The sequence below is a fragment of the Aythya fuligula genome, chromosome 1 (assembly GCF_009819795.1).
Source record: "Aythya fuligula isolate bAytFul2 chromosome 1, bAytFul2.pri, whole genome shotgun sequence".
NCBI classification, from domain to species: Eukaryota; Metazoa; Chordata; class Aves; order Anseriformes; family Anatidae; genus Aythya; species Aythya fuligula.
Genome location: NC_045559.1, coordinates 60,044,722 through 60,116,810, shown reverse-complemented (window position 1 = coordinate 60,116,810; position 72,089 = coordinate 60,044,722). Strand labels below are relative to the sequence as shown.

The 72,089-nt window shown below is 38.8% G+C and overlaps 1 protein-coding gene across 1 annotated transcript; it reads left to right on the top strand.

Moving 5' to 3' along the window:
* The first annotated feature begins 13,029 nt into the window (after positions 1–13,029).
* TRIM24 (tripartite motif containing 24) lies at positions 13,030–68,857 on the top strand. The gene is made up of 19 exons (XM_032207492.1): positions 13,030–13,471; positions 35,303–35,421; positions 40,582–40,729; positions 42,853–42,985; positions 44,274–44,390; positions 46,073–46,187; positions 46,768–46,914; positions 49,650–49,767; positions 54,182–54,447; positions 55,036–55,200; positions 56,566–56,745; positions 58,592–58,727; positions 59,626–59,698; positions 61,104–61,272; positions 61,849–62,162; positions 64,805–64,937; positions 66,350–66,424; positions 67,124–67,273; positions 68,350–68,857. Exons 1-19 carry the CDS (start codon positions 13,030–13,032, stop codon positions 68,557–68,559), a joined length of 3,210 nt encoding a protein of 1,069 aa, XP_032063383.1. The 3' UTR covers positions 68,560–68,857.
* The last annotated feature ends 3,232 nt before the right edge of the window (positions 68,858–72,089 follow it).

The following is a 72,089-nucleotide window of genomic DNA, read 5'->3' as shown; positions in this document are numbered from 1 at the left end:
ATTCAGGTCCATTTTCACATCAATCCTTCTTACTTTGGCACACTCCTGTGATTAGTCAAGTAGAAACTAAGAAATAAAATAATATATTGTATTGGGCTTACACGGCAAGGGTTTGATAGCAGGGAGCTACAGGGGTGGCCTCTGTGAGCTGAGCCCAGCAGCTGGCAGATCAGAGCCAGCTCCCACTGGCTCCAAAAAGGACCCACTGCTGGCAGAGCCAAGCTATGAGCAACGCTGGTTGCACCTCTGTGAGAGCAGATTTAAGAAAGGGAAAATCTGCTGTGCAACAGCAGCTGGGAGAGAGGAGTGAGAAAATGTAGAGAGAAGCAGCTGTGCAGCTCCCAAGGCCAGTGCAGCAGGAAGGCAGGAGGTGCTCCAGGCAGGCAGCAGCAGTTCCGCTGTGGCCTGTGGAGAGGCCCCTGGTGGAGCAGGCTGTCCCCCTGCAGCCCATGGGTCCCACATGGAGCAGATCTCCACGCTGCAGCCCGCCCATGGGTGGAGGAGCCCCCGGTTGGAGCAGGTGGATGTGGCCTGGAGGAGGCTGTGGCCCATGGAGAGCCCCCGCAGGCGTAGGACCTGCTCCGGCCCTGCTCATGTGCTGGAGCTGCAGCCCGTGGAGAGGAGCCCTCTTTTCCATTGTGTTCTCTCGCCCCTCTTCCTTTGAGGAGGGGGAGTGCGAGAGGGGTTGTGATGACGTTCAGCTTCCCAGCAGGATGAAACCACCATGTGTATTTTGGGAAGGTGGACTAACATTTTCAGTCACTCTATGAAACCATGGTTAGGGACATTAGGACAGACTGTCACGAAGTACAACTTGGTCTAGTTCTATCTACTTCAGTGGAGTTATGCCGAAGTGTTTTTGCTGATAATCTGAATTTTAGGTATTCTTTCTTACGATCTTTTAATAAAGTATAATCTCTGTAAAAATGTATAACTTGGAATAATTTTCTTTTGGTCCTTATCTGAAATTAAAATCATGTCATTAGCTGTAAGTTTTGTCCCAAGATGGAGTAAAATGCACCCAGTCATTACTTGAGAGCAAAACTAAATTTGCAATATTCTTTCTTACTTTAATCTTTTACTGGATGACAATAATGGCACATTAGAAAGTACTTCTGAGTTCCAACTTCATTTTAACTTTTAGGATATCTGCTGGCTGAACATTATTTATATGACTTCCAATTACAACAGTATGTGAGACATCTCAGTCTTTGAGGTCCCTCACAACATACCCATGGGACAGGAAAATGCTATTTTTGTGTAAATGCAAATGGAGCTGTAGACTCACTAAGTTGCCCTGGCAAGCATGTGATATTTATTTAAAAAAAAAAAAAAAAAAGAATCTAGTTGTCTTTGATCCCAGAGTATGTCTCTAATAGATGAACCAACACCCCCAAAATCAAAACCAAAAAACATTAAAATTAAAGATACTGTAGATTAAGATACTCCTTTGCAATACAGCTTGTTTGAAAGGAAGTAAAGGAAATAAATTAGGCATTTAGATAGTTACATACTACCCATGGTTTTGTAGAGTTGCATATATCTGCAAAGAAAACAAATCTGGAGTGCTGCATTGCACAACTTCATAACACTGCAGTTAGATTTCTCCTTGTATTTACAGACTGGTTTATTTTAAAATCTATTCAAGCATTGGAAAGTCATAAATATGCAGCTCCACAGATCTGGAGGTCAGATTTCTGTGACTGTAATAGATAGCTTCCGCTTATGAAGCTCTCCAATTTATGGTCAAACTCTGCTTGCTTTACTTGCATGTTTGATTTACAATGGAAATACGCATGTGAGTGAATAAGCAGGTTTTGTCACAATATTATATGGTTCTACAGTGCTGACAATGCTCCAACTGAAAAAAAAATAAATAAATAAAAATTAAAAAATACATACACTAAGGCACTAATCTAAAAGAGGCAGAATATGTAGAATATGATGGTTTGGTAGGTACATTTCTAAGAGGTGTAACACCACTTGCACAGTTTCATAGGAAAGATAATTGAATCAAGATATAAGGCTGTTTTTCTCTCCTTGCTAATATTTCTGAGGGTTCATACCAATGGAGTTGAAGCCTCGTTTTGACTCCTCTAGTAATATTATGAATTTTAAATAAAACAAGTCAACAGATACAAAAGCTGGCATCAGTCTTAACCTCTTCAATTTTGCCGGCACATCAGCATGCGGCATTTTGGATTATGCAAACCTCCAGTCTTATTGTTCGCTACAACTGTGAGAAGGGGCAGAAACTAAAATGTTTAGCATGTAAACATTGCCCTCAGATCTTCACAGAATGGCCTGACTCAAAGTCATGTAACACCTTGTCTTCTTTGTCTTCTAAACCTAGTCTTCCACTGATCCATGTGAATCACAGGCTTCTTCTGATCCTGTGGCTGATACTACTTTAATCAGGTGGTGCTGAAGGAGTTGGGGCACTGCCACTCTATTGGGGTATTTAATAAGAGAGAGACTGGATAGAACCAGCAGCCACAGATGTGCATTTCAGCTCATTATAATTAGAGGTGTATTTCCCTCACCATATGAATTCTGCTTTGTTTTGTAAAATACCATTTCTGATTGTAAGTGTAAGTAAGATTCACCCCTTTATGTTAAAGCCAGAGCAGACTATGTCTGGGAAGCCAAAACACAGGCATCAAGGTTTCATCAGCGATCCATAACTAATAAGTCATTGTCTTACAAAGATTTTCTTTCCAGCTGCCAAGAAAAGGAAGATAACCAGATAATCCCCCCACCCCTCCCAAGATATCTTAGTTGCCATTTAACAGTGCTATGTTCTTGCAGTCCATGGTTGAGCAGCTAAAGTGGCACTGCTTAACTGCTGGCACTGTTGCCAAAAGAGATGTATGTCAAACCATATGCCCAGGAAGGAATTTACCTATAGCTGGAAGTCATATGTGGAAAGGCAAAGGCAAAATTAACTTTGCCTATCTCTCACCCTTCTCCCCCACATATTAACTATGCATGAAGACTTTGAGAAGGAAATGCTCTTTGATTTTTCTGTGTTTGCCTTGGTCCACATGTCTTGTGCTAATTGAGAGTAAAATGTGTGAGTTTTAGATATTTTTTATTTAAAGTTCCTATATATGCAATCTATGTCCTTTAATTTCATTATAACATCATAAGAATTAATACCACAGGTCTTTCAATACAACAGAATGAAAAAACATGTAGAGAGGCTTGGGATTTGTGTTGGAGCTTACACAAGTCAGAGCGTAGGTGTCTCCCATGGCAAAGTCAGCTTTCAGAGCCATGAGGCCAGGTGAGTGCCTTGACCATGTGCAATACTCTTGACTTCAGTCTGGATACAAATGGCTGGAGGGCTTGGAAGGAATTATTACAGGTTAGACAGTCTTGTGCCTCTTTAGTGTGGCTTTTAGCCAGGTTTGTGACATGCTTATCCTATATTTCATTGTCTTGCCATCTATTCAGGGCTGTTCAAAGAAGCTGCATAATAAAACCGATGAGCTGGTTTGACTCCAGCTGGTCCTGATGCATCTTGTCCATTGCAGGTCCAGCTGAGTAGATTGGATGAGACCTAGGACACAGTGAAAGGGAAACTCTAAAATAGCTTGGAGGCTTTTTAAGAGGTAAATATCATTTAGTAGCTAATTGCTACTGCAAATAAAATATTCAGTAAAAAAAAAAAAAACAAAACAAGATAATGTTTGTTACAAGATAATGTTTGTAATATCTTTCTGTTAGGAAATCTGTAGCATGCTGCTTTGGCTTAAATTAACTGATTCTGAATTTTCTAATGAGCTTTGCTTCATTGAGTATCAACTCTGTAAAAGTAGCAACATGTATAATCAAAACAACCCTTCTTGCTTTCCCTGTATATGCATTCAGAGCCCAATCTCCAAATAACCTTAGAGAAAGTTCTCATTGCCTTTTTCTTCTCGTTAGTTCAGCATAGCCAACAGTAAGGCCCTTGTTTACATAAAGCAAATGTGCAATGATGCAGCAAAATCAATTTAGTCACACTGATGCAAATCCCTCATACAGATGTGATGCCTGTGTGCAAAGTAGGGCGTTTCTAAACACACATAGTATTTAAAGCAAAGTGAAAGGCAGAGATTTTATTCTTCTCAACTGATTCCTTAACGTGATTCATATAGGTGCTCCTGAAAGCCTAAGCTAAAATAAAATAATAATAATAATAAAAAAAAATCAAAAAGAGACTTTCTGGTAAAAAATATTGGTATAATTTGACCAAGGTTCAATTAGCAGTATCATTGATGATGAAGACATATCATGACCTTTAGGTTGCAAGTTGCAGTAGCTTTACAGATAGATTAATACTTGAAAACAAAACAAAACACCTTTTACATTTAAACTGAGCATATTTGACCTTAAAATCATTGAGAAAATAAATATGTGATTGCATAACTCCATTTTATAGTTTTCAGAACAGAAGTGAAAATGGATGTATTTTTGGTCCTGGGCTGTTCTTAGTAATTTAATGTGATCTGTTCTCAACAAGAAGGAAAACAAACCTCTGACACTCGATAAGCATAAGAACAGAACAAAATGTACCTTACTGTGGGTATTCAGCCAAAGATCTATGGACAAAAAAATGCACAGCCTATGAAGGTGTTACTGAAAACCAGGTGGGGTCAGCAAGAGAGATGACAGTTGGAATACTAGCAATGAGAGAATGACCATTTTCCTTTACAGTCTGCAAGGGTGTGGGGAATCAGTTGTGTTTTTTTTTTTTTTTTTTTTTTTTTTTTTTTTTTTATAAATAGAAGTGCTTCAGAAAATCGTGAAGTTGCTGAAATTCAGCAAAATTTCAAAAGTTCTGGTAATTTGGTAAATGTTTTGGTAAATGTCTTTTAGACTTTTTTGGAACAACAAAAAAAAAATCAAATACTTTATGTTGCAGTATAACATTTATTTAACATAATAATAAATGAAAGACCAAAATTCAAACAGAGTATTTTTATTGAAAGCACAGTTTTTAACTGATTCCAAACTATGTCCTAAAATCCTTTCTTTACAAAGTATTTGAAAATTGGGGAAACTTTTTCCTAATTTGAATGGAAGAACATTCTAAAATCTGGGAATCCTTTGCTAAACAAAATATTTGTTCCCCTCACAGTTAAGATAGCAGTACCAGAGGTGCTGCTTTCAGTGCTCACATTAGAGAAGTGATAAAAATATGGCATATGTGGCTTCTTTTCCATGTGCATTCACCTACTACTGTCATTATTGATGCTGAAAGGGATTGCTAAAACATTTTTCCCTCACTCCCATCCCAAGAAAGAAAAAGAAATTTCCAAAGTCCCCTTTTAGGAGTGAAACAAAGACAGACTCTCATCCTGGTGGATTAGTCTCCCAGCGGAGTCAGGTGACTGGAGAGATACTTTGAGTTCCAAAGAATTTGGACCTACAGAAACATACATTCACAGGAGTTCACAATACTTAATTCTTTCTAGCAACAGCACTAAGGTTAACAAGAACCCTAGCTCGAATCCTCATCGGAGAAAGAGACGGGGGCAAGGGAAGTGCTTAGACAGGTAGGAAGCTAAGCACTCAATTATCATTGCATTTAGAATCCACAGGCATTACAGCTATACCCCCTACTTTATAATTCCTGAGATTACTGAGATTTAACAAACAGAAGCTGTGGCCCCCGCTGGATAATTCCCGAGTCCCTTGAAATGAGTCTAATACCCAACAGGGTTACTCGTGCTGCTGCAGACAGCTATTTCTGGCCTTTTATATGTCAGAAAAGAAACTGGATGTGACGGATTTGGAGCTGCCCTGTGATAATTTAGGAATAAGGTCTGTTGGCCTGGTTATTTGGATGAATATCTGAGTTTAACTCATTAAGGGTGGACTTGCAACTCCATTCCTAAATTCTCTTTTGGGCAGTCTGTACTGATGATGCTGGGGTGCTCCACTTCCATTGAGACTGCACAGCCAGGGAGCATGAGGGCTTTAACGGGAACAGAGAGAGTTTTGAACCACAGCACGAGCCACCTCTGCACAGGCAGTCCTAGCATCGTGCTCATGCCTAGGAGAGATGTAGGCCTCCAAAGGTCCACTGCGGATTAGAGATGGGATCTGTTTGATACAGTAATTGGCTAGAGCATTGTTAGGAGACATTAACTGGGTTTGTCTTCATGGTTAGCCATGCTAATGCCAGGTGATCATGAAATTGTGTATGGAAGTGAAGGTTAACCATAAAAAAATACATTTCTGAAGAAAAAGGAGTTTTGCATAACATTGTCATTTTCAGCATTTTTGTCTACTAATGGGTGTTTGGAGTTGTCATGTTGGCTCTCGCTTCAGGCAAGTCCTTTTTCTGTGAAAGGGGACCGTAATACCTCATCAGATGACCCTAAGGTCATCTTGCAAAAGTACTGTGACATCTCTGAGCACGAAACTAAAGGGGAATTGTGTAGTGGTGTTGCTTTTCCACATTTTATGCTGGAGGCATGTTGGGTGGAGCACTGGGAAGACCATGGGGTGGCTGGCCTACTCCAGGGTGTTGAACCCAGCTTCATGGAACAGCTTGCCCAGAGAAGATGTGGACGTCCCCACCAGTGGAAGTGTTTAAGGCCAGGCTGGATGGGGCTTTGGGCAGCCTGGTGTGGTGGGAGGTGTTCGTGCCCACGTCATGGGGGTTGGAATTAGGTGATCTTCAAGGCTCCTTCCAACTGTGAGAAATACCTCAATATTTTTTTTAGACAGGGTCTTCTGTGAAGCTATTTCGTTCACAATTGCAATGGCAGGTGTCCTGCATGCAGGAGCTCCCAGCAAAAGTCCATCATAATCTTATATTCCCTATTACCCATGCTTGATTCCTCACATTTCCTGCCTGGCTGAGTACTACAGGTTCACAAACTACTCGATGATTATTACTATACCATACATGTACAATTTTATTTGCCCAACCATTAATTTCTCATCTTCTGTTTTTTCCTGCTTCCCTCATGACTAGAAGGCCCGTGATTTTTTTGTTTTTACTGATTTTGCACTGCTTGTCCTGTTTTTCTTGGCTATTCTCCTTATTTTGGGACAGTGGGACCTTCCCCTTATCTGCTTAACATACTCCCTACTGTTATGTCACTGTTATGCCTGCACAATCACTTCTGAATATGCAAGCTCAGTGGAATTTTCCACTGCAAAAACACATTCTACTGCAAAAACACAACTTTGTTTCTCAGACAACCCAAGCCATTCTGTGATCTGTGGGGAGCTTCCAGCGCAGATGAAGCCTTGTCAAGTGATTCTCTTCTTGATTGTAAAAGAAGAGTGTCAGTGTTTATTTGCCAGTTGCAGAAGAAATATTTGACACAAGGTAAATGGTACATATAATAGGACACAAAAGAGGTTTCCAAGAAACCATCCTGTAATTCAGAAGTAAAGATTTTGTGTGCATGCATATGTTGGGTGTGTGTAGTATAGAAAACATGAAGCTGAAAATTCCAAGAAAAAAAATCTCAGCCAGGTTTCTGAATGTTCTCTCAATCTTTCCTGTCTGAGTGGATGAGTCGTGGATGAGTGGATGGGTCGTTCACTGCAGCTTTATGGATTCTTGATTGTGGAGTTCAAGAAGGCAGCCTGTAGGCCTAAGCCATATTGTAGATTAGTTTCTAATTCAGCCATCATAGCTAGTGAGGCACTATGTTCATTCACTGCTTGTTCTAGCTGTGATGGTATGTAAAGTTCTCCTGGTTCACTGTTGCTGGGAAGGCTAATGCATTACATCTCCCTAACTGAATTTCTAATGCATTCATCTCGCCCCCAGTGAACATCCTTTATATTTTATGGTTTTCGTTGAACAGCAAAAACAACCATATATTAAGACATCCATTTGTCAAGAGAAGCTGGAATAGAAAATGCTTATTCTGGGGCAGACCTTCCCATTGGCTGCTTTGTATTGCTGCTGGTGGATTCTGGCCAAAAAGCTGCTACATCTACCTCTTGGATGACCACAGTAGCAGAAGCATTTTTTAATGATACAGATTGAGTGCTGAGTCTTCTCTGCCACTTCCTTCCCTGTTGCCACATAAAGGATAAAACTGAGCTGTCCAGATCACATTGCCAGCCACACAGCTTTATTTTGGTCCATGAGAAAACTTTGGAAAGAGACTATTTATTGTCACATGGCAGTCTCGGGAGGAGGAAATGTGCATGCCAATGCTTAGGGGTAATCCAGGAGGGGTTGTGTTTTGTAAGACCTAGTGACTACTAGAAAATCTAGAAATACAAGGAGAAGACAAACAGTGAACCACAGACAAAAGGAAGAAATCAGAGTCAACAATTATATTCTGAGTGTATGAAGTTCCTAATTATGAGCCCTCTGTTGAGAAGTTCTGCTGGATAGTCAGCAGCCATTGCATTGTGGTTGAAGCTTCTGGAAGAGTGTGTTGCAGGTACCTAGACTGAAAATGGCAAAGGCCTAGGCTGTGGTGACAGTCTACATCTACAGAGAAGGCAAAATGCTGAGGAAATACTATTGCTTCTCGAATTTGCTTTAACTGGGTTGTCCAGAAGAAGGACAGGATATAATAAAACTCACATATTGTGAACATGAGTAACAAGTAGCATAGCAAACTCTTAAAGTCTTCTGTGAGTGTGGAAGATGAAGGAAGAGACGAAGTAATCTGTTACTGGTTGTTTCCTGCAGCTAGTCAACGTGACTTCCAGATTTTCTAAGCTGACTCTGCAGCAACTTATCACGATCCTCATTTTGCCTCTACTGGTTTATCTCATCCTAGTGAAACAGTGAGGAGGCCAACAAGTCAATATTTCTGACAGAAACTAGATCAAACTGGCCGCTGCTTTTAAACTGAAGACATTTTTCAGACTTTTTCCAAGCAGCCCCAAGCAGCTCCTAGAGCTAGAGTCCCTCTGTCACAGATTATTGAAATTTGAAATCCTGTATTGAATAAAAATTTTACTAGTTGTCTTTGGGGGGCAACTGGGACATAGACGTGAGGGCTGCCATCTGTGTCATCCCATTGATGAACTTAAGTTTTGCTGATGAACGGCCCAAGTTGCCATCCAGGATTTACTTGTTTTTTTTTTTTGGTTTCAAGATTTACAGTCCCTCCCTAAGTGGTCTAAAAGAATTATTTGTGGGGCCTTTGGAAGCAGAAGGTTGTTTGGTTTGCTCTGGATTCCCTACTACTTCTTGTTTTTGAATGGTCTGGCCTACGGTAAGTATAGCTCCACTTGCTCAGCACCATACAGCTACCTGAGGTACACCTAATAAGTTTTTTTCTCACAGGGAAAACCTCTCTCCTGGGAACCCATTATTTTTTTAGGGGGCTCTCAAGAAGAGGGTTGATATTGAGAATTCTGGGGAGTCTGTTTTACTTGTCTGACCTGTCTGCTGTCTACTCCAGTTTGGGATCACCCAGCTGACACTGCATTGTCCCATCCCATTTCTCAACTGCAATTAACAATGCCATGCATCAGTTCTGCCCAGGTAAGGATGGGTTGAAAGCAAGGCTGGCCATCCTGTGCATTATGCTCTACATTTTTCTTTATTTTGCCCCTTTCTGCAATGAATTACAGTTTTAGGGCAGTGGAGACTCCCCTTATCAGTGGATTCATGGCTTGAAGGTGAGGGTCTGCAGGGGCTGATACAGGGTAATTACCATGTGTACCCCTGTAGTTCATAGCCTGGATGCAGTCTGTCTTTGCAATGGCAGTAGAGAGTTTGCCCAATAATCATATTGATCATTAGGACTCCCCTTTCCCAAGGTCTATGTCCCCTGTCCAACACACTGTCCAGTGTGTGATGAAGTATGATTCAGTGTTAGGGTCCAGTCCCTTGTTTAAAAACACTCCTGGTCCCCAAAAACCATCCACCTCAATTTGGTCTAACATATGACAATCTCCTCTGCTTAAGGAGATGTACCACAAATATTCAGTCTTGGTTTCACCAGGCTTCTGCCCATATTTTTCCTGCAAACTAGCCCATTGAAGGGGATCTCATGAAATGGTCTTTGTCATATTTCTTAGGTCGCTTCCTTAGGCTCCAGCAGATGACTCAGTTTTAATAAGAGGGGATACTGTAAATTCATTTGGTGGCAAGAGTTAGATGAATCAGAGGTTGCTGTAGAATCTGGATCATCCAACTCATCCTCAACACTCAGATCGTGATTGGGGTCTTCAAAAATATCTCCATCCCAATCTTCTGGAAACACTATTAGCTTATGGATTTTTGCAGGATCTGGGGCCTGAGGGTTGGGGCACCCAAGTTACTATTTCTAGCTTGTCCTCTATGCTTTGTTTTTTCCTTTTTCTCCCGCAATAATTTCTGTAATTGTTCTATTTGCAGTGATAACAGTTTTTCACACCTTTTTCTTTGTTCAACCTCATCTCCTAACATATTCATTTCATTTACTTTACACTCCTTATGTGGACTTGCTGCTTCCAAACATGTTCCAAACATTTTGCATATGATTCCATTTTCTTTACCATTTTTTCAGTTTCTTTCTTGTGAGGTTTAACCATTCCTCTACTTTACTCCAGTTATTTCAGATTTTGGCGATGGGTTAACTCCGTGTCTCCATAAGCAGTCAGTGATTGAACATGCCATCCAGCTAACTATGCCAATATTTGTCACAGGTGAATGATTAAAACAAGTTCTCATCATGAGGTTAACCAAAAAGATTTATTAATCATGTTTAAATAGAATTAGTGACTAAACAGAAATGGTCGTCAGGCACTCTATTATGGTTAACTGGCAGTCGAACCTTCTACTACTTATTCTGCGCCAAATAATTAAGCTAGTTTGATGTGTACAAAATGTTGCTCAAGCTTGACGTATATATAAATGTTGCATGCATAAAGAAATGTTGCTTAAACATACAATAAGGGATCTTTCAACCTTGAGGTTGAGTAACCTTGAGAGGCATCCCTGTTCACAGGGAGATCACCACCATGCAGCCCACTGTCATGCAGAAGAGCTCAGTGGACTCTAGTGACTACAGATATTTACACTCTAAAACTGTTGACTTGTAGTCAAACTTCTTCCTTTTACAGTCATACATTATGTGCTATTTTTCTCTTTCTTGTTAGTAATTTCTCAACTGTATCATTTCTGGGTAGGAATTCATGTTTTGGGCAGTCAGTTTAGTTCCTGACATGGCATGACTCTGCACTGTTTTGCAAATTTTGCATACCACGTCAGCTTCAGATAGGCCTGCTTATCAGCACTGCCTGAACCAAAGAACCATCAGTGTGAGACAGAGGGGATGTACCCACCACACGCTGATGGCCAGAAGCTGTGTGTCTGTGGTCCAAAACCAGTGTGGCTATGTTAGAATAAGGGGGTGCAGCATCTTTATTAATTATTTCCACATTTTGTGTGAGTAATGCAGTTACATTTCGAGGCTTTCTTCTTCACTCTGTTGTCTTTCTATAGTGAATGCCTGGTTGTATTGGGATGGCTATTTCTTAATACTTGTAGCTCTTGCTGTGAGTACTCCTAATACGATTTCCTCACTAACAGCAAGGAGAGCAGGATTTTACATTCAAATTCAAATAATCCAAGTTCAAACATTTATTTTAAATCAGGTGCAGTTTGGATGCCATGTGACTACAGATTTTACAGTGCAGTTTGAGTGCACTTTGTAAACATCCCAAGCAAACAAACTCTGCAGGAAACAAAATCATATCATTTTAGTAATGTCTGGGACACTGGCTTTTCATGGAAATTATGATTTCCAGGAAAGCGTCTGTCCAAATCCTTTGCAGGATGGTTGTTGTACCTTTAGATAATCTCTATTTTCCTGTCTAGATGCCTGTTGGTGAAACAGCTTACACTAGTGACAGAAACTGCCTGGTTTGATGATCTTCTGGCTTTCTGTCGTTCCTCAAAAATAGATTACTTGTTGACTTTCTGATCATGTTTGCTATCAAAAGTAATCAGATGTACTTCAGTTATCACTTGCTTCCTGGCAGGCCCATTCCAGTGGCATTTTGATACTTTTCACCTCATAGAACTTGTACCATCATCATTAGCTTTAATTCCTGAGCCTGTTTCATCACTAATGTTTACACGTTCTCAGCATGTTAGCTCCTGTTGCAAGGAATTAGAAGAACATCATTGCTCTGTGTCCCATAGCCAAGGTGGGGGCTGGAGAAAGAGGACGGGGTGTAAGCAGAGGGAGAGGCAGAAGGTGTGCTCCAGGAAAGTGTGGCTGGTGACATTTTTCTTTCTGTGTTGGCAGCTCAGAAGGCATGGCTGGTCCCCTGCGTTGATATTTGTAAGCAGGGAATGATATTTATCGCTTAAAAGTTCCTCACCCTAACTCCAAAGCTGGTTCCTTCCTCCCCCCAACAACCTGTAGTATTGTTTTGTTATTATGGTGAATTATGGATGTGAGACATGCCAAATCATGGCACTGCTCCTGTAAGCAGTTGTCCTATGAGCTAAAGAAATTAGTCTTTTGTTATGTGTGGCTTCTTTATGCTCGTGTTTACTAGTGGTTGATGGTGGGGTCCAGGTGGGATCACCACTGGCCTGGGACTGAAATGTAGGCAGTGCTTTATGTAGGGAAGCGTACTCCAAGCATTTGACGCAGTAAAGCGTTGAGTCCAAACCACCACCGCACTTTTTTACTTTTGCCGATCGCCAACCAACTTCACCCAGCTCACACACCTGCGCGGGGCGGCGCGGACACCCCACGCCACACCGCACACAGACACCTCCACAGGCGGCGAGGGGCCGAACCCCCTTCACACCCCTCCTGTGGGGCGGCCATTAGCGCGAGGGCTGAGGGCGGGGCGGCGGCGGCGGCAGAGGGCGGGCCCCCGCCAACGGCCTCCATGGGCGGTGCCTCGGGGCGGGCGGGCGCTCCCCGCACGTCGCCGTTCGGGGGCGTGGCCGGCGGGGCGGGGCGGGGCGTGCCGGCCGTTGGCCGTGCGGCGCGGCGGGGCAGGCACAACCCCGCGGGCAGCGGCGGGGGCAGCGGGGCCGCCCCGCCTCTCTCCCTCCCTCCCTCCCTCCCTCCCCTCGCAGCTCCGGGCAGGACAATGGAGGAGGCGGCGGCGGCTGTGGCAGCGGCAGCGGCGGCAGCAGCAGCGGCGGCAGCAGCAGCGGCAGCAGCAGCAGCGGCAGCGGCAGGGGGGGCCCTGCCCTGCCCGGTTGATCGCGGTGGTGGCGGTGGGGCGGCGGCGGCGCTGAGCGGGGAGAACGAGGCCGAGAGCCGGCAGGGCCCGGCGGAGCGCGGCGGGGAGGCGGCGCCGCTCAACCTGTTGGACACTTGCGGCGTGTGCGGGCAGCCCATCCAGAGCCGCCGGCCCAAGCTGCTGCCCTGCCTGCACTCCGTCTGCCTGCGCTGCCTGCCGCCGCCCGACCGCTACCTCATGCTGCCCCCCGCCGGCCCCCCCGTGCCCACCGCCGCCCCCCACAAGGAGCCGCAGCCGCCGGCGCCCCCCTCCCCGCCCGGCTCCTCGCCCCTGCACTGCACGCCCGGTAAGCCGCGTGTCGCGACAGGCAGGGAAGGGGGAGGGTTGGGGTGCTGTCGCGATGTGGGGCTGGACGGCAGGTGGCGGGGCGCAGGGCTTCCCTGCGCTTTTCTAATTCGCCTTTTTAATTCGCTTTTCAAATTTCCCACCTCCCTGCTGCCCTCCTTCCTTCCCTCCTTCCTCCCCACGGTCCCGGCAGGGTCCCTCTCCCCCTTTGCCGCTGGTCCACGTGGATGGAGGGGGGGTCGCGGGATGGGTTGGGTGTAAAAGCCCCCCCCCCCCTCCCCCGATCGGCTCTGCCCAGCACAAAGTTTCGGACAGCCCGCCTGCTGCCGCCGGGGGGGTGTGGAAACGCAGCCTGGTGATGGGCGAGGGACGGCTCCAGGCTGGGAGCAGCTTGCTGAGGCTCCTGCTCCCTGCCCTGGTTGGTGGGCTGCTGGGTTGGGTTACAGGCGGCTGCATCCTAGGAGAAGGTGGCAGCAGGCATCCTCTAGTGGAAACGGGTGGAGGTCCTGGAGAGTCTCAACCGAAAATGAAATGAAAACTGAGCTTGTTTACGGGATGTGACGGATAGCGCTGCTCGTGCTTTTTTGGGATCCGCGGGAGGGGGGGCGGCAACTCAGGCAACAAATTCTGCGTGAAGCAGGCAGCAGTAACTCCAGATTAGCCACTGCTGAGCCACTGTTCCTTAAGCACACTTAGTTCTTAATGTTTTTACTGAGAAACCTTGCTGGCAGATCTGACCAAAAAGATTACAACTCAAATGCGTGAAGTGTTTGCAGCAGTTCATAGGAAAAACACTCTTGAGAGAGGCGAATATTCAGGACAATTGTAGGCAACAGCTTGCTTCAGAATTCCTGAGAAAGTCAGACCCACGTAGTTTATTTGCAAGATGCGCCGAGCCTCTTCATCTGCATGGATATCTGCGTTAGTGTGTTCATTCAGACTTTAATTTTAATGTATAGTCTATGTGGGAGTCAAACTGTCTAGTCAGAAGTCCCAGAACTGGGAAAAGCTGAGAGACTCAAAGCCACTATTTTTAAGCTTGGTGGATCTGGGAGATGTTATTGCTCATACATCTTGGAGTAGAACTGTGAAATCCTGCACGGGAGGAACATAAAAAGCACAAACTTCGGTGTATGGCAGGATGTTTCAAGATGTGACTTGGAAACGAGAAAGGGGGCAGAGATGCAGCTAGCTCAGGAGTTGTGACATAGGTGAGGGAGTATGTAATTGTCTTATGGGTTTTGAGGTCATGAACAGCACAGCTCAGTTCCCAGATGGTATGTTTAAATGTAGCACAAATAGGGGTTCATAGTTAAGCATGAAGTGAGATGTACCAAAAGAATGAAAAGATCAGTGCTGTTCAGACGCCTGCTTACAAGAGGACAAAGGATAGCTAAAACAATGAATCGTGCACCAGTTGTAAGCTGGCAGTTCTGTTCACTCTTTTTGACTCTGAGTTGGTTCTGTATGAATGAATAATACTGTAGATATTCCTCCTCCCTGTTCGACAAGTGTACATACATGCTATTTTTTTGGTGACATGATTTTTATCCTATTTTCTTTCTAGTTATTTGCATGCTTCCACACTGCCGTTCATTGCCCAACAGGAAGAAGAGACCTGTATAACTCTCCCACTCTTCCTGATGCATTCCTTAGGTCTTCTCTTGTCACTGTTCTGGCTCCATTGAAGTGACAATGACTGTAGACTTGTGAACTTGATGTGCATTGGCTGCTTTGTTTTCCAACTGATATAAAACATCATAAACTTAAGTTAGGATTTTTAAAAAATGGCGTCACTGTATAAAGCTGATTGTAGTGGAAAAAATATTATGGTTGGAGGAGTTCTTAAGGTCTGAGAAGACAGAAGGACGGACAAAACAGTGCAAATCTGTCGTCTCCTCTGGTAATATGCTGCACAGTGTTTATGAGAAATCACCTGAAGTAGTAAACTGAAAACTACCAGCTTAGAAAGCTGGACAATAAACGCCTCACATGATGTAAATTATAAGATACTGTGACCATCCTGAAGAAATAAACAGCAAGGAAGCTATTTGCTAGAAGGAATGTCCTAGGGAAGGCCCACAATAGAATTACAAACTATAAGCAGCTCCTGAAAGATAAACAGAAAGGATGCTTATGCATGTGTGCTGAGCAGGACCACGAGGCACAAAAAAGCCTGGAGAAAGATTGACAGAAGGGAGTCAGTCTTGAACAAAGGAAGGGATCTGATTTGACAAATGCTTCCGTGAGCCAGCCTTGCAAAGGAGTGCTGTGCTCATGTCCACATTAGTTGAGAAACAGGTAACAAAAAATGAATTTTGTGTAAAGTCTGGCTATGTGGGGTCCTATTCTTTTTTTTTTTTTTTTTTTTTTTTTTTTTGTCTTTGTTAAACTATTTCTAAGCAGAAAAAGGTCCTTCACTTGACATACTTGTGTGTATGTTGGAAGTTGACTTGGGAGAACGTTGGTTCTCTCGCTGTAAAAACATAACTAGTAAAGGAGTGCTGTGAAAAATCTCTCAAACTTGAGAATCTAGAGCAAATTATGAACTTTGGTGTTACTTACTTGAATGCAAAGTTCAGCATGGGTAGTAGCAATGACAAGCTTCAAGACATGAGGAGTTTCTTGTGGTATGCGTTAATCAGTGTTCCTCTTGTACAGGTAGGCTGATGGCGAGGCTGTCTACAGTGTGGATATGCTCCATACTGTCACATGCATTCAGTTTTAAAATGAAATGATTTCTATAGAGAAGAATACTTGGGAATCTCTGATCTTTGTACTATTCCTGAAGTATAAGGTGTTGCAGAGTTAGCTGTGTGACTTCAATGGTGTTAGCACCAGAAAGCTCACTGCTCGTTTTCTGGATGTCTAATGGTAATTTATTTGATGTAGTTGATTTGTTGTTTGTTTGTTTGTTATTTCATGGAGAAATGACTGGTTGCTGGGCAGAAACTTTATGAACTGTGGGGAAGGCTGCAAGACTGTCTCTGTATATGCAATACTTGCTTGTGAGCAAATGTCTACAGATACTTCCAGTAAATACCTTGAGTAATTTAATGTATGTTTTCCTTTCGTTTCTCAAACGGTCCTTCTTTACTATTTGATTGTGCAAGTATCAGCTGATATGTATGAGATTGTACTTAAGTGGAAATTTTTAATGTGAAATAGTTAGAGCTTCTGTTCCTTTTTAAGCCTGTTTATTTTGTTTCGAGGTTGTAAACATGCTTTTGTTTGCTCTTTGTCATCAGTCTGCACACTGTATAAGTATATTGGGACTTAGTGTGTGGAAAAATTCATGAATAGAAATGTGTAGCAAAACTTTATGCAGATATGCTAATTAAATCTTACTAGTGTCAATAGTGAAAATAATAGAGGGAAACATTTCTTCTTCGTTTCATCTGCAGACAAACTGATCAGCAAAGAGATCTGTATGAAGATACTAAGAGCATGGGATGTTTGGACACTCCCAGGATATAAATTCTTAGGGAGTGTCCAGACTTACAACTCAAATATGTTTGATACTTGCTCTTAATTAAGGAATAAATACTTCAGAGTTACTGAACAAGCATATCAGTGTTTGTTTGATATTTCAGCCAATTAATGCTCAGAAATATCTGTATGCCAATACAACTTGGAGATCTGCAAGGCAAGGAATGAAGACTGAATCCTTGATATGCCCATCGTGTATGCAGGTGGCATTTGTTTTATTATGTCCCACAGTCAGTCTTTATATAGATAGCTTTAAACTCTTTCACATTCTTAGCTGATCTTGATATCTGCTGTCATCTGGACTTTCTGACGCCATCACTTCATTTTATCTTGAAAATACAGCTTTTGGAATAACTTACACACAGAGAAATAAGAATGTTTGATATGTTCTTTCCCTCTTTAGGTCTGATAATTAGGATCCTTAGGAAGGATATAATAGCTTCATTTGAGCCTTCTTGTGGTGAGGATCTGCTTTTCTTTCAGGTCCTGAAAAGACCTTTTTCTTTTCAGTTTAAGAAGACTCAAGATTTTTTTTTTTATCTGTCTGCTACATTAGATTATTTCAACATGCATATTGCCACTTGATTAAACTGAATTCCCTCCATCTTTAGTGCTGCAGAGTCCATATTTTATTTATGTATACACACACTCCCACATACATACACATCTATGGCTGCATCTATGCATCCTTTCACAACTGTTATTTCTGTTAGGGTGCCATCAGGAAATGAGAGAATCATAGAATATCCTGAGTTGGAAGGGATCCACAAGGGTCATCGAAGTCCAACTCCTGGCACCACACAGGTCTACCCAAAATTTTAGACTATGTGACTAAGTGCACAGTCCAAACCCTTCTTAAGCTCCGACAGGCTTGGTGCAGTGACCGCGTCCCTGGGGAGCCTGTTCCAGTGCATGACAATCCTCTTAGTGAAGAACCTCTTCCTGATATCCAGTCTGAACCTCCCCTGTCGCAGCTTGATGCCACTCCCGTGAGTCCTGTCACTGGTCACTAAAGAGAAGAGATCTGCGCCTGCCCCTCTGCTCCCCCTCATGAGAAAGCTGTAGGCCACAATGGGGTCTCCCCTCAGCCTCTTTTTCTCCAGGCTGAACAGGCCCAGTGACCTCAGCCGCTCCTCATACATCTTCCCCTCTAGGCCCTTCACCATCTTTGTAGCCCTTCTCTGGACACTCTCCAATAGTTTAACGTCCTTTTGTACTGTGGTGCCCAGAACTGCACTCAGTACTCGAAGTGAGGCTGCAGCAGTGCAGAGTAGAGCGGGACAATCACTTCCCTCAACCGACTGGCAATGCTGTGTTTGATGCACCCCAGGATACGGTTGGCCCTCCTGGCTGCCAGGGCACACTGCTGGCTCATGTTCAGCTTGCTGTTAATCACAACCCCCAGATCCCTCTCTGCAGGGCTGCTCTCCAGCGTCTCGTCGCCCAGTCTGTACATATAGCCACAGTTGCCCCGGCACTTGCTCATGTTAAACTTTGTGTGGTTAAAATGAATTGTTTAACCCATAAGAAACTTAACAAGTTTGGGGAGTGCTTGCATTTGAACAGAACATACGTATCTTTCTTGTACATACCTATAAGGTATACCTTTCATACTCTTTTTTTGATTTGTGCTTACATTGAATTGAAAACTCCCAGAGTCCCAGATATGAAAAGCATTTAATACTGCTACAGGTGAAATATAATATTATTGTTTTGATGGCCTGATTGATGTTTTGATTCGGCTATCAAGTTATAAAATCAAAGTTAAAATACTAATCTACGTGATGCCGAAAGAAGTTTTAATCATGTTTGCTCCCATATATGCTCAATATAAGCACATGATACTTGCTTATTACCCTATGCATTTTTACAGAATAGTACTTGCAGAGTGGGTTAGATGCATTTATTTTCTTGATATTTTTCACCAATAGCAAGTGAGAGATTAAAAAGCTGAAGCCATCAGAAACATCAGATGAGAGTTAAAACGGCTGAAGCGGTGTAGCCAGGTTCATTTGAGTTAGAAGCCTTTTAAAAGTTACTGTAACAAGTTATCAAAATAGTTGAACTTGTGTTAGAAAGTTTTTGAGCAAAGGTTTAAATCCTCAGAGGGAAGCCTTCCAATTCTGTTCAGCACAAGACTATATTAATGTTTGTGGTAAGCTATTAGTATTTCTAAAAAGGAAAGAAAGTTTTGACCATAAGGAACAGCAGAGGAAATATAAACTAATGTACTAGAAATTCTCATGTGTGTATCTAGTTGAAAGTGCACTGGGTTGTTTGAATGCATGTGACAGAGATCCCTCTTTGGAAAATGATGTCTGAAGAGCAGGAGAGAAATAACTTAATGGAGCACAGCTTCATTAAGAGGCAAGAGGAGGAGGGGGTGTGCATTGTTTGTGGTCTAGTTCATTCATTAGAGAAACATACTGAGGAGCTAGCAGGCCATCCAAAAACAGGGGGCTTTTAGGTTGACCTGCTGACTTACGTGAGTATGACAGAGTGGTTGGGTTCGCTCGACTTTAAGCAGCTTATTAAATTTGAGGAAGGAATTTCCATGAAACTTTTGCTTCTGAATGTAGCATTGTTAAAGAAGCTGCACTTCTGTACAGGAAAAGCTTTACGCCAGTGTTGTGAAAGTTTGTATGAAGATGCTGTAAATGGAATTTCCATATAATTTAGTGGAATTTCCCAGTAACAGGAAACTTGTGAAAGCGGGTATTTTGCCTGTTATTTCTAATCTAAAAGTGAGGCAGGGGAAAACCAAAAATAATTTAACTTCAACATGACTGAATTTTGCTGTGAATAACTGACTTTATGACAAATATGTTATTTCTTTAATTGAAAATTAAGGCTTTTAAAAGTTTTACAATACCATGAAATACTGTATTACAATAGTCTCTGCTGATTTGCTAACACTAGCAAATTCTTTAGGTAAATATGACCCTGTAGCCTGTGTGTGGGACCTATGCAGGTGATCCAGCTGAACAGTGAATAATATCAAGATTTCCTTCTGGAAAAGGATGATGCAAATGGAAGTCAAAATGTATTATTCTAGTAACTGCTTAGGCTCTAGTTACCAGCACTATAAGTGAAGTGGGTTTGACAACACAGCTGGCAGTCCTTCTGAAAACACAGAACGATGTGATGTGGGGATTAATCAAAAGGTTGTATCATTTGTGGTTGTATGAAAAGGCAGTTAGGTCCTCTGTGTAGGCTCTGACCATGAGTTTTAACTCCTGCAACATGGTGAACCAAGTGAGCATCAGTGGTTTAGAAGGCACTGTTATCACTGGATTTGAATGAATTTGGGAGTATGGAATTGTTACATCCACTCTAGGCTTAGTGAAAGCAAATGACAAAAGTGAATTCTGCCTTTTTTTGGTGATGATTTGTAATGAAAATACTTGTTGTTCCCTTGAGTAGTTTCCTGTTGGTGTTTCCCATAGAATGACATTTATACATGGAACGTTTCCTTAAAAAAAATAAAATCTTTTAATGTATTTATTACCTCTTATTTAACTTTCATCTGCTGTAACAGCTTACTGATTTTTAGTCTTTAGCTAATTTAAAGGCCATAGAAAGTAGCTGTGGAGTCATTTACTGTTTAAACTGTGTACTTAAAGCTCAATATACTTTGGAGACTTCACTTGAACTGACTGACTATCTACAGGTTTTTTCTAAAGGACAGAGAATGTATGAAAACAAATGTTTAATATCAAAGTGGGAAAAGGTTGTGTGAAATAATTAAGAAAACTACACCATTTTTAACCAGAAACACTCTTGCAAAGTCACGTATAAAACGAAGACTGATTAATAAGTGAGTTCCCCGTGGCTACTCTTTTTAAAGTGTTGAGTTCCCCTTTCTGTTTAGTCCCTCAAGTAACTCTAGCACAATTTAAAAAATAATAATAAAGAAACAAAAACCCCCAAGGCTGTAGCTGAAATACCATTTGAATTAAAACGTTTACCTAATTTGAGAAGTGACCATGTATTTTTTCCCACTGAGCTGACACATCCATCTGTACTGTACATAGTCAAAAAAGGGACTATTTCTACAAAAATACTGACTTGGAAAAACCCTGTGTATTTTCTAGGATGTCTGCTTGCATTCAGAAAGCATGCAATGGACTTAAAAGTTCACTTTATGCATCTCATTCATTTCTAGGCATCTGTTATTGAGCCCCGCTACGTGGTTAAGGAGATGCAGAGCTGCAGTGTGAACGAGCCCAAGAGAAGTTCAGGTTCCACCACCACTGAACTTGGGACACCAGGGTGCTTGCAGCTGGCTGGGAGGCACTGCTGTCAGCTGTGCAGGGAAAGAGTAGGTGGGAAGAAAAAAGGGTGGAGAGCTTCAGCGCTCTGCTAGGGCTGGAGAATAAGACATTGTGAAGTGGGAGCAGGGTTCTAACTTTAAAGGCAAGGTACGGCGCCTTGCTGAAGCAGCCCAGTGCCAGCAGCCCCATTGCTGAAAATGAGTTGTGAGCGAGATTGGTCTGAACAGTACAAGTGTAAATTGAAGCTTTTTTTTTTTTTTTTTTTTTTTTTTTTCTTTTCAAGTGTGAACTCTGCTTTAAAATGAGTAAACTGCTTGCTGAAGTCATGTAGGAGTGTAAAGTACCTACCCTTCTAGTCAGTTGCTTTAAAGAGAAGTGGAAGTAGCTTTGAATGATCTTTGCATTCTGGAGAACTTCTGTGACTTGTGATGATTGTTTTCAAACAAAAGCTGAAATTCAGCTTTCAGATTCAAAATGATAAAATAGGGTAATGGACAACTGATCAGTCAGCTGCTGAGATAAAGACAGTCTGTTTAGCTGACAAGTATTGTGGGAAGAGCACAGAGCCGTGTTGTGATACATGGTGTCTAATAGCAAGGCCTCAGTAATGTATTGGCTAAATGCCCTGGGAGGGTTGGAACCCAGGAGGGAGGAAACTTCAGGGTTAGGTAAAGCTCTTTTGAGTGTTCATAGGCACAGTAATACCTTTGCTTAACCAGTTGGCTTTTAGCCCTCAGTAGTTTCGTTTCGTTCTTTAGGGGGTCTTTCATCATGCATTAGCAGCTATTGTTCTCACTCTTACTTGTGAACTGTTGGCTGTACCAACTACAAAGTGCTTGGCCTTCGTTACTTTTCTCTTTCCAGCAATGGGACTGTGAGGGTATAACCCACTAGATAGCACAATTTTTGAAATCCCCAAAATGCATTGGAATACTTCGCTTGGATAGTTGAAATAAATGTTAAAGGAACTTATCTCCTTTGAGAAGCTCTATTTAATTTTTCCTCAGTCTCTTCTCTAGGCAAGAACTCAGAGGTGGATGCTCATGAGCTCAGAGCTCATGCTTTAGATCTTGCCTGAGTAAGCGTTACCTCAAAATATAGATATTCATTCCTGGGATAAACACAGATGCAGGTTGCCTCTCACATTCTGCCTGAATGTGAGTCCAGAGATGCTAGGAGCTAGTTCTTCAAATGTTACAGTCCAAGTTGTTACACAGAGTGGTTACTCTGTTTCATCGGAAACAAAGAGCCTGGTGTTGTGGAATTGTCTTCAGAAGAGTATAGGAGGGTGTGTCATCTTCCCACATCTTCTAGCAACGAAGATTAGACAAAAAAAAAAAACAAAAAAAAAACACACAACAAAAACAATAAACACACTAGGAATAGGGAATTTTACATGTCTCAACTCTTATCCGTAGCGTAAGAATGACCTGCAAGAATTGCTTTCACCATTCAATAAATGACTCTGTTGTATATACTGCTGGAACTGTCACAATGTAAAATTGTGTGTATCCTGATGGACTGAGCTGATTCAGCCTAACATTGGGAAACAGCCTCTGTTGCCTTCTTCTACTTAGCGATAGCCTTATAAGTAGGGACAGATACAACTTAGACTCAAAGTCATGGTTTCCGGTAGCTCATGTCTTCTAGGTTATTACCACTCTTGCTTAAAGTCTGAACAGGGCCAAAGATCTCTTCTCGAAGTAATAATTCTAGCAATTGTTTTGGCAGCGTGGAGAAGACCTTATATTTGGGCATCCCAAGTGGCTTGAGCTTACTGTCTTCTTCCCTCCATTCCACCCTTTGTACAAGAGCTGAATGTACTCTGGATTCTTTAAGAAGCTAAATGCTAATCCTGCATCCTTTTAAAGTCCATTTAACAATGCTATTATTGTATTGTGTTCCAGCCTGATTGCATTTATTGTCTATTTTTTCTCTTTCCTGCTCCCAGTTCCATTGGGATGAGATCAGATTTAATAAGATTTTCTTTGGCTGCCTTTCCACTGGTGTAAATTATTGAGCAGTAAGGTATAGGTGCCATAGGCTGTAGGATGTCTGGCTTCAAATCTATAGCATAATAGCTGTTGCTCTACCTTGGAAAGTTTTTTTTTTTTTTTTTTTTTTTTTTTTTTCATTTGTCATTATACCTGCCAAGTAGGTTAAGGATCGCAATGCCATGGTGGAACTCTTATGAGTATTCCTTAAAAATGGAGTAGTTGTATATCATTCCCAAACTGTTTTTGAAGGCAGTGTCATGTTGTGTCATGTTTCTAGAACTTGATTATCTAAACTAATACGTGATCAGTTCTATCAGGTACTGTGTCACAGGAAGGTGGAAACAGATGAGGTGATTCTAAAGGACAGATAAATGGTATTTGTGAAGGCCAGTTATAGTAGAAGATTCATTTCCCTAAGCTGCATTTTAAGTACAGGGAGTATCCTGTTAAAAACAAAAACAAAATAAACAAACAAACAAAAACTTTGAAGGAGCTCTTCTCTTTTTTCTTTTTATTTGGGAAGCAGGGAAAACCCATAGGAAGGCTAGATTTCTTTAGTGAACACTAAACAGTGTCTAGTTGGTGTTTCAGTTCTGCAGACTACAGCAAGAGAGAACCCCAGGAGATATGAAATAGGATCACAAGCAGTATTCCTGCCTCTGAGATAACTCATGGCCTGTATTACCTAGGTCTACATTGACTCTGAAGGGAACTTTGTGTAAATCAGCACTAAGATGAATCCCACCCAATGTATTAAAATCTTGACAACACTGCAGAAGAGCTCTAGACCTCTTTCAAGTGTAAAGTTTAACTTTATGGAGTTGCTCTGGTATAGTGAATCTGTATTTTTTTCTGTGCTGCTATTATGAGCTGATTTTTCATAGATGCAAGAATTCTGCATGTGACATTTAAGATTTATTGTGATACAGCTTTTGAATATGGGAAGTAGTCAGACTGGAATAGGGAATCTTGAGGTTGTTTTGCTTTAATGAATTAAATAGCTTCAATTTTTAGTTTTTTGTTCCAATAGTAATGTCCTGAAGAGCACTTAGACCTGTCTGATGGAAATGACAGGAAGTAAAGTATCTTTTTTTTAAAGAATAATTATCCAGTGAAAATTCCCACCTTGATATTGTTTGTGCCTTTCATCGTCTCTGTCCCTTTGAACAGCCAGCTTGATTTAGAAAAAAAAATAAATAAAAAATTTAGAAATCCCTAGAAATCCTTAAAAGATTACTAGGTTAATAATGAAAGCACTTTTTTATGTAATAGCATTAATTTCAGCACAGATTAAAAGTGTACCTTTATGAGTACTCAGAATTTATTGATAAGTACATACTAAATCCTTCTTTCTCGCTGTTAGGGATCTACATCCTGGGCATAGTAAATGTGCTTCTTCATGTCACTGAAGAGACACTAATTAGCAGAAAGTCTAGAAATCTAAAATCCAGAACCTATTATTCTAAATTATCATGCTATTCCTATGTACTCCTGAGCATCTGTTCCCTGTTTATGCAATTTCTGGATGAAGTTGATGGGAGTCTTCCATTATATTTGTTACCTCATTGTAATCTGTTTTGAGTTGCTCTGAAGGACATACAAGGGAGAGGTGTTGATGACTTCTGAAACTTTGTCCTTGGGGAGAACTTCAAAACAAATGTCAGTGTAGCAGAATACAGATGGATGCAGCAAGCACTGCAATTAAGTTGATGGCTCTGCATATTGAAACTGAAGTGACTTTAACCAAGTTTTGTTTTGGAACTGCAGACTGCAGTTGGTTCAGATAACATATAAGAGATCTTCCATGTGCCTCTCAGTAGTGTTTTGCACTGGTAATTTGAAATCAGTTGCAGAAGCTGTAAAGCAAAGGTATGTGAAATAGGGTAGATGAGGGGTGAGGTTCAGCCATCCAAACTAGACTAACTTCTGCTGCTTTTGAATTTCTAGGGTCAGTGATATTCAAAAAAAAAAAAAAAGGACCAGCATACGTACTGCACAATCCACAGGAGACCTGTTTCCTTCTGGAATAGTAGCTGGAAGCTAGGCAGGATATCCTCCTCAAATTAAGTACATTTAGGCACCTGAAGCGCTGCTCCTGGAAAGCTAGCGGCCTGAAAATGGGGGCCAAAGAAGCTGGTCTCCCAAGTCGTGATAGATAGTTTCCCATTATTCAGTGGTGATGGAGAATGGGAGAAGACTAATGAAAGAAAGGATTGTAAGGGTGCATCTGAGCACTCAAAGAAGAGAGGAAGTAGGATGAGTTTGCCAAAGAACTTGAATTGTATTAGTGTTCCTGTTTTGGATGACATTTCTCATGAAATTCTCTGACTAAAGGCTGTTTACCTATTGTTGTTCCCAGTGCTGCTTCCAACTTGGATCCCTTAATATGCTCCAGATTCTTCAAAGTTATTTTTTAGACTTTTTTTTTTTTTACCTTCAAATCTGCTCAGAGTTGATGGGAACATTGTTATTTTTTTAGAACAGTAGTTCAGTTTGGGGGCTAAATGGAGGAGCTGGGAGCAACAATGAAAAGGTTCACGTGTTGGAGTATAGACTTCATCTTTTCAACAGAGAGTTAAAAGGAACCAATACCTTCAGTGAGTGTCTTCCAAAAGGGCTTTCATTTTTTAGGATCATGACTGGCTTCAGCTGCCCAAATGATCATCTGTTTATATACTTCTTATGTAACTGTAATTTTTGGTAATAGATGCATTGTAGTGCAGCTACTGAACCATCAGTCAGTAGTAGATGAGACATCTACAAGATAAAGATCAGACTATGAAATTTCTTTGTAAAAGCAAATGACTACTAGAAGTGTCATGCTCACAACTCCAATGTGGGATCTATTTCCTTACCAGAGTTTCTGGCAAAACAAATTTTTACCCCAATGTTTTTGTTTGTTTGTTTTAGGTAGTAATAACTGTATCCTAGCACTTTGCTCTTTAGGGAGAAAGGTTTCAATTTCCTTATTCAAGAAGCACATGGATATAATGGACTTGAGCACTGATGGGAACCTACAGTGTCTGCAAAATGGTATTTCAGTAGAATGTATATATCTGGACAGTATCAAAATCTCTTTCAAAACGTTAGTATTTATATTTTCAAGTTGCTGTGCTGCTCAGAGAAAACAATGCAAGAATGTCACTGAATTGTAAAAATCCTTGCATATTACTTCATATTGTATACTGAAATTCATTATAGATCTCCTAAATGTATGTTGGAAACACTTGACAATTTCAGGACTTGAAAGAATATATTTTAATTCTAATGAAAGAAATACTTGTCACAGCCAGCAATGAAAATTGGCATAATTGTCCACAGCTTCTGCATCATCATTTAAGCATGTCCATTGCAAGGCAGTGAGGTGTTTTTTATTCGTAATCTTGTACTTAAATATTGTCTGCCCCACGATAGCAGTATTTCCCTTTGTTACCATTATGGCACTTCTTATTATATTGTTGGAGGCAATACATTGGACAGCCTTGGATGTGGGTGTAAACTCTCCCTTCAGAATTTCCAAAGGTATTAAGAAGTGGTCATCAGCCCTTGCAAAATTTACAATTTGATGAAGTCTAGTATGTGTTATCCGAAATGTTTGAAGATTGGGCACGTACGGCAAAAACAATGAACCATTTCACAGAGCAGCTGAAATATTTTAATTCAGCTCTGCAGTGCTTTCCAAGAAAGTCAATGCACTGCAGCATAAAAACTGGCCTGTAACACTCTTCCAGAGGGGGGATTACAGATAGTAGTCTTTGTCTTTTTTTTCACCTGTTTACCTTTTAGAGGGTGGTAAATAAAGCATTTGGATTTTAATAAACTTATCTGCTCAATTTGTGGCTAGTATAAATGTTTATGGTTTGGCAGTACGTGCTGGTTTCCCCTGGAGATGTGCTTGCTGGTTGGTTTAACCTACCTCCCTTCCAGTAGCAGCAGCAGGCTGTCAGAACTAGACAGGAGCAGCTTTTTCTGGAACAAACTGGTTTGAAGAAGTTGCCAATTTTGCAGCACCCGTATTGGCTTAATGAGAAACGAGAGGAAAGCAGTAATTATTTTTAAAATCGATTCAGACTTTATTGCACATGGTACCATCTCTTGAATTAAGTTTTTTAAATGTTTGTTTTTAACAGAAAAACATGACCTGTGTAAATATATCCAGTTTACCCTCAATCCCATGCATTTTTAATGAAAAACCTTGCAAATATTAATGGTGTGTATCTACACAGCGAAAGAAGAAAACATTCCGTAGGTCATAATTGAAATGCCCTAATTTTCTGTGTAGCTGTGCTATAAATCTTGTAGCTGGCACTGTCTTCAGTCTCTAAAATACCTTCTCTTAATGTTAACTAGCCTGCACATTTGAAAAAAAAAAAACAATAAAATCTTAACCATGTGTGACTCACTACTAGTATTTTCTGTTCTGAGATCTTTATAGTTAAAATTTCAAACAAAACTTCTGTAAAAACTGAGGGAAAATTGCCTTATGCAAGCCTAATTAATTTATTCTGTAATGACTGTGTCATTTTAGGCAAGATTAGTTACCAGCTGCTTCCAAGTGCTCTATTTAATAAAGAGCTCCTTTTCACAAAACTTTTTTTTTTTTTTTTTGACTGATCTATGCTGAATAAAGAGAACTGTTAAGACCTCTTTTAGCAAACGCTTTGCATCTACAACCAGAAATACCGTTCTGGATCTACAGATGATTATCCAGTGCCTTTACTAAATTGGCTCTGAAACCTGTTCATTACAGTGAAGATACAAACAAGCTGAAACTGGGTCAGACCAGACCCCGTCTCCTCCTATTGTCTCAGAATGCTTCAGTAGTCTGGAATGTACTCCCAGGAAACTGAGAACTGAGTTGGAAATAATACAATGTATGCCTCAAATCCATTCTGCTGAGTGGCTTGAGATGGGTTCACTGTGGATGCAGTGGGTTGTGAAGAAGTGCAAGAATGTGCTGTGGTTTCCCTTCCACGTGTAAAATGTAGGCTAGCATTCCTCGAAGAGTCATATAGCACTGGGAGTCAGCAGCAAGTGAGAACTGTTGCACTGGAAACTAACCCTCTCGACACCCACTGATCGATCCACGTTGCATTCCCCAATCCATTTCACCACGTGGCAGCATAAATGTTGCTGGTGACACAAGAGGGGTTGGCATGGGGTGGAAATGAATGGGCAGCAGAGCCAGCGTTGTTACTTTTGTTAGCAATGTGGTGTCCAGGCCTGGTTCAAGCACAGTCTGAATCCAAGGTTCTGTGGTTGCTTCATTTTATATATGTGGATGCAACTGCTAAAAAGGGGTGGCCATGTCTTCCCTTTGGCTCTTCCATCTCAGGAGTCATGTTCTCTTGATTCAGCTCACCATAGAGCTGCATGAACTGTTCCTGGTGCAGAGGAGTAGATGGAAAATGTAGGATCCAATCATTTAATGCTGCTTTACCATCCTCATGATAACCATAATAGTGATTTTGGGACTTCTCCCAAGTTAAGTAAAATGCTTCCGCCTGCCTGAGTGTTCTGTGAATGCTTGTTTCGTTTTAAAAACAAAACAAAGCAACCCAAACTTACAGGATTATTTTGATAAAAATAAACCCTGACACTTGAGGACTTCATTCCTCTAAGCAAGAATAAACACGTTAAGTACACTTTTAAAATATCCCTGCACTAGTTTCATGGTAGACACAAGCAAATTGACACACTGAAAATAGTTACTCTCAAAGCTCAATGGACTGACTACCTTGCTTTAGGATTTCCCCTTGCTTACATCAGTGTAAAGAGACAAGGAGAATCAGTTTCAAGCCTTCCTTCCTTCTTGATAGACGGTGAATTTCTTTGGTTTGCTTTATACCTTTGACTGAAGATACTCGTGTGATAGCTGGTTGTTAAAGGAAAGCAAGCTATGCAATTCTTACTGGGTTTCTGAAATCAGAAAGCTATAACCCGTGTAAAATGGGACTGTGAAAGGTATTCTAATGCATTTTATCTTATTCCGTGCGGTGCTATCATTTTCGAAGGTTCAATAAGTGCTAAGACTACATAGGAACCTTAACTATTTTTAACCATACATGGCTTTTTTGTGCACTCTTTACCTCTCAAACATTTCTACTTGTCTTCTTCCTCATATCCACTAAACTTTACACTGCTTCAGGCCCAAACACACTGAAATTTCCAGTTACTTCACAGATGAATCCTATGGGTTTTTCTTGCTTCTATTTTCCCCTGTATTTGATGCTTTGTAATGGGCACTAAAGGGATGGAAGCAGTGGATTGCGTTTGATGTGAATAATACAGATAGCAGTTAGAACCAAAAAAAACCAAAACAGATTTCTTGTTACCACCAGAGGAAATTATATGATCTTCTGTGAAATGAGGTTTGGTAGGAGATAGCATTCCAGACTGGAAGAAAGGGTGGCAAATCTGTTGCAAACTGACTGAAGCTGCACATGAGGTTGGTAGAGAAACGTAGGGTTTGAAACAAACAGGTAATTGAGGGAGGGGGTAAGTCCAGTCAAAAATAAAATGATCCTGTCTGAAAGTCCCTGGCCAACTAGTCCTGTAACTGCTCTACTGCACTGTGGTCACCTCTGCTTGGATCCTCTCTGGTGTTTGTTGTCTTTAACCTGCTGGAGGTAGGTGAGCGATGGTGGGTGATGCTACTTGAGACGACGTTAGGAAAATGTGATGTCACCCTTGTGTAATTCCCCACCTCCGCGCACCTCAGGGAGTAGTAAGAAAGGTAGTTAGACCTCAGCATATTTCCTCCTCTAATACTAGATCTGGTTCTCAGAGGTTCCCTCTTTCTCTAGAGTATGGTGCAAGACTGGGCATCAGGAAAGGAAATGGCAATAAATATACCAAGTACCAACTTCTTATTTCTAGCAAGTTGTGATCTTAGCAAGTCTTCAGAGTATCTTCAGGAAGAAGAATTACTTTGCTGCTTACTAAAAATAATTTGCTCTTGGAAGCCTCCTGACTATATTGTACAATTCACTCACAAATATCTCAAAGCTCTTTAGATTGGGTCAAGAATGAGTTGAGCGTCAGAACTTTATGTGGAATTAAAGAGATTTTCCCCCTAATCCAAATTTAATCAGGATAAACAGTAGAGTTACACCATCAAGGAGTGTACTTAACCTGAACAGCATTCGCCAAAACGCCAAGTCGATTCTGATACTGTTTCTGATGCTGCTGCATTACAACTGCTCTGGCCATGTTTGTTTAAAGATACTCAGTGTGTTTTTTTTTTTTCTTCTATGGAAATACAGGATTTTGGCTGACTTGGTAATGTACCTGAAGAATATGTACTTAGTAACTGACAGTTGCAGAAATAGTATTTGGATTAGTGGAAGTTCGTGATATTATTCCATAGTGTTGTGTGTTAATAATATACTGTGCTGCAGCTTTCCAGACTGTGCTCTCTTTTGCCTTTATTCCTTTTATGGGAGGGCTGAATAAATAATAATAAATAATAGCAAAATAATTTGGGGATTTTTTTCTTCCCTTTAAAACAGTAAAGTAGTTCCTATTTTTATGGCATAGTATGCTTCTCCTAGTTTCAACAGAATTATTTTTCTTATCAATTTATATAAGGAAATCAACTGAATGGCTTTTAATATCCTACTACTCAGAATCTGAATCTACTTGAACAGAACATAGTATAATAGCTAGGCTTCCCAGCTCTGAAAGCACTAAAATAAATGGTGGCACAATTCAGGAAGCAAGTGTCTTGAAACAAGAGGAAGGAAGTGTTTGCAATAAAATAAAGCATGATTAGAAATCTATTGCATGATTACTTCCAAACCATAGTGCTAGGGGAAAAAAAAAAAAAAAAAAGAGATTCACTGTAGCACTAGGAGAGTGTCTTGCAGAGGGACTTGGTGGAGGAAATGTTAATTATTACAGAGGTTAATTTAGGAGTGGCATTCTATGTGTGCTTAAGGAACAGTTTAAAATGTAATTAAATGCTTACGGGAAAATGGTGTACTGATGAACATTAAGAGCAACTACATACATGGAATGTAGTAAGAAAATGCTGGGACTGTGTAAACCTGTCTTTCTATTGAATTTCGTGTTCCTGTAACTGATAAAACACAAATGGGAGTATCTGTGGAAAATATCATTGTCCTTTAGGTTGTTCAAAAAAGTTAGAGTTAATTGCTTGCTACAACACCTGTTGGCTTGTTAGTAAAAGGCTCGGATGTGTGCTCCTATGTTTGCGTCAGCCATCTGGCTTAATACTGTTCGTGAGTTATGGCTTTAAACAGCAAAAGAAATGAAACTCTTCTATCAAGTTTCTTAGTAGGCTGGGGAGAACAATAATCGTTCATGGGTGCAGTGTCCTGTTTTGTTACTGCTATCAGATTTAGAAGCGGATACCTGTCCATTCTGTGAATTAGGCTTTTGTACGTGAAAACTGGATGAGGAAAAAGGGGTTCAAAGCACGTGTCAAATTTCTTCATCAGATCACTGCTGTATATGCAAAATATTTTATCATAGAATAGAATCACAGAATGGATTGGGTTGGAAAGGACCTTTTACAGATCAACTACTTCCAACCCCATGCCATGGGGTTGCCCAAACCCTCATCCAACTTGGTCACAAGCACTTCCAGGGATGGGGCACCCAGAGTTTCTCTGGGCAACCTGTTCCAGTGCCTCACCACCCTATGAGTAAAGAATTTCTTCCTAATGTCTAAGCTAAATCTACTCTTTCTTAGTTTAAAACTGTTACCCCTTGTCCTATCATGATGCCTTTGTAAAAAGTTCTCCATCTTTTTTTGCATCTCATGAGTGGAGTGGAGGGAGAAAATTGCCTCCCTTGACCTGCTCGCCACACTGCTTTTGATGCAGCCCAGAATACAGTTGGCTTTCTGCACTGCAAGTACACATTGCTGTCTTGTGTCCGATTTTTAATCCACCAACACTGCCAAGTCCTGCTCTGCAGGGCTGCTCTCCGTCCATTCATCCCCCGGTCTGTACTGATGTTTGGGATTGCCCTGACCCAGATGCAGGGCCTTGCACTTGGCCCTGTTGAACTTCATGAGCTTCCTTCAGGGCATGTCCTCCATGAGCTGTAGGGTGGACCTCTCCTCCAGTGTGGTCCTCTCAGGGCTGCAGGGGAACAACCTGCTTCGCCATGGTCTTCTTCACAGGCTGCAGAGGAATCTTTGCTCTGGTGTTCGGAGCACGTCCTCCTCCCCTTCCTTCCACTGACCTTCCCCTGACCTTGGTGTCTGCAGGGTTCTTTCTCACGGTTTTTCTCCCTCCCCTTCCACAGCTGCTATGCAGTGCTTTTATTTTTTACCCTTTAAATATGTTATCACAGTGAAACTACCAGCTGACGGGCTAGACAGCATAAGGAACTCTAGAAAAACTTTTCACGAGGACTTTGACAGGTGTGGGCCACTTTCCTCATCTCTTTCTCCCATCTTAGTCTTGTATTTCTACTCAATCTCTTGAATTTACAGTTGGCAATATTCAATCGGTGAAAATGCAAATGAAACATTTGGTGTCGGTGCTAAAGTGCTTAGCAGGTATCTCTGTGTGCCAGAAAAGGACCACTGTTGTTATTCATCCTGTACAACAGAGTTAACTAAGTGCTCTGGTGTTGGTACTAACTCAAGTAGATAGCACGTTTTATAACTTCTCCCCTGTCTTCTCTGCTCCCCTGCTCTCACATTTTCAATTCAAGCTGATCTGTTTTGAAGGTTCCATATTTAATCTTCAGCTGTGGTTCTGGCCCCTTCCTATCCTTGAGCTGTTTCTCATGTTGCTGTAGCATAAGGAGCAGTTAGTCAGTACAAACTACAGTAGTAGTTTGGTCAGTGTAGCAAATCAGGAGGCTGAAGGTGAAGCTTGGGAGAACAGGAGAAATATACCCATGGCTAAATCAGTTTGCCAATCTGATTCTCTCCTCTACCCTGCTCCCAAACACATGCACAGACCCTCAGACACTTGCCAAGAGTCCTATGCTGTGTTGGGGTCAGGAAGGAGCAATGAGGGAACAGAGGGTGGATTGTACTAGGCACTGTAACAATGGGTTTTTGTGTTTTGTTTTGTTTTTTAAATCTTATTCAGCAAGGATGTAGCTTGTGTATTGTATTAGGAGATTTGTTCACTCTTGCCTATGGTAAATTGATTTGCTTAATAAAAGGAGAAATTCAGCATTTGGAGTTCTGTTAACTACCTGGCCTACCATAACTGGATTTCTTGATTATCCTTCATGATGATGGTGTTGAAAAAGTTACAAAAGTTTCAGCCCAAATATAGAATATGTATATCAAAGAAAACTGCATTGATACGTGTTGAAACAGACTGGCAAAATGGCAATTATAATAAAAATAGCCTTAGCATCGTAACCTTTCAGATGAAAATGAAATGCCTTGTACATAAGGAGAAAGCTGCTCGCTAAATTTCAGGAATGAAGAGCTAATCAAGTGAAACTAGTGGACTTCTAGAGTACCACTTTATAGTGAGTTGACCCATTACGTCTGACATGTTATTACAGTAACACTGTTGAAAAAGTTACCTGAATCTTGTGTGAAACACGGGCATTACTTTCTTCTTCAGAAAGTGAAACGTTTGTTTCTGCACTTCCTCATTTTACTGTAAAAGTGAAACAGGAACAAGATTGTGCCCAATGCCAATTTAATTAAATGTGCAAGAGCTGAATTACATAGTGGTGTTATTTTATTTTATTTTTGATTAAACAATGCCTTCAACCTTTGTTAAGGTCCTAAAATCGTGCTTCTCTTAAAATGGCAGGTGTAGATCTAGAATCTGTTTTGGTCTGGACTCTCATGACTGTTCTGCTCTAGGCTTTCCATGATGATTCCCACATCCTAAGTCATAGGATCACAGAATATCCTGACTTGGGAAGGGACCCACAAGGATCATAGAGTCCAACTCGTGGTTCAACACAGGACCACACAGAAATCACCCCATATGTCTGAGTGTTGTCCAAATCCTTCTTGAACTGCATCAGTTCAAGAAGTTCAGTCCAGTGCCCGACCACCCTCTGGGTGCAGACCCTTTCCCTAACCCCCAGCCTGACCCTCCCCTGTCCCAGCTCCATGCCGTTCCCTTGGGTCCCATCACTGTCCCCAGAGAGCAGAGCTCAGCGCCTGCCCCTCCACTCCCTTCTTGAGGAGGTGATTATTTCAGCCTTATTTAGTTTCCATTCTTTTCCTTTTGGTTGCAGTGACAGTGATGAGAAGATAATTTTCTCAAAGCAAGATGTTAATGCCAGCATTTAAGAATTTTTCTCAGAAAATAAACATGTCCTGGTGCTAATAAGACATTCTGTTGTCTTGGCATCTAGGAAAGGTGTCTCTTGTAAAAAATGTTTCTGCAGGTCTTCTCAATGTAGTTTACTCACTGTTGGGCCTCAGGTTTGGTGTGACTGTCCTTTTTTTATTTCCTCTTAAGGGAAAACTCTTAATTGTTTAATCCTTTGAGTTTTTGGTGTGTCAGCTCTTAGAGTGGTTCTTCAATTTGACTTGGAGAAGAGACGAGGGAGAGGACCTTGCTCACTTATTCTTATGTCTCTCTCTTTTCCTTGCTTTTTATGAAGGTAGTCATTATGTTAATACAGGTCTGTTTCTTCTCTATATTATTTCCCTTAACTTCAAATTTATTGCATTTCAGTTTTTCTCATTACATAGCTGGAAGTCAGTCATGTCACACTGCTGGTGTGTGTAAAACTGCTCGCTGTCACTAATGAATACTTCACATTAACGAATGTTTACTTTAATCCGTTCTATAACAACAAACTGTCAATGGGAATACATTCCCTTTAGAAGAAAATGAATTAATTTTCTAAAAGATTAAAGCAAACTGTATGTAGGAATGAAACACAGATGCTTGACCTTGGTTAAAAGACTATATCATTAGGGAATAACAGGTAAAATGTTCCGTCAGTGATGAATGAGAATTAGCTTCTTTTTACTCAGATGTTATTGATAGAAAAGCGTTAATACTGACTTTCAAAGTACTTATCCTTACAAGCTGTCTTTGAAGTTGTTTGATAAATCTTATGTTGTGCAAACATAATCAGATATTTTTTCCCCCCCAGTTGGTGTTATCCGCTGTCCAATTTGTGGTCAGGAATGTGCAGAGAGACACATCATAGATAACTTTTTTGTGAAGGATACCACTGAGGTTCCCAGTAGCACAGTAGAAAAATCAAATCAGGTAAGTGCATTAGCATGTAATCAAGTTAACACTTTTTGGATGTGTATGCATGTCCTTGGCTTCTTGCTGCATGGGCTTTTTGCTGTTCATATGCAGAAAAAGACTTGAAGTACTTAGTCATCACATGGAGTAGCTACCCTAGAAAATCGATTAAAATAAAGTATGTGTTAAGAAGAAGGTTCTAATTCTAAACTATTCTAATTCTAAACTATTTTTAACTATTAGTATGAAATTGCATTGTGATAATGGAAGCGATGTGTAAGAAATAGATTTTGAACAGGACACTTCCATCACTCTTTGCAGAGACCTGAAAGGCACTATGTCAAGAGATCCCCATGTGAACTAGAATCCGCTAGTAAAATCAACTTTATTTTTCTTATCTCAGCACAACGCAGCGATAAGTAGTATGCCTCATTTTTAGCTAATAAGATCTCTTTGCTCATAAACTTTTTATTAAACTCCAGGAACTTCTTGCAGATGATTCAGGTTCTTTTTACATTGCTGCATTCTTTGTAATAACAATACAAAAGGTTACCACATTAATGTGGTGTGCATTTTAAGCTAATCCCCTAACACTTGCATTGTGGCCTTTAAAAACTTGTATTTCGAAAATGTATTTCATTATTAAGGGAAATGTATCATTGGCTCTTGATGTAGTTTTTTGGGGGATGGCTTCTTAGAGATTGTGTAGTCTACTTGTTTCAAAGCTTAGCTGAAATTTGTGCTTACCTGTATGAATGGGTCTTAAGAACGAATGAAAATACCCAGTCAGGTTTGTGGTACTATGTCACTCACTGGTCATTAAAGGCCATTTGATCATCTCCAAGTAAGAGGACTTATGTCTCCAAAAAACATTTAACCATCTTCCAATTATAAGGCATTTTTCAACTCTGTTCAGTTTCAACTCTATTTCTGGGAAACTTAACTGAAACTGAAATTTAATTGGGAGTCTCTGGAAGTATGAGCAGTATGTCTATGTTCTCTTAATGTAGGATAGTTTGAAGGTTTTTTTTGTTTTTTTTTTTTTTTCATTTTGGTTGCAGTGTGGAAAGAGCAGTATTTTCAGAGATGGTTGTGAGTTTTAAGGTCTTCTGATACTCTACCAGTAAGACTGAAGAAAATTAATAGCCCCTGTTGCACTGAAAATTTGATCATGTTAACTTTCCAGTGACTTCAGTTAGGAAGAAAAGCAAGATAACAAATAACTTTGTTATGAAGAGGTAGTCCTGATTTTTTTTTTTTTTTTTTTTTTTTTTTTTTTTTTTTTTTTTTTTTTTTGAATCTGGGGCTTGTGCCATAACCTCTAGCTTGGTTATATAACAGGCTATGTAAGATACTTCTCTGGGGAGTAGTGAAAGATACTTCTTTGGGGAGTAGTGATAGATGTAGAATTGTTCTACCTGGTTTTAGTGGTAAAATAATGAATAGTGTTGTTCTCACCTTCCCCACATTAATTGAGACCTTTGTGTCTTGAATAAGGAACAGAAAGTTCAAGAAGGGTCCTTTGTATTTTTGAAGTTGATTGTAATCATGAAAAATGGGTATACTTTTGTGGGCCATGGGGTATCAAAAGCGTTTTTTGATGGAGTATCCAGCAAGCTTGGTGCTGTCAGGATAATTCAGGAACTTGTATGGTGCCAGATAGCCACCACATATTCTTCCAAAGAAGAACTACTATGCTATATATCATAAAGCTGTAGCTGTGGTGAAAACATCTTTGAAAGCCACTGGTCTAAGTGGATAATTGATTGAGGAAGAGTCACAACATGGCTGTGATGCACTTAAAAAAAGCTGTTGATGGGATTTTAGGGAATGTAGTATATGTTGCTCAGGGTTCATGCATTTGAGATGTCAGGATATGTATGGTTTGTATTTAGGGTTACATATGGCTGAGAAAGTCCCCAAAAGACGGTGCTGTCTGTGCTGATTTTGTGTGTACCAAGAAAGAGCTTTTGGCACCAATGCTTTTTTGGATCTAATAGAGGTTACTATTGCCTCTAATTTATACTGTAGTAATTAATACTTGGAATATTAGTTCACTGAATGTTTCTATGGTCTGCTTTCCTCTATTCTTTTGAAATTCAGAAACCTTTGGTTACTTAATTTCTTTGATATTCAAATTATGGCTAGTTAGATGAGTAGTGGCTAGGATGACAGCTCTGTTACCTCAACATGCCAATCTGTCTTTAAGTAAATAACAAGCTTTATAACAGAAAAAAATAGTGACCTACCTACAACATGCTGAGTAATTTTAGCTTTCATTATAATTGAATGAAGGCTGAATGAATGTTTCCCAGGGTTATAAATACTAAAATTAGTAACTGAATTAGACATAATTAGAAGGAAAACTCAATTAAAAATAAATCTGTCTAACCAGCATGAAGACTTACAGGTTAACTAGGGAGAGTTTTCTTTGAAATCACTAAAGGAGTGCTTGTGTGAGTCAAAAAAAAAAAAAAAAAAAAAAAAAAGATTTAGGTTTTGTAAGACTATAACAAATATTTTTTTTTTCTAATAACTAGGAGTTCTAGGAAAAGTCTAACCTTTATCTGAAAAGGGTTATTTTAAATAAGAAGTGGGTAAAAGCAAATCTAGTTTTCTACTTAGAATGTGTAACTATTTTGACAGCTTGAGTTATGATGTCTGTGAAGAACTTTAGAAATCTGTCTCAATTCCATTCCACTTGGTGGATTTGACAAGTATAAAGTTGTAATATATATATTTTTGGACCACAAAAGGAGGAGTTTCAGTTCATTTCACAGTACATGATTATTGGTTATTGAATCAGTCTTCATCTGTTTCTCACTATAGCAGGTCAAACCAGTTGGAAAACACTTTACTCATATAGAAAAAACAGCACAAAGATCTTGGAATCTGGAAAGAATGATTAATTCCTGAAATCCTTTGAGATCACATAAATGGCATGACATACCAAATTTATCTGCCTAAGTTAGTTAAAGGTGACCTGGAAAGGATGTAGTACATTTTTATTTTTTTTTTTTAATACTATTTGGTTTTCCACCATTTTGTTTTTGTTTTGCTTCTTTGACGTTAGAAATGCCTGAAAGATTTTTTTATTGTTTATTTGCTTATTTTGTTTTCACAGTTTTTTTCTAGTGAAAAAAAAAAGTCCAGTCTCTTACTCTGTAAATTTGCAAAAACACCTCTGAGAAATCGAGGGGCATAGCATGATAACACTTCTCTGGCAACAAGTTTTTAAAAACTTCTTGTCTTGCAGTGGTTCTCTACCGAGTAAGTAGTGCTGATGTAACTGATCGTTGGGCTACAGTGATGTAATGAATCAGGTTTTACACCACAGTCTTGCAAAAGGTTGCATTAGCACACTTAAGGAGGAGACAAGTGAAAAAGAAGGGAGAGAATTTCATTCATGGGATTTGCTGTCAGAGAAAATATAATATTGAATTAATGTCTAAGTGATACGCGCTTATTCTAAATGTTTTTTTCTTAAGGATTCAGCACTGCTGCATGAATACTCTTTTTCCAAAATGTTACTGAAATTACAACTTAACCAGGAAGTTGAAAATTTTACTTACTCTTTCATTCACTTCCTTTAACTGTTTTACTTCCATTTTTTGTAACTTTTTTTTTTTAATATATATCCTGTATTTGATATTTTTCCCTACACCCCTGATTTGGATAGGTCTAAGAGATAATGGAAAAAGCTTTTTCTAAAAAAAAAAAAAAGGTTTTAAAATACATTTTTCAGGCCTCTTTTTTGTAAAGAAACAGAAAAAGGGGCACAAGCCCAATTTTTTTTCCTTTGCAGGTCACCTTTAATGAAAATGAACTGCCTCAAACTCCAAGTGACAACAAGAGGGGTCTACAACCCTTGCGTTGTAACTTCATTTCTCAGAAGATATTTGCTTTGAGAGGCAACATGATCCAGAAGAATAAGCACAGCGCTGGGGATCTGGAACTCATATGTTCAAATTCCAGTCCTGTCAGTAACTTGCTATATGGCCTAAGGCAAGTCAGTTCACCTCTTTTGTGCTAATATTCCTTGTTTTCTTGAAGTTGCAAACTGGGACACAGTTCTAAGTATATGTTAGCTATCTGCATAGGATATAAATAGTTGCTTCTGCTTTAAGCTATATTTATCTTGTGGGGGTGCAGAAGGTGGAATGTTTTTTTTTTTTAATCCACCTGAAAACTAAACTAATATATAAATATTGTCCCTATTGCTCCTCTAGCATAATTCTGTTGGTGGGATCTGCAGGATGCAGTGATCTTCAGAGACCTTGAAGCTTTTGTTTGCAGCAGTGCTAAACATTGATAGAAATGGATGGTAGTTGTCTACATGTATCTGCATAAGCATGTTCATTATTGTTACCACCGAAAAGTCCCCTTAAAGATATGACTACATGCATATTGTAAAGGAGAACTTAAAATTTAAATAATATTATGAACATGTGAAGTGTTGGCCATTGTTCATAATTTTTAACCTGTTTTTCAAATGGTGGATCTGTAGGATATCTTTCTTACGGATATATTGATTGTGCACAGAGATGTTTTAGTCTGCTATCAGGTGTTTTTTCCTTCATTACCTTTTCCTAGATCTATTGGGTTTAGTCCAGAGGCCACAGTCGAAAACTATTATGCATTGTTTGAAAATCTATTCAAGGGTAGCTTTACTGATACGCTTAACTGGAATGCTGTCTTTAAGTGGTGATGCAGAGATTCTTGAGGAGAATCCTTCTGTTTAATACTGTATGTATTTCCAAAAACACTAAGTAGATGAACAGAAACTAAAATTAAAGCTTCCATGTGAACTGAGAGTCTTCTAAATTCAGAGCAGTGCTGACTGTGTACTGTCTTTACAATATGCTCTTGTGAAATATTTTCTATTTAGTAAACATCACATGTCACACAAAGTGTGCAGTGTCAGGTAGAAAGTAATGGTTGGATTTTTATCATGGCAAGTAAATGTTTTTGAGCAACACTAACAAAATGACCATTGTATTTGAGAAGTCACATTCAATTACAGTTATTTAGTTATTTATAGTGTTCCTGTACCTCAGGCGGTTTTCTGTTCTCATTTCACTGTTTTAGAACTATAAAAGTGCACTGAAGATATATGAACAATAGCTTGTATGTGTATTCCATGTATATTTTAATAGCTACCTCTTTTCTTCATGTCAGGTCTGCACAAGCTGTGAAGATAATGCAGAAGCTAATGGTTTTTGCGTGGAATGTGTGGAATGGTTGTGCAAGACCTGCATCAGAGCTCACCAGAGGGTTAAATTCACAAAGGATCATACTGTAAGACAGAAAGAGGAAGTGTCTCCAGGTAGCGCACTTGATTTATAATTTCCCAAAAGATGTGTGTCTGCATTAGAAAACTGAATTAAATCAACACTTTTCTTTTTAAAATTATAAATTTCAAAACTTCTATTCCTTAATCCACGTAAATATAAAAGGACAGATGCATTTTGATAGCCTCCCAGTCACTTACTTCAATTCTATCCTGAAGGCTGCAACTGTTTGAATTAGTTCTGGTGTTTCTTTGACTAGTCTCTAAGTGAATGTTTGATGTTTAATGAATGGTTGGAAATTGTCTAGACTTTACAGATCAACTGCAGAAAATACTTCTTTATATGGTTGTCTCCTCTAGATTTTCTAGAAGTCTAACAATAAGTTCATGTAACTAGTATACCACAGCAAAAGGAGCATTAATAAATTATATTTGTTTGGCACAGATAATAAAGGCATTTTGTTAGCAATAAAGTGTGCCAGAATTTACATTTTAGCTAAGTATATTCTAAATTTAAAATGTTTCGCTTTACAAATTAAAGTAGAAATATGTTATGAATTGAGGTTTTCCAAGTAGAATCTACAGTAATTCAGATTGGAGGGGTCCTTGGGAGGAAGTCATGTAGTCCAACCTCTTGCCTAAAGCAGTCAGCTGTGAGATCAGTTCAGGTTGCTCAGTGTTTATCCATTTGGGCCTTGAAAATCAACATGGATGGATGCAGTGTACAGCCTTTGAGAAATCTTCAGTGTTCTTATGGTGAATGCCTGATTCTTCTCATGTTGAAAAAGTCTGTACTTATACTGAGAACCTCTTTTGTTTCAGTTTATGCCCATTTTGTTTTGTCTCTAAGTGACAGCGTAGAACTTTTATAACTGTAACAGGATGCTGCCAAATGACTTAGCAGCTCTAATAAGACCACTGGATGAGTATGATTTATTTTGTAAATATGTATCTTATAAATTAAATATTATAAATAAATACATATATTTATTTTTAATTCCACAGCATCTAGTCCTGTGAATTTTATATATAATGTGGGTTATCATTTCTGTTATCTATTTCTCCAAGGGTCGTTTCCAGTACAGTATGATACTTTGGAGATGGGTGTTATATTCTTTATCCCATTTTCAGATATGGTTAATCAAAAGTGAGTGTCAAATGTACACAGAGAGGGCAAAAGTAGTGTATAACTTATTTTGAATGTAATTTGCTGAGGAAACGCTGACAGGAGTGCTTTCTGTGTATTCAGTCCTCCTCTGAGTCTGCTGGTCAGTTTCAAAGAGTTTTGACAGAGTATAAATCTGAAAATAACTCCATGGGTTTTATTAATGAAAGTAAATGAATGGGTACAGAACAGAGAACTTCTTGATCTGCAGCAAAGGAAGGGCTGCAGTGTGATCCCAGTTTTCACTACAAGCCATATAATCCTTATGAACTCAGTGTCTGACCCAACTCATAACAGATCAGGCTTTTTTGGTTACACTGCATACAGAACAATTTTTTTCTACCATACGGTGATGTTTTCTATGTTCTTTGTATTTGCTTTGAGAACTGAGATCACTGAACCATTTAGAATTGTCTCCTGAAGGGACATTAGTAACTTCTGGTTACTATGTATTGTATTTTTTTTTTGTTGTTGTTCTTTTGAATACCTGTATCTTTGATATCCTCAAACTCCCTTTCACCCATTTTGCTGAGAAAGAAGACAGCAACAAATTAGGTCAGCCATCTCCTCGTTCCTTTTCAAGGGAACACAACGTGTGTAGGTGATCCTGCTCGGCAGGGGGATTGGACTAGATGATCTTCAGAGGTCCCTTCCAACCTCAGCCATTCTGTGATCCTGTGAAGGGATCTTGTTAGTTGAGGGATGTCTCTTGCAATTGCAATGGCACTGGCTATTCCTGTTGTAAATAATTTTTTGTGAGGGTATAGTAAGTAGTGGTAAAACAGGGTCTAAACATTCTCCATGATAAAGGGTGTTAGCTCCATGCATGATCAAGAATAAGACATTATAGTTTGAGCTTACAGCTGTTGTATTGATTAGGTAGCCTGATACATGCTTTTAACATATATCTGAGGGTTATAATGAGAAAAAACTTGAGAACGGAAATATTTAATAATTTCAAGAGACTCAACTGATATCTTCCTTTATTCAACAGAGGCGGTTGGTGTGACCAGTCAACGACCTGTGTTTTGCCCTTACCACAAAAAGGAGCAGTTGAAATTATATTGTGAAACCTGTGACAAGTTGACCTGCCGAGACTGTCAGTTATTAGAACACAAAGAGCACAGGTATCAAAACAAAGTATATGCTTTATGCAGATTGCACGTATGAAGATAACTTGAAGTTGATAACTACAAGTTAACTTGTAGTTAAGGCTCTAGCCATATACAATACAATTGTGTGAAAAAAGAGCAAAATTATCTGGTCAGAAGGGAAATAAACAGATTGTCTTGAAAAGAATGTGCCTGACAAGAGTGTAATAGTTTATAGCTAAACCTAATTCTTCCAGTTTTTAGTCTGGTGACTTAAGAACAAGACATTTCTTTACTGTTGATTTATTTGGATAGAATTTGTTGCTATGCAGCTCTTCAGAGAGCCTTTAGAAAGCACGAGGGCTCTTTTATATAACTGTATGCTTATGTGTAATTTCTCCATTTGTCCTTCAACAAGATGGTTGTATAACAGAACATTACCCAACAAGTTCAGAAGGGAGCAAATGGGCATTTCTTCAGTGAAGAGCCCTTTAAAGGGAAAAGTAAACTTGAAGTTTGGCTATCTTGTACTTTGAGAACACTGTTTATAACACTTAAGTCTTTGGGTTGCTGTTCTTTCGTTGTTTCCTAATGACTATTGAAGAAGAAAAGCAGGATTATATATCTTCTACCTACAGGACAATTATTTTCTGGCTAATGCATACAGTAATAGCGTGGGACAGATGTACTCATAAGTTAAACATTAATATGCTCACCGTTCCTGATGCAACCACCCAATGAACTTGCTTGCCTAGCCAGGTGGACATCAGTACGTAGAAGCATGTTGGCCACTGTTGCTTCTTGGAACAGCTTTAAATGTTGATCTTGCTGAGTTGCATTTGTCCTTTTTAAATTGTTCTTCTCTTAGGATTTATATCCCTTTCAGAATATGCCACCTCTTTTTTTTCCACAAATTGTTGATGATTTCAGTTCCTTGATTTAGTGTTGCTGACTTCTACTGACTCAGCACTCTCTTCTTTGCTCTGTTTCTACATTCTTATCTTGTATGAAATAATAGCTTACATGCTCTTTCATTTAGAATAATGTCTACAGCACATCATTAATTTTTCTTTCTGTAAAATTGGGACAAGGTCATACAGTATGCCTTCATATTTATGAAAATCGTAATTCTCAAAATGTAAAATTAAAGTTAAAGGAAATACACTATAAATAAAATAGGCTTGCTGTTGCTGGCATGGAGTTTCAGGATGACAGATGTTGGACTTGACGACATTTTTCTTCATGTAACAAAGTCTTTGCTACTCTGCTTCTTAGCATATGACACCTTTTGCATGCATAAATACTCACTACTTGTTTATTGCAGGTACCAGTTTATAGAAGAAGCTTTTCAGAACCAGAAAGTGATCATTGAGACACTCATCACTAAATTGATGGAGAAGACTAAATATATAAAATATACAGGGAAGCAGATTCAAAACAGGTATGTATTGGATTTTGAGGTTAAAACTGACAGAAGGCAACTTTACTATACACTCTATTGAAATGTTTAGGTTAATAGACTTAGGCTTTCAGAAAGAGAAATTCTGAAATTTTCTAGAACTTCTAAAATCTTCAGTTTGCCATAGAGACTGTTGCCTACTTAATGTGCTTGGTTGTGTTAGGTAAGTCTTCTGCTCAGCCTGTGGACTTAATGGCAGCAATAGTTTGTGTGCAACAAAATAAGTTATACAATGAAGAGTGTTGGAGTGTTGTGGTTTAACCTGATAGGCAGTTAAGCACCATGCAGCTGTTCACTCACCCCCCCGGTGGGTTGGGGAGAGATTCAGAAGGAAAAAAATGAAAGTTCTTGGGTTGAGATAAAGACGGTTTAATAGAACAGAAAAAGAAGAGAAATAATGGTGATGTTGGTGATAATAGCATGTACAAAGCGAGCAACACACAATTACTCATCATCTGCTGACCAGTGCACAGCACTGAGCAGTGGTCCCCTGCAACCCTGGTCAGCTTCCCCATATTAATCCTTCAGCATGATGCCACGTGGCAGGGGACATCCCTTTGGCCAGTCTGGGCCAGCTGTTCTGGCTCTGTCCCCTCCCAGCTTCTTGTGCACCCCCAGCCTCCTCGCAGGCAGGGCAGCATGAGAAGCTGACAAGTCCTTGGCTCTGTGTAAGCACTGAAACACCAGCATGTTGTCAGCATTATTCTCATACTAAATCCAAACCGTAACACCACGCCAGCTACTAGAATGAAAATTAACTCTATCCCAGCTGAAACCAGGACAAGAAGGCAGTCTTATGTTCTTCCTCACCATCAGCGCACACATTTTTTCAGCGTAGATCCCTCTTAGAAAGTGAAAGGTTATGATTCATGTTTTCATAATACTTGTAACGCATATTTGAAGACTTATGTAATACTTTCATGCTTGAGGCTTTATTCACTCTATACTACAAACCTAGGAGAAGAGTAAATATGTAAAATGCATGTATCATTGGACTTTTTAAACTGTTCCTTTAGCAGAGTTCAAAGGCAGTACCCAGGAAGATTCAAGGCAGTATAGGATGCTCAGTGCAACTTGAAGTTTCCCTTCTTTGCCTTACTTTGAAGAAAAAGAGCAGGCATTTTTCTCTTCTTTTGATGTGTCTTAAGTGGTTATTGCCCACTGTCTTTTAGCAGTAGCGGTTTTCACAATGTAAGATTTTGCTTCCCTGTTACCAGTTTGAACATTATTGCTGAAATAACTAAATTTAAAATATGAGTTTATTGTTGTTTTGTTTATAGAGTATCATTCTACCTTAGGTGGAAACTGTACTTCAACAATTTTGAGTGTCTCCCGCATTTCTAGAATGATCCAGGGCAATCAAGGATTTCAATTACAATGAGCTTTTAATTTTTTTTCAGTGACATATGTCAGTAATTCTACAGACAAAAGTCATTAGAATTTACCACTAGTGAATTAATTTTGTCATAGGTCACTGGTACTTGCTCTTTCTATTTCTTCCAGTAATTTTCCTGACTAAAAATATCTGATGGTATATGTGTTTATTGATGCATATGATTAAGAAATATTGTAGTCTCAGAAACAGTGGAGAGATTTTTAATACTGTGTTTGGAGGGTGGGCTTATGAGCTAAAGAACATAATTTTCTATACTGTTTACTTGCAGAATTCTTGAGGTGAATCAGAATCAAAAGCAGGTGGAACAGGATATTAAAGTTGCCATATTTACACTGATGGTAGAAATAAACAAAAAGGGAAAAGCTCTGCTGCATCAGTTGGAGGTAATTTTATTTCTGTCATGAGAAACAAAAAATGTCAGTTTTTATTTTTTTAGAGTAAGATTAAAGTTGATTTCTAGTACTAGACACCTGTACCTGTTCTGTTACTCTTCCAAAGCAGAGAGATGTCTCACACAAGCCATATTTGTTTACTTATCCATGTTCCTTTTTTTGTGAGTTGGGTCTGTCTTCAAACCCTGTTTCTTCCTCCAGTCTTTTGCAGATCATAATCCTGTGTGTCATGCATGAAAGGTCTTTCGGTCAGACAGCATATTGAGAGAGATCGTCTAAAATTGATACCTAGAAAATTATTACCTCCAAGTGTGCTTAAAAAAACGTGTGTATAAAGAGGCACATATATATATACGAAAACATGTCAAGAGAACTGCAAATATGCACACAGAACCTTGATATCTTAAATGTGCACTGATTCACTTGTTTGATAGCTGCAGTCAAGGGGCAGGGGGTGCTTTTTAGAAGAGCTAGGTGAAACTACTTGATCATTAGGAATAACAAACATGAAAGCTAATGCATTTTAACTGTAAATTGAACCATTGGACTGGAAATGCTTTTCTGTTTGCAGACTCTGGCAAAAGAGCATCGGATGAAACTTCTGCAGCAACAACAGGAAGTGGCAGGTCTCTCTAAACAGCTGGAACATGTCATGAATTTTTCCAAATGGGCAGTTTCCAGTGGGAGCAGCACAGCACTACTGTACAGCAAACGCTTGGTAAGGTTAGAAATACAATCTTTGATTACTTAGATGTTATAGTTAGGGCAGGTACATGCACACAATTGTCTGTAACACCAAGGAATTAGACTTTTTAATGACTTCATATTACTTACATGTAGAATGTTTGTATGAAACTTTTTCAAATTTTTTTTCTCACAAATGTAGATGTAGAATGTTTCTAATAATTTAGCTTCATGGTTCTATCCTGCTGTACTACTACACAATCAGTGTAGATCCACAAAAGTAGCAATAACTTATTTACTCTGAAATAAAAACCTTGTAGCTGTGAAACACAGCAAAATTGTTGAATGTCCTATGTTATTATTTGAGGTTCTTTTCAGTGCTTGTTACAGCTTCTAAGTTCAGAGAAAGGAGGTATTTATATATTCTGGAGTCTCATATATCCAGCATTTAATGTTTTTTTTTAAAAAAAACATATTGCCTTGTTCTGTTAGGCTCATCTTCCACTAAGTATTCAAAAAATAATCTGCTAAGCTGATAAAAATGAAGCTGAGGCTTTTGCTTGTTCATGCAAACAGTTATGAAACGAATATTTCAACGCTATAACGATGCTTAGGATCTGAGTGCACATGGTCTCACTAGGCTGACTACTCATGAGGAACAGAACCACCAACACCCAAAAAAAAAAAATCAAAAAAAAAAAAAACAACAACAAGAAAAATGAAATTAAAAATACTGACATTTATCCAGAGGCTAGTAGATTGTACTTGCCAGATGAAGAAAATCTGTGGTAATGTTGAAGAGAGATGCTAGATCCTCTTTTTCCAGTTCCTATAATTGGAACACAAGTTCTCTTTTTCTTTCCTTATTTTCTCATTGCTTAGTTGAGAATCTGCAGGCTTTTTGGTGTATTTTATTTTAGACCTATTAATACACTGCTGGGAAGTAGTCCTGTAGTCTCTATAGGAGATAGTTCTATATTTGTTTTTTCAACTTCAAATGGTTAAACTCACTAGGCCTGCCTTATACTGCCGTAGCAAGTATTTTGAAATTAATTGGGTAAAAAGGGCATCAAACTGAGTCATGTTGTTGATAATTGCCTAGTGTTGCTACAATGACTTGTGCTATATGAGTAAGAAAAAATAGTATGTTGCAGGCATGTTAATCTTATAAACATTATACATCCTAAAAAAAAGACTATCTTAACCTGTAAAGCCTCAGAAAAAGTTTGAGAGAATTCATAAAAGAACACATAAAACTCAGGCTCCAGATTTTTTGCTGAAGATAGTGTTATTTTGGAATTGAGTAGCTAGCTTGTCCATGTACATCTGGAAGACCTGTTCCTGAACAGTGACGCATAGAGAAGCATATGAAGCTGCTGCTCAAGGATATCCAACCCCTTGAAACTAGGAGGGAGGAATACTTAGCAGACTTACATGTATATTCAGCATTCCAATATGGAGGTAATGCCTGTACTCCAAGGAAATAGCATACTAAGCAGTATAGAAGGAATCAATTTCTTAGTCTAGTCCACCAGCATGAACAAAACGTTTTCTAGCTACTACCATTACTCACAAGAGGTATAAGTCTAATCATTAGTTTATATACAATATATATGTGCACGCAACAGGAGGAATATATGGAACAAGCTGTGACAAAAGTAATTTGCAACTTGTATTGGTGACAGCAGAAAAGAGTAGGAATTCTACAGTATAGTATAATTGACTCTGGCAGTCAGAAATTTCCTAGAAATACTAGGAAATCTATATTCAGAATAGTAGGGCACTTTAGATTTTCCATGGTCATTTAAAACAAACCTTCAAAACACGTAAGTCTTGCTAAATGTTTTTGTATGTGGCCAAAAACTGACCTGTTTAAAGGAAAGAGAAAAGTAGGAGTAAAGTGTGAAGTCTTATAAAATTCCTACATAAAAGAAAATTGGTATTATTTTAGGCAGATATGACCAAATAAGTCTCTTCAACTTTTCTAGGGAATTATTTGAGAAAAATCTGAGAGGAAAATGAAATTTTAAGGATATAATCGTAGAACTTGATAAGGTTTTTCCTGTATCTGCTGTTACTGTAAATCAGTGTCTGTGTTAGCTAGTGTTAGCTAATTCTAGTGAAATAATTGCAAGAAAATGTTGGTTTTTTTTAGTATCTAGATAAAGACTCAGGATTTGATAGAGCCTTCTGCTTGTGTAACCTAATCATAGTCCAGGCCTTCGGAACTACCTTTGGAACCAAGGAATTCTAAGAATGTGAAAATATCTGAGAATTTTCAAACAAATTTGTGAAATAAAGTATAATAATGCTCTACTGGACAAATTTTACAAAATTCTATTTTTTGGCTCTCTGAAGAGATGTTAAATATACTACAGAGGAAAACTTCTTGTGATGATACTTGTTGCTAAAAGGATGGGATACTGTTCTTTGAAAAATGAGTGGGTTAACTTAGGTTTAGTAATGATTATGTGAATCCCTTCTTTGTAAGTAGATTGAATGTGGTGACTCAGTTTGTGGAAGGATATGTATCTCTGCAAGGGAGAAGAATTTTCTTTATTTTGTAGTTGATTGCTTTTTAGAGCTACTTTAGAAAGAAGAGAGATGTTGAAAATATCCCTTTTATTTGTTGTTTGGACAAGCTTTTTTTATCTCTTACACTCCAGATCTCGAGGGGCTTGTTCAAGGCTTTTTGTTTGTTCTTTTGAATAGTTCATATTCATGGCTTCAACCCCCAGAAGAAAAACTCTTGTTTTATTCTTATTCTAGATTACGTATCGACTACGCTATCTTCTCCGAGCGAGGTGTGACGCTTCACCAGTGACTAACAATACCATCCAGTTTCACTGTGATCCTAGCTTCTGGGCTCAAAATATTTTTAATCTAGGTATGGTAAAGTTTTATTAGCACTTTGGCACCTCGCTCCTGTTTTGAAAGCAGCTTTTTTTGTTAAGATGAATAGCCTCTGCACTATTTATTTTTAAAATTTTTTAGATTAACCTGCTTACCTGTAGAAGGCATTTGAAGTGTGTTGTGTTGAAAAAGTACTATTGATGAATACTTATGATGAAGTATTAATGAACTTCCCTTGTTTGAATGCTGTGTGATGGTGTGAAAGTAGCAGTTTTTGGTTTCCTGGGCAGTACATGTGACTTCTAGGTTCTGAAACAAGGAACACAATACATACCCCTACTTTATAACCTAAAGTTGATCTCATTCTGCATCTTCCAGCCCTTTCTTCTACTTCAATCCTATCTTCTCAAGCTGAAACCCACAGCAGCATTGTAACATGTTTAAGAACCCCTATTTGCTTCCTTGTCATGCTGAACAATAAGCCTTGGCGAAGTAAGATGAAGAGAAGGGAAGAATACCAAAGAAAAATAGAAGAACAGGAAAGAGAATATTGCTTTTGGGCAGTTGTCTTGTTTTTAAGATCATCTTTCCTGAAGTTGGGAGTGGACTTCAGGGTAAAGCATGTTTTTAACAGAATTGCCATGTAACAGTTCATCATCGGTACTCTGTTACCTTCTGGGAAGTTTTGCTCTAGTCTCCAAACTAGTGTTTGTATTTTTGTTTTACAGCTCTAAGCTACCAGGTTTTATGACACTCTTGAACCCCAGAACCTGGAAGCTTTGCAGGTAGTCCATTTGTGTGACTGCCTGAAAGCCTCTGAGTTTAATGGAGATAAGCATGCTAGGAAGTCATCAGCTTCAGAGCAGGAATTAAAACTCAGGTCTTTTTAGGATTTTGTGACGGCTGTTGTATTTCCTTTCTCTCTCTACTTCTAGCTTGATGGGCAGTTTTTATTTTTCTGTTGTATATAGAATGCTTTGGCAGATACCTGTGGGACCTTTTCTGCCTTTTGTCATAAATTGTTGAGGGATTTTTTGAAACAGCAAAAATCCCATGGCTTGCTGTAGCTGAGCAAACCAAGCTGCCAGGGCAACTATGAGAAGTTCCCATGACAGTGTTCCCACATCGCCCAATTGAGGAATTCAGAAAAATATTGTTACCAGTAGCTGGCTTCAAGGACAAGGTCTATGTGACTGCTAATCACAAGGGGGTTGTTTTCTTGCAGGTGGGGTTGTTTTCTTGTAGCTTTTTGTCTGAGTGCTTTTGACCAATAATCTTGTGTGAAACACTGTCTGCCCCTATTAAGTTCACTATAAAAGTTAGGCTATTCGGGCAATAAAATGGAGCATGATCTGACTCTACTGGTGTCTGTCGTGCTTTCGGCCGTGCTTCCTGCAACAATAAATTAGTCAGTTTTACAGATGTACAGAGAGGTGCAAATCACAGAATCACAGAATTTAAATGTATGCTTCTCTACAAAGGCAGAGAAACAGTGTTATGGCAGCACTTTAAGGCAAACATGTTTTGTTTCTCCACATACCAGGATGCTGGATGGTAGCAAGGAAACTTTAAAAGTTCTTTGTAAATAAGTTTACTTGGAAAAAAAAAAAATCAAAAGTGAATCTGCTTCTGGAAATGAAGTGTCAAGCCATATGGTGATGACTATGTGAGCTGCTGCTGAATTGAAAAGATGTTTGTTGAGGGGGGACTTTCTTCTGTGCATTTTTTTGCTGTGGGTTTTTTTTTTTTTTTGGTTTTGCTTTTTCTGTGCTTTTCTCATCAAATGAGTCTTTTTGATCAGCTGAAGTCTGTTCCCTTAATTTCTGGAAAGTGTTATGTTATAAATGGCTCTCGTATTTACAGCATAGGAGTTTTTATAACAGTTTATCTACTTAAGTGATAGATAAAACCAGGTCATGTTATATCTATCTGGTTTTGGAAATTGCGGCATTCAGGCTGTTAAGTTTATGATAAGACAGGTTCAATTTCAATGAATAACCTATATTTAAGAACCACTGAAGGAAAAAAAAATGTAACAGTCTAAGTAAGTGCTGTGGTTTAACTCTGGTAGGCAGCTAAGCAACACCTAGCTGCTCACTCCATCTATTGGGATGGGGGAGAGAACTGGGAAGGTAAAAGTGCAAGAACTCATGGGCTAAGATAAGGACAGTTTACTAGGTAAAACAAAAGCTGCGTGCACAAGCAAAGCAAACCAAGGAGTTCAGTCGCTGCCTCCCATCCGCAGGCAGGTGTTCAGGAAAGCAGGCCTCAGCACGCGGAACAGTTTCTTGAGAAGCCAAACGCCATCACCCTGAATGTCCCCACCTCTTCCTTCAGCTCTTTACCCCAGCTTTTGTTGCTGAGCATGACACCACATGTGGGACATCCCTCTGCCTGGTCTGGGTTACTTGCTCTGGCTGTGTCCCCTCCCAGCTCCTGGTGTACCCTCAGACTCCTCGCTGGTGGGGCAGCACGAGAATCTGACAAGTCCTTGGCTCTGTGTAAGCACTGCTCTGCAACAACTGAAACAGGTGTTAACACCACTGTTTTCATCAAAAATCCAAAATGCAGGCTTCTATGAAGAAAACTACTGTCCTGGTTTTGCCTGGGATAGAGTCAAAGAAACGAATTGCTCTGGGAAAGACTTGTGTTTTAGTCAGGCTGCATGTTACTGGCAGGGTGATAGCATCTGTATACTATTGGGATAGCTTGCTTATGGATTTCAAAGTGTATTTAAGAAAATACAGTGTTTAAATTCCATAAATTGTACATGACCCCTAGTTTTCTAGAATAATGGAAGGGAATAATTCTCCTACGGTAACTTTGGGTTAAGTAGCTTTACACAACAGATGTTAATTACTTCTTCAGAAGCCTTTCTAGAATTAGACTTGGAGAGAATGGAATAGCAATGTGGTATGGGTTTGGTGATGGTTGGCTGTAGTACAGTTGATACCATTCTTTGTCAAGGTAATCCGTTTTCTAGAGAAAGACAGTAAAATTTATCTGTTTTCCTTCATGCAAGAAAATATATGGGGAACAGTTTTATTCATCAGAATTTTTCTCTGCTTGTTTTATGGGAAATTGCCTAGACTTGTTATAGGGCTATTAGGCAATAATAGGTTGGTAGGGTTTTTCATTTTGTTTAACATATCTAATATATTTGTTAATAACTGACATGGTAGCAGCAGAATTAAAATGTATGCAACACCCAAATTACTAGGTGTCAATATGAAAATAGTACAGCTTCTAGTATTCTGTCCTGCTCTGTGCTACAATATGTTGGCTGGCCTAGACTCCCTCTGTGTCTATGCACAGCCCTTTCCTTTTTGTGTCTAGCTAAGGAACTAAAAGGATGCTTCTTGCATAGCTTCTCAGCTCTTGGGTTGAAAAAGAGGAATATAAAATGCACATTGCATTTCCTCCTCCTTTGGATAATTTACTCAAAAATGAGTCAGGTCAGACTGCACAGGATCCACAGAGACTTACAGATATGGGAACAGACGTGGTAGTGGGATGTCAAATTCTGCCAGGACAGGGATTGTCAGACTGTCCTGTGGTGTGCCCACCTCAGGAGGTGAACTCTCCTAGGAAGCAGTACTGAATCTCTGAGAGATAAGGGAACTTGTTTATCCCCCTCTTGTATTGAAAAGCTGTTGTGTGCAGCCCTTCACAGATCATTGGAATTTTTTAACTTTAGGTCTTGGATGATAACTTTCCATACCTCGCTCTGTTTTAAACAAATTATCTTTCTTTTTCATTTCTTTTAAAAACAGCATACTAGTCCCTTGAGTCTAAATCAACATCTGTTCTAGTTGGAATTCATTTTTCTTGGGTATGGTAGCCAGAGTTTTACATGAGGGTTTCTTATAATTGCGCTATATGTTTCTTCAGATAAAATCTCTCACTTCACATTAGTGTCTAAAAGTTACCTGTCTAGTCAAGTTTTCCTATAAATCAATAGAGCGAGGAAACACTTCCTGGAGTTGCCCATCACATTCTGGAATTGGGACTGAGTATCAGGAACTGAATACCATTTGAATGTTCCATGATGCTGACTCCGAGGCAAAACAAAATAAATCACAAACCTTTAAGTATGGTAACACAGTTAAATTTTTGATGAGATGATCAGATCAGGATGTTCTCTCCTCTCCCAGGGAAACTGTTCCCTTGTTCTTCTGGAGATGCCAGAACACTTTGCTAGGGGAATCTACATCACAGAGGAGGCTGCAGTGCAAGGCAGTTTGCTAGTATCTCCTTTTTCTGCACTATAAAATGCAGCCATGTTTTTGCCTGGAAGCAACACAAATGGAGTCCTTATTTAATGTTTACCCATCCTTTGTGTTACAATAATGAGTGATGACCTTATGGTATAAAAAGAAATATTTGTGAAAAATAGTATTCTAACTGCAATATTTTAGTATTCTTTTTTATTTTATTTTTTAAACCAGGTTCTCTGGTAATAGAAGATAAAGAAACACCACCACATATGCCCAAGAGCCCTGTGATGGAAACAAATCTGCAGCCAGCAGGCAACTTACCTTCAAACCAGCTGTCTAAGTTCCCAACGCAAATAAACTTGGCTCAGCTCCGACTCCAGCACATGCAGCAACAGGTTATGGCTCAGAGGCAACAAGCTCAGCGCAGAGCAGGTCCAGTAGGTTTACCAAATCCAAGAATGCCTGGAGCTATGCAACAGCCTCCTGCTTCTCATCAGGTAAGATATGACTATTTCTAGAGAAGATTATTATTTTCCACGTTGCTGAAGAAGGATATAAAGAAATAAATTAGGTCTAGATACAGAATTGCAGATAGCTTCATCTTTAGCTGATGGTTATATGAATTGGCTAGGGAACATGTTCTTTACTGAGCGCTGAATGACGATTTTAAACTTGTTTGGTAGAATGTGTGGTAATGCTCAGTCTATTACTGTTGAGAAAATAGTATCATATGGCTTCCAACCATATATAGTGCTGAGCTATACATTCTGTTTTGTCAAATTATTATGAAGTGAATGTGTCATTCACACACACAGTTTGCATGGAACTGTGGTTCTTCCATATGACTTTCAAAATTGGAATGTTCTTACTGGCTCTTGTGACATATCTGCATTTATTATGTCAGAATGATTCAAAACTGTATACTAGGTTTTGTTTTTAATTTTCAATGTGTTGTGTGATCATTCAGATAAATGGGGTGATACTCTGTTTGCATTTAATGTAGATGCTTCAAAAGTGAAGGGCATTAACAATTTCTGGAACACTGAATTGATATCACCTAACTTACAGAATTTTTCGTCATGCAGGCACCTCCGCGCTTGATTCATTTTCAGAATCATAGCCCTAAGTCCAATGGTTCAGCTCCTCCTGCACAACAGATGAGATTTCCCCCAAGTCAGAACCTACCAAGGCAAGCAATAAAGCTCAACCCATTGCAGATGGCATTCTTGGCACAGCAAGCTATAAAACAGGTAGAGTTTCTTTCACATGCTGTGTAAAAATAAAACATGAAATGTGCTTTATATCATCTTACTTTTGTATTATGTTTCAAGAGTGCTTTTCAGTTGGAACAGAGGCTGCTTTCTTCTCTGTGACAAGATACCCACGGTTTTCTTAATGAGAACTGTCAAGTTTCTTTCATTCTGACAGCTCTAAACTGCTACGGAAGTGAGCCATTATGTGTGATGCATAGGTGTTTCATTCTGTCTGCTATTACTGTGATCTCTGGCCATTTATGCAAAACTTAACGAGGACATGACCTATATATGACAATCGATGAATAAACAGAATGGTAAATCCTAATATTTAGCGCAATGGTAACAGCTTTACTAGAAACCAGGTAAAAGCTTGACTAAAAAGCCATAGCTGCAAAAAACAAAACAAAACAATCAAACAAAAAACTATTAACATGTGTTGTTAGGTATTTTGAAGGAAAGAGAGGATCATGTTGCCAGAGACGAGCAGGGAAGAATCTGGTTTGTGACCTGAGAAGTAGAGTAATACCATTCATAATTGCAGTGCTTATGATGTGAGAGAACTAATTTGAACTGAATTGAAGAAAGCTGCATAATATCTAAGAGAACCTATAGAAACAAACTAAATCAGTTCTGTTGTGAGCATCTGAAAAGAAGATTGGCCTGTCTGCAGGCCTTTCTTTCAAGTGTTTTCATTATCTAGTAATGTTTTTCTTGAACTAGAAACCAGTGAATAGAATGACTGACTAGAAAGGAGTTGAGCCTGCAAATTTGTCTGCAGTTGCCATGAAATTGAAAACTGTGTATGTCTACATGAGAAGGAAATTTAGTCCGTACACTTTGTATCATGTTGCTAAATGTATAGATAGATGGAGATACATATAGCATTTCAATTTCTTAATCATTCTAAGTTGTTAAGGGAAGCACAGCATCAAATACTTAATGGTGTCCAAGTGACAATATAGCTATTTACTTAATAAAAGTACTGGAGCAGTTGTGCATTCAGCCTATTAACTGTAATGCTTTTATTTCACTGAAATTGTTACATTCCTCCCACAATACTGTCAATGCAGCATGAAATATTAATAGATACTTAAATTCAAAGCTGTATCTCAGTGTTAAGAATTCACATTATTTCTTCTATTCATAGTTTTCAACTACTTGTCATCTTTCCTTATCTTGTAAGATTGGTCGCTGAAATTAGATAACTTCAGAGTAAATCAGGATGTTAAATTTGAATTCAGTTTACTGAGCTAAACTGCTTGTTTAGCTGGTGAGTTAGAACCAGGATGTGTACTGTATGTACTGGGGGTAAGGGAAAGTGAATTTTGGATATCTGTGGATCATCTCTTTTCTTTTTAGTGGCAGGTTGGTAATGGACAAACTTCAACTGCCACTTCAGCTGCAAGCAACATAACATCTACTCCATCCAGTCCCACAGTCACTAGTGCTGCGGGATGTGATGGGAAGACATATGGTGCTCCTGTGATAGACTTGAGTTCTCCAGTGGGTAGCTCCTACAATCTGCCATCTCTTCCTGATGTAAGTGTACGGTATGAGCAATGTTTTATGGGTGCTATTTTGAAGTCAGTTTGAATGTTTGTAAAAAGTAGAAATCCTTTTAGTTTTAAAATTCTTCTTCTGCTTGTCATAATGAGACAGTTCCAGGAAGCAACAATTCAGGATTGCCTATATACTGCTGACAGTATTCAGGACTGTTCTGGGGAAACAGCCAGTAGGACTACTACGAAAAATAGCATTCCGGGTTGTAATTGTGATTGGATTTGTTTATTTGGTTGCTGCCTATTGCACCTCCCCCCACCCTTCCCCTCTTTTATTTATACTAACAAAAATGTGTTGACTTAGGTTTCATTTACCAGTTACTGGCTGCTGATGGTATTTCTGGTAAACTTATGAATTTGTAATATATTTCTAACTAATTGGAAGTGCTGTATTAGGTATTGAGTGTTGGCATAATCAAATATTTGTTTTCTCTACCTTTTGTTGGTACTTTTCTTCATATATCCTCTAACATGCATGTGAGCAGGTGGTAGGGGAAGCATCATGAGATGATCTTTCCTAAAACTTCTAAACTTCTTCCATTTTTCTTCTGATTGGTCCATATTTGTTAGAGGTCTGCATTAGAGCTATCAATCTCTATTCAGTTGATTTTTCTTTCAAATAACTTCTGAGCCTATTTCTGTGGTCTAAAGTTTTAGATATCTGAAATGTCATGTTTTTCTAGTCATAACTTGCTGTTACTATATTTCTCCCCTGTTCTTCCCAATAAAATCTTAGATAAAAATTCTCTATTTTTTAAAAATAGAGTGAAGTGATATCACAGTATGTGTCAGAGTAAAAAGATGAACTACAGAACACAGTAATGAAAGTATGGAATCTGTAAGGCATTTCTACATTTTTGTTCACAGTATCATTGTGAACTCTTCAACTTGTATATGGTTATGTTTATGATACTGAAGATACATTGCACAAATCACTGTACGTGTGTTGACCTAGCAGAAGCTTCTGCATCCACTTCTGAGAAGTCTACCTTATAAACAAATTTATTTCAGTGGTCAATGCAGTTGTTACCCGTGGATTTGTGATGTGTCTGGGTAACTGAGAAAACTGAAACCAAGGTGATCTAATTTCCGATCAAGCATGATCTTATGTATTAAAAAAGAAACACAAACACAAAAAAAACCTAATGTTTCAAAATGTCGTTTTTCTTTATCAAACCAGAATGTGTAGTCTGTATAGAAAGCTAGAGTAATAACCTTGGACCAGGTTCAGTTACCTGGCCTGGGCCGTGGCTAGAAAGAACAAGTGTTAACTTGCTGTTTTTCGTGAATATGGTTGGCACCAGCCCAGAAAGTATGCAGGGCAAATGTATCCTTAGAGCATCCTTTAATGTTGAACAGGACTGCAAGAATCTCAATGGATTAATGGGTAGTTTTGTTTCATAGATTAATGCGTATTGCTTTTAGAGTATTTTAGAGTATAGAATGTAAGCATGTTGAAAGAGGGTGTGGAGATTAAAAAAACATTCATATCCTCTTAATTCAGTATATGAAAGCTACCTACCTGTCTGATGTAAGCTTTCTCTGTAGCTGATGGCGGAAAGAATTGCACTTCCAGAATCATCTCAGCTTAAAATAATGTTATGGATCACCGTCCGGATTTGGCCATTTCTCTTTTCAGTGAAAGCAAGATGATCAGTTTTAAAGTAACCACCTCACTTTTTTGGTGACTAAAGCTAGGTGAAGTGCATTTTGGTCTTCACAGCGAAAAAAGCACTATGCCAGAGGCGTGATTTTTTTTTTTTTTTTGGTTCCATGTTCCCCCTCTCCCAAAACTAACTGCTTCCCCTCTCTTTTCTGCCTTTTAGATTGATTGCTCAGGAAACATCACACTGGATACCGTTGCAAGGAAGGATGGCACAGCAGAGCAGAGCCAGGCAAAACCCCCTTCAAACAGAACTGTGCAGTCACCAAATTCATCAGTACCATCACCAGGCCTCTCAGGTAATTGGATTGTGGTGCAATTTCCTACTTCAGTGGCGTAATGCAACAATCTAAAGTGGCAATGCTAACACTAGCAGAATTAATTATTTCTATCAACAGCAAGAAATACTAAAGTGAAGGCAAAGTTGTAGAAAGCCTAACAGGAGGTAAAGCTGAGACAATGTTTTAGTATTGTGAACAAAATTAAGTGGCCAGATCTTAAAAACATAGTAGATCTTAGCAAATTGCAAATGCAGGTGTATCCATAGGAAACTGTCACTCCTGGGTGTGAGAGCCTGAGTTCCCAATACATTCTCACTCAATGTTCATGCCCTCACATGGCATTCATGTGCTCAGACAGATCAGCTCAGACAGGACAATGCATTCAGACACCCACATGAACAGAGATAGCACAAACAGCCTGCTAATGTTTGTCAGGATCAATGCTGAGGGAAAATGTTTTTCACAATTCTTTGGCTATCTGGGGCTATCTGGTCCCCAGACCCTTGGTGGAGTGGGGGTGTCTCTCTCATATCTGCCTTGCTCTTCTCTTCCACCCTGTCCTCAGACTTCATCCTACTTGCATGCAAATATGGCTTAACATGTTTTAGCAGATCACATAACTAGTAGTTAAAAATAGATTTTAGTAAGTTAAGATTAAAGAAATTGCAGTGATCAGGTATAGGAATCAGCTAGGCAAAAGTACTGAATTATCAGCCTGTTTACATGCAGTAGGCCCCTTTTAAGTCCTCTCCTTTACTCTATTATTTTCCTCTTACCCTCTCATGATTATGTACTGAGATATGTGTTAAATAACAAGGCAGGAGAAATTTGACCAAAAACCTGCATACTTTTCCAAGTCACGTATCAGGCTTGGCATAGGTACATATTATGTTCTAATCTGATTCTTCTGTCCTAGGAGGCGTGAGCGTGACAAACATACACCCTCCAATTCGTTCACCCAGTGCCTCCAGCGTTGGGAGCAGAGAGAGGTAAGGAAGTAGTAGGAGAGAAGAAAAGTGCGACTTCCACCTCTGTAGAACATGCTTCAGTCTCTTCTGTCAATAATGAATATAGAAGTTAATCTGCCTAGCCTTCTCTGCTAAAAAGACCAGATCTGATAGTTATTAAAACAACCTTTGCTGTCTAAAAATATTAATACATTTGTAATTTACTAAAATACATCTAAAAACATATTAACTCTGTAAGTGATGGCTAGGTTGGCTTTATTAAAAGAATGCTCGTTATAAGGCATTTAAATTCAGAAAAATCAGCTAAAGGGAAAAAATTGCGTATTGAAGGTCCTTGTGGAACTACAAAAGTCTTCAGATTTAAGAAACTGATATTATAAAAACGGTTATTAAGAATTTTCTGGCACAGCACAGTTAGTTAAGTGAGGTCTAGATATCTACTGAGAGTCTACAAAAATGTTTGTATCCCTTAGTGATGGAATACTAATGAACAAATAGGTTTACACAGTGTTGTTTGAAGAGAGCAGATCCATTAATGTGTTCCAATAAATTAGGGCATACATCTGACATGAGATTAAATTTTCATGCAGAGAAAAAATCAAATGACATTGATTCTACTTGAACTGGAAAGACAGATGCTTTTTTAATATGATACTTTATGCTCTATTCCATTTACATAGTAAATATTTTGTAGGACTCACAACATACAAATATAAACTATTTAAATGTTTTTCACAGAAGTCCTTTACTTGCATTAAAAAACGTGTTTCTATCTGCTGTTGCTTGATTTATTTTTTTTTGACATAAAGTTATTGTTATATAGTAAAAAATCAATACGATGGCATTTTTGAGTTTGGTTATTCTGTTTCTATTATGAGTAGGCACATGAATGAAAATCGAATCTAGTTCTAAAAGTAGGGCTCTAGTTTTTCTAGAGCTATGAGGTTGTAGGAAATTCTTCCAAGCAAATGTAAATGTATGTAATTTATCTAGTTTATTTGCTTGTGTGGTTTACAATGGTCAGCTCACATCTGGGGAGCTCACATAGACTTTCCCCAAGATGTAACTGCTTCTATTCCAAAGTGGGGTGATGTTCAGTGGAAGTGCTTTTGTGCATATGACCTAAAAGAAACTGAGATTACTTGCAAATCTTCTACTAACGGGAAGTAAAACCATGAGTAAATCTGCACTTCTGAAACCAAGCTGTTATTGTGTTTCCATTTTTGTAATGCCTTTTCAAAGTATATTAAAAGGAACAAACTTGAATGTAGTATTCTATGGAAGTAATACTGCAGTGCTCAGGATTCAAAGAGACAAAATGAATCAGCATTCTGAAGTCTCAGAAAGAATCAGTGTACCAAAGATGTACAGTTCTGACATAAAATTTCCCTTTTTGCCTTTTTTTTTTTTTTTTTGTCACTTACAGTTCTGGCTCTTCCAGCCGGCCACTGGGAGCTGATTCTACACACAAAGTCCCCGTTGTTATGTTGGAGCCGATCAGAATTAAACAAGAGTCAAGTGCGCCAAATGAGAACTTTGATTTCCCAATTGTTATAGTGAAGCAAGAAACAGAGGAGGAATCCCGGCCCCGGAATGTAAGATTAATAAAGATCTCTTTTACCTTTGGGGAGGGTATTTTGTGTTTCTGGGGAATAAAATAATTTACAAATATTCTGTTGGGGACTTTTTTATTCGGGGGAAAACTGAAAAGCTGAAAGTATTGACGTAAAATGAAGAAGTGAAACTCAAAATCGAACTATTTCTTCTACCAATTGTGTTAACTGGTGTGATCAGACTGCTTTTATCTGCAGAAAAGCTGGGAAAGCAAGAAATAGCTTACAAATATCAAATTTTCATTTGGTGCTAAGAAGTGTTTCTACTAGTGAAGTAATATACATAAGTAGCGTTACTTTGATGCTTTTGGGCATCAAATATTAGTTTTATTTTTAGTTTTATTGCAGGAGCAATGTTTAAAATGCCAGAAATAGCTTCTCATAGCTAATTTATTGTGTTTAAATGCCTGTTGCTATGACACGATAATTCTTTCATGGATATTACAAGTTGTATGGTTGCCACCATACCATATAGATGTGTTATTCTGTTCAGTTTACTCATTAGGGGCATATAAAATCATATAAGTAGCATAATAAAGCTTCTTTTACTTCTCACAGACCACCTTTTCAAGAAGCATACTTACTTCATTGCTGTTAGATGGCAATCATAATTCCACTTCTGATGAAGCTGTCATAAGAACAGATGCACCAGACAGCACAGATGATCAACCAGGGATACTGCTGGAGAATACAACCACTGGGAAGTCAGGATGGATAGGCCCCTCACACACTGGGGAGGGCAGAAAAGAGGATGACCCCAATGAAGACTGGTGTGCAGTATGTCAAAATGGAGGGGAGCTCCTTTGTTGTGAGAAATGTCCCAAAGTATTCCATCTTTCTTGTCATGTCCCTTCGCTGATGAACTTCCCAAGGTAACTATGACCCCTTTAATTCCATCTAAACTAGCATTAAGAGACATAAGCTTTGTATTGTGAAACCTACTACAAGAAGTTTAAGCCTCAAAGGAGTCTTTGTCATCTTTGAAGTCTTGAAGTCTGCAGTTTTATTAATTGGTGAAAATTGGAATTTGCATTGAAACTTCAGTTTAACTTTACTGTGGCTGCAAAATCTGTAATAAAACTCTTCAATTATTTGGCAATTAAGGAAGATCACTTACATCTAGGGCATCTGTTATTATTAGCTAAGGTCTTAAAATTAGGCCACAGAATTACTAGTCTAAATTTTTTAAGGCCAACAGAAAAAGGTTTACATTTATTTAATAATTATGAAATACCTAAAGAAAAATCTAATTTAATACAGTATTAAATATATTTACTAATGCTAAATATGGCTATATGCCAAGCATGGGATGTAGTGCGTGATATCTAGAAACATCGCATTCTGTGTTGAAACAAGTAGTAGGCTTTCTTGAGAGGATTATGCAAAAGTCCTACTCAATTCTTTGGGTTTCAAAATTCAGTCTTAAATAGGCTGTTAAAAGCATTACCGGCGTTTGCTTCTGGAATGAGTCTCTTTGATAAGATAAACGGCATTTTGTGATGTTCCAACTTGGAAACACTATGCAATAAGCTTATTAGTATTAAAGGATAAAACATTTGTCATAACATGCTCATTGTTTAATGCTTTTATGTAAATATTAGGCTTTCTTATTAAATATCAGCATAGTTTTCTGGGATGAAACATTTGAATAAAAACTTAATTTTGTATAGTTATCATCTCTGTTTATGTGCTTCTCTGAACAAGCATATTTCTGCAAGAATATCTACTCTTTAAAAATGTTTCTACATTTTAATGTTTTTTTACCCTTTGAAACTTCAGAGTTATAGAGCTTTTTTAAAAAAAAAAATAAAATGATATTAAATTACAGCTTTGTACCGTAAGAAAAATCCAGCAAAGTTACAGTAAGCACTTCAACTAATATTTGTGCATGTCTGAAGGGAGGAAAAAAATCCTTGAGACAGCAGATAATTTCAAACTCACAAGACTTTGTTTATGTTAAAATGAAAACTTCAGAAATAAGTCTTCAAGAGTTCTCATTTTCCCTGGATCATTCTATGGAAACTGAGATGATGATGTCTGGAGAGCAAGGAAGCCAAAAACAACTTCTCTGAAAAGTGTTCGGTGTTGTAAAGGTGCATACAGATATAGGTTCCTGGACTTCAGAACCACATTTTAGCTTAAGTTTCCTCCTGGCTCCAGATTTTTCTTCTCATCTTCATGGCTTTTTTTGCAACTATAATGGTACATTTCACAAACTATGGTCTCTTAGGATTAGTTCCTTCAAACACAAAAAATTCCTTCATCATGTCAGCATCTCAGTTTACTCGTGATTGCCTTTTTTTTTCTTGCTTCAGGTGGATAGAACACTTTCCTATATAGATTCACAAGGTCTCTGCATTTGTTTCCCTTCGCACCAACCCATCACATTCTTCCTGATTCTTGGATATTTGAATGTGCCTTCTCTCTATCTTCCATGTATTTCCTGTATTATAAGATCTTTAGGTGATGACTTATATCTATTTTGTACATCTGTCACATCATTTCTTTGATGCTGATCCAGGTACAGAGGTGAAAATATCAAATAAATCTGCTAAGCTAAGACAGGAGAAGGCAAAAATCTCTTTGAAGGGAAATGCCATTATTCATTTCTGTATAGTAAAGCTAGCAGATGGTGGAAGATTATTCTAAATAAGTACTAGTAAGACTTTTTCTTTTTTAAAATATTGGAAGTCTTCTGCCTTACTATCAAAATGAACTGAAAGGTTCTGAAGAAGCTGTTTTCCATTTCCAAAGCTCTTATAGGATCTCTGAGTAAGTACTCTCAGTTAGGTCCCATAAATGGTTATTGCTGAGTTGTCTACTATATAAAGTACAATTCAGCCCTCTTGTGGTTATCTGTAAGAGTGCAAGTTCTCCACAAGTCTTTATTCTAGAGAACTATATTAAAAGCATAGACTCTTCATAGGGTTTCTGAAACATAGAGATGTTCACGAATTGTGAGAGAGTCAGTGAATGCAGTCACCTTCCAGAACTAGTTTTGTCTTGTTCATATGTTGTCAATTACATCTATTGGGTATTCTTAGACTGTAATTGATAAAATCAGAAATAGCTGAAAGCTTATTTAGGGATTGAAGAATATCCAGTTTTCCAAAAGAAATTTTGTCTAGGTTAATCTGGATACATGATAGATAAAGCTTGTAGAGAGAAAATACCGTTCTTGCTATATAACACTTAACACTTTTCCTTCTGTTTGGCCAACGTCATTTGTCTGTAAATGAATTCTTCAGTCTCTCAGTAGTTACAAAGTACAACTCTTAATAATGCTTTGGTTGAATTCTAGGAGGTCAAAGTTTTATGAACTTCAAAGTTTTGTGAACTTCTGTGAAACTTTTCAAAGGAGTGAAAAGTTTTAGCAATAATAAAAGTAGACACCATTAGTCTTACGACAAACCATTCCCCTGTTGTTGAAAGCCTTTTATCAAGAGTGTGCTACTTTTATCAAGAGTGAGGCTAATGTATCTGTCTGTCTTGTTTCTGTCTGTCTTGTCTTTAGTGGGGAGTGGATTTGTACGTTCTGTCGGGATTTGTCCAAGCCAGAAGTTGAATATGATTGTGATAAACCCACTCACAGCCCTGAAAAAAGAAAACTGGAAGATACTGTGGGTTTGGCGCCAATAGACCGCAGGGTAAGGATGAGTCTTGCTGCTTTTTTGTACTATGACATGCATGCATTTAAAACAAACAAACAAAAATCAAACAAGTGATGGTAAAAAGGATAAATAACTTCTTTAATAAGCTCTGAGGTTTTAGCAGCCTTCATGTAAACATGCTGAACAGCACATTCTGAAAGTCTGAGAAGTGCCTGTGGTCTGACGCTCTGAACTGGGGCTGCATTCTAGGAATTATTGAGCGCTGTTTGTAACAGTGACCTAATGCACAGTGACCTTGCCTTGAGCAATTTTTTCTTTGTGTTTTTTAGCATAGATTGACTTTATCAACTAATGATTTTTGTCTTTAAAGCACTTTATTATCATTCTTTTAAAAAAGCTATGTAGCATCTCTCCTAGTGAAGATGCACAGATTAACAAAAGTATCTGGGAATAATTTATATCAGTTTGAAACTCCGAATACTCTGGTGGAAAAGTGTTGAAGACAAACGAAAACCAAACAAGTTACCATAATTTGGTTTTGCCTTAAACCTCAGAATTAAACAAAAACAACTTGTGCCTTTGAGCAGAAAGTTGAACTGCTTGCCGGAATGTTTTGGATTCTTGATTTTTTTTTTCTTGTTTTTGATTTTTGTTGGTGTCTTTTTAATTTTTTCATATCTCTTTGTTGCTTTATTAAAAACTTATTTTAAAACAATTCTGAGGTCTATTGGAAACTTCAGCAGTGTTTTACTTGGTTCCTGTTGGCAACCTGTGTAAATATACTGAGATGAATATTGTATTTGGGAGCTTAGTCTACAGGTAGGGCCATTGTTTGCCTTTGCAGTCTGGAAGGAAAAAAATAGCTCTGTTCGTATTTTGCTTTAAATGTAAGTTACAAGTCTTGTAAATATTCCAGTGAAAGATCAGCAAGCATAAAGTCACAGAAAACTATTTTCTGAATCTCTTCCCAAGCTCAAGATCCAGTTTAATATACTTGGGTACACAAAGAATAGATTTTTCCTCACTGCTAACAAAAGGCACTCTAGGTTTTGCAGTTACAGAGCGGTTATGCCCAGATCAGGGGAAGAAAAAAAAAAAAAAAGTTGTGTCTCTGAATATTTATAAAAAGCTCAGAGCCACATGTGCTATTTTTATTCTGTGGAATGTTTGCTGGACTCAGCAAATACTGAATAACACTGTTAGTAACTACGTCAGGCTTCATAGCATGCATTTGAGAATTAATAATAATAGGATGTAAATATTGCGAGAATGAATGCTGCAGACCATTAATTATGACAGGCTTGCTTCCTAATACAGTTTCTGTGCTCACTTTTCTGCTTAGGGCCTGGGAGGAGTACTGAGCATTTGTTCGTTTTTTTCTGTAGTTCATTATTTTAGGACAAATTATGTAGTTTTTTTTACTTGGGTATCTATTTTTCTTGATACAGAAATGTGAAAGATTGCTGCTCTACCTCTACTGTCATGAAATGAGTCTTGCTTTTCAAGATCCAGTTCCTCCCACGGTATGTACTTCACTTCTTTCATTTCCATAATGGAAGTGGTTGTAATGGCATTGTTATGCTCATTATCAGAAGTCAAGTTTCCTGCACATTGAGTGCGTTGAACATTTTTAGTTCTACTAAAACTATCTGAAGGGCAGTTGAAAAACAAAACACTGGGTTGTAAGGGGAGTCACTAGTATGATTCCCCAAGAGCTAACCTTACTTCAAAAAGTACTTCAAAAATAGGCGTGAAAAGTAAATTATGATGCTGTCTACTGTTTTTACAATGCCAAGTGATATCACTAAAAGAGAAAAAAAAAAAAAAAAAAGAATTGTGATACATATTTCTTTTTAAAAAAAAAATAAATTACCTGATTTTTGAAGATTGGAGTACTGCATAGTACTAATATGAAAAGTTCTGGCTGACTGTGAGAAGGCACTTCTTTAATGTGAAGGTGACAGAGCACTGGAACAGATTGCCCAGAGAAGTTATGGAGTCTCCTCTGGAGGTATTCAAAACCCACCTGGATGCCATCCTGTGCAACGTGCTCTAGGTGATCCTGCTCAGCAAAGGGGTTGGACTAGATGATCTTCTGAGGTCCCTTCCAACCTTGGCCATTCTGTGAAACTAAATTTCTCACTATTAGCTGGAAATTTTAGTTTAAACTAAGAGATGTAATTTGTTCAATAAATAATTAAAATAAATAATTCTCTGTTTAGGTTCCTGATTACTACAAAATAATCAAAAAGCCAATGGACTTGTCAACCATCAAGAAAAGACTTCAAGTGACCAGTTCATTCTACACAAAGCCAGAAGATTTTGTGGCTGACTTCAGACTGATTTTCCAAAACTGTGCTGAATTTAATGAGGTTAGAAAAGTAGATCTCTCATCTGATTTTGTAAGCTTAGACATTTTCAGGAAGACTCCAGTGAGGGTAGAACTTATTTAAACATAGGTTGATGATAAGACCCTAGTGAAAACATAAATTGCATTTGAAACTGTTGGTGTTAGATGAGTACACAGTAAAGATCTTTTTGTAGAAGGAAGGAGGCTTAAAACAAACACGCTGAGTGGCAGAACAACAGATAAGGAGTAGGGTCATTGCTCATTATAGAGGTTAATGGTGAGGATTTGACTAAAAACTTGGTTTAATCTTGAGTGCATCAAATCTTAAATTCAGTGGAGTTTTCCTTCTGGAAGGTCTATACTCACCCTTATGACTTCTAGTTAAATGTTGATAGACTGTTGTTGTCCTTCACTGCATGTAAGGGAGTAATACATGTTGAAAAAGGGTTGCAAGTACTGAGTGAACCACAAAAAGGGACAGAATTAACAGTGGGAATAAGGTTTCTTAAGTGGCTTCAGTTGGGTTCTCATCCAGACATCTTCAGTAGCTGGGAATCACCTGCCATAGTGACTTCTACTTCAGGAAACTTGTCAGCCATGGTAGCTATGAATGACTTCAGGCCTAGTCTTCTGAAACTCAGTCATTATCCATTCTAGTAATACATTCACCATAATTTAAAGATAGGTCTGTAAGCTAGACAAACTAAAGCATTTCATGTGGTTATTCCAAAACACTTTAATACCCTTGAGGCATACCTGTATATTTCAGAGCATAAACCAACCTTTTTTGCAACAGGCAGGATAGAACAGGTGGTAGACTCTTTTTATGTAACTTCACAACCCATGGCTTTTGCAGTTAGCTTCTGTGATAATCCATCAGAGAAAAAGGTCAGTGGGGGTGTGGACCAAAAGGTCTGCCCTCTCCCTCTGTTTTGCAGGCTTGTGCTGTTGGGTACCATGTGTTCCCAAGATGCTATTCTTGGTGCTGTTCTTACTGCTGTTTGATTTTTGTAACTTATGAGAGCACTTAAATCACATTAAGTCCTTTAGGTATAAAGCTATTTCATGATGTATTGATGTTGTTAATTCACCCAACAGCCTGATTCAGAAGTGGCTGATGCTGGCATGAAACTTGAAGCATACTTTGAAGAACTTCTAACGAGCCTGTATCCTGAGAGAAAGTTCCCTGTACAGCCTAACTGCCAGAGTGAAAGAGAGAACACAGAACTTAGTGATGACTCAGATGATGACTTTGTACATCCCCGGAAAAAACGCCTCAAAGGAGAAGACCGTCAGTTGCTTAAATGAGACGCATGTGTGACTGTGGAACGTTTTTTAAAAACTAAGAATATTTATCAGTCAATTGTAAAAAGGGGAAAAGTCATGACTGCTTTGACCTGTAGGTTTGTGGATATTTACTAGACTTCCTACACCTTGTCTGAAACACAAATCTAATGGAGATCCAAGGCATGTGGAAAGCTTCTCTGAAGTTCCAAACTTTCATCATACTTATGGAACCGGAACAGAATTTATGATTTGTGTGGAGTGACAGCTGTTTAATTTCTCTTTGAGGAAGAAAATAAGTTTGTATAGAACTAAATTTTAAAACATTACATGGATTCAGCTGAATGGCTTTCTGAGTTTGAAGAAAATGTGATCTCACTGGACATTTAATTTTACCAAAGGCATGTGGCTGGCCATAACTTGATTTTTGTACTGTATTTAACACAAGCCATGAGAAGAGGTGGTGTAATATTGTTGTCCTACAATACTGACTGGTACAATGAAAATGTAGTTACTCCCAAAGACATTATTGGTCATTTTAAAATGTAAGGGAGAGTGTATTAAAAAAAATATATTAAAAAAAAAAAGGGGGGGGGGGAAGGAAAAAAGGAATTTGAGAGTTTTTAATAGAGGAAGCAAAGGATACAGTGCTTTTGTACCACTTTTCTCAGCACCAGCAAGAAATAATGGTATTTCTGTACTATGTTGTTTAACAAGTGTCTCATAAGTTTGATGTGTTCCTGTTTAATGGAGTCAAAGGCTAAGTCTGGAGGAAAAAATGTTTGCTTGCAACTACCAGTCAATCTTTGGGTATGTTTGGGGGAGGGAGGGAAATATTCTTTCGTCCACAAGGTCTTGTTGTTTTTCCAAATTCCTAAATACTGTTGTGAGCATACAGCCAACATTGTTGTTCTCTTGGAAGTACACAAGTTTGAAGAGGAAGATTTTTTTTTTTTTTTTTTAAAAAAGTCCTGTTCTTTGACCCTTCATATGTTCTTGTTAAAATTATCAGATGAGGACAAACTTTTGTTGTTGTTCTGTCTACTTTCCAGAGGTGCTGACCACCACATAGATAGTCGTTTCTGCCCTCAGCAATTTCAGATTTAGTGAAGTACTTGTCTGTGGCTGCTCCAGCTATTGATTTATATTCTTCATTTATGCCATCTTAAATGAAAACTGAGTTTTAGGGAGAACAAGCAGTTTCTTGGATTAACTGAGCTCTGATGGTGCCAATATGTTTCAGATGGTATTACGAAGATGTGTGTGTACACAAGCCTGCTTTTTACTTGCTGTGTAGCACAGATAATGGTGCTGTGGATAGATCACTGGCAAGCATAGACACAAGTGCTGCTTGTGTTTCCCTGACGTGTACATATGCACTCAGAAAGTGTGCTTCCAGAGGAAGCTGACAAGTGTTTCTCTGGACCTGAAGTTGAGAGCACATGTTTATTAGGCTTAACACAGTTAGCAGTGAAATTAGACACCTATACAGCTTCATACACAGCTTGTTCTTCAGTGGAAAATACTGGGGAGATGAGTGTTGATGTGCTCTTCCAGTCCACTTGCTTCTCTCTCTGCTTCTGATTTTTCACTTCAAAACAGAAAATTTTGAAATCATGCAACCAACACTTGAACAAATTAAAAATAGTAGTTTATTCAAAAAAACAAACAAACAAAACAAACAAACAACAAAACCCAAAAACCCAACCAACCCACAACCTCATGCTCTGTTTTGTTAAGAAGTGTGAATGCGGTATAAGACTTCCATAGTCTGGTTTTCATTCAGACTTTGCAGCAGTGTAGTTCAAAACAGAGACAACCAAAAAATAAAAATAATTAAAAAAAATAAAAATCCTCCTGAGCTGAAGGTGGAAAAGAAGCTAAGGAATGACCTTACATCAGTCTATTTCCCGTTTTCATCAAGCTTCAGGTGTGTTTTCATAAGAAAAATATTTAAAAACAAACAACAAAAACAGGCATGCTCTAACATAGTAGCTGAAATCATTCTTGGTTCCTTACTAGCTTGGAGGAAGAGGCTGCATAAGCAATGCAGGTGATAGTTGCTGAGAAGTCAGTCAGGCTCCTGGGCATCCAGCCCACTGGCTTACTCTTACATTAACTGGGGAGCTGTGGCAGCTGGCCATTCAGACCATCACTGTTAGATTTGAATGTCCAGATGAGCGTGTGATTTGTGTGCTTTGCTGGCATGCCATCTTAAGTGAGATGGGTCAGGCTAGCTCATTCCAGCCTGCCACAGCTGCTGTCAGGACACGAGTGCTTTGGTACAGAAAGCCCTTAGGTAGGTCTTCAAGGAACTTCTTGTGGTAAGCTGTGCTTGCCTCCTCCCTCCTAAGAACCTCATCTGTGTGCTACCATCAGGCATGGGGGTGAGTGGGCATGAAGACAAGAAAATTCTTTCAGTAAACTGTTTGAACATATCTCTGTTTAAATAACCCGCTGGAAAAGTCAGACTCAACTTTTGTCTTGTGATCTCGAATGCTACCCTAAGAACCTTCAGAAATTGCCCATGTAATGACGTTTGAGATGTTAAAATTAACCACTTCAATTCAGATGATGTATGCACAAGTATTTGAGGAATGCTATTTTGTTTTTTAAAGGTAAGTAATGCATTCTTTCAGGCTGATATTGTGAAGCCCCTATCTACTTCATGTATTTTTTTTTCTTCATTGCCTCAGTTCCCTGAAGCAATGATGACAGTGGTGGTTTTCCATTTTTTTGCAACATGACATTGGCACTACTATTAGCACTAGTGGTAAACAGTCTTCATCTTGCTTCACAGGATCAGTAGAAAGCATCTTTTTATTGAATCACAGGAAAGGGAATGTATGTGAGAAAGTTGCCCTTTGTCTATGCAAATCATAGCTTTTACACTGTTCCAGTTACCTTTTTCTTTATTTATAATGGAAAGGGTATGGAGAAGCAACCATCAAATGCAGCTCACAGGAAATGACAGGTTCCAAAGGTTTATTTTTTTTTCCTATCCACTCCACCATCAAATACTTGCTTTCATTTTACTTGCTAAAAAAGGGGGAAAATAAAAACAAAAAATTAATAGAATGCACATGAAAACAAACAAAAATGGGTACAGAAGAAAAGGACATCCACTTGGTTATGTGTTCTAATGGTCTTGCCTCTGATAGGCAATCCTCATGGCTATTTTGAAAGCAGACTGATGCTATCCTAATAACCTGAGGCAGATACAGAATAGAATCGTGGAATAGTTTGGAGTGGAAAGGAATTTAAATATAAACTAGTTCCAACCCCTTCTGATGGGTAGGGATACACTTTTTGCCTGAAGCCCCATCCAGCCTGGCCTTCAACACCTCCAGGGTTAAGGCATCCACAATTTCTCCGGACAACCTGTTCCAGTACCTCGCCACCCTCACAGTGAGCAATTGAACAACTGTTCTTTATATCTAATCTACCCTCTTCCAGATTAAAACCATTAACACTTGTCTTATTATTACACCTGCTGGTAGTAACATCACCCTGAACCCTTCTCTGGGCTAAATAACTCTCTCAGTCCCTTGATA

Excerpts from the sequence above, each read along its gene's own strand:
- TRIM24 (XM_032207492.1), top strand. The coding sequence starts at position 13,030 with ATGGAGGAGGCGGCGGCGGCTGTGGCAGCGGCAGCGGCGGCAGCAGCA. Across the intron at positions 46,915-49,649 it reads TACTGTACAGCAAACGCTTG|ATTACGTATCGACTACGCTA; the intron begins GTAAGGTTAGAA and ends TTCTTATTCTAG. Across the intron at positions 62,163-64,804 it reads TCGCTGATGAACTTCCCAAG|TGGGGAGTGGATTTGTACGT; the intron begins GTAACTATGACC and ends TCTTGTCTTTAG.